This window comes from Populus trichocarpa, chromosome 2, assembly GCF_000002775.5.
Source record: "Populus trichocarpa isolate Nisqually-1 chromosome 2, P.trichocarpa_v4.1, whole genome shotgun sequence".
Taxonomy (NCBI): Eukaryota; Viridiplantae; Streptophyta; class Magnoliopsida; order Malpighiales; family Salicaceae; genus Populus; species Populus trichocarpa.
In genome coordinates, this window is record NC_037286.2 from 16,422,604 (window position 1) to 16,487,156 (window position 64,553).

General features: G+C 34.0%; 3 protein-coding genes across 5 annotated transcripts; all 3 read left to right on the forward strand.

Annotated features, from left to right (window-relative positions):
* Positions 1-6,692: 6,692 nt before the first annotated feature.
* Positions 6,693-13,154, forward strand: LOC7487804 (fumarate hydratase 1, mitochondrial). The gene is made up of 17 exons (XM_002302698.4): positions 6,693-6,995; positions 7,103-7,220; positions 7,590-7,739; positions 8,655-8,765; positions 8,903-8,986; positions 9,680-9,778; positions 9,878-9,928; positions 10,031-10,080; positions 10,498-10,579; positions 10,764-10,858; positions 10,942-11,008; positions 11,121-11,171; positions 11,342-11,437; positions 12,034-12,132; positions 12,233-12,262; positions 12,346-12,411; positions 12,765-13,154. The coding sequence occupies exons 1-17, from the start codon at positions 6,859-6,861 to the stop codon at positions 12,849-12,851; spliced, it is 1,473 nt and encodes a 490-aa protein (XP_002302734.1). The 5' UTR covers positions 6,693-6,858; the 3' UTR covers positions 12,852-13,154.
* Positions 13,155-18,850: 5,696 nt separating this feature from the next.
* LOC7487803 (ATP-dependent RNA helicase DEAH13) lies at positions 18,851-26,254 on the forward strand. The gene is made up of 13 exons (XM_024594849.2): positions 18,851-19,040; positions 19,137-19,210; positions 19,433-19,642; positions 20,025-20,094; positions 20,180-20,254; positions 20,340-20,389; positions 20,494-20,554; positions 20,642-21,037; positions 21,426-21,671; positions 21,770-22,000; positions 22,798-22,911; positions 23,014-24,240; positions 24,743-26,254. Exons 3-13 carry the CDS (start codon positions 19,617-19,619, stop codon positions 25,946-25,948), a joined length of 3,702 nt encoding a protein of 1,233 aa, XP_024450617.2. The 5' UTR covers positions 18,851-19,040; positions 19,137-19,210; positions 19,433-19,616; the 3' UTR covers positions 25,949-26,254.
* Positions 26,255-29,001: 2,747 nt separating this feature from the next.
* LOC7478853 (ethylene response sensor 1) lies at positions 29,002-34,607 on the forward strand. Of its 3 annotated transcripts, none has more exons than XM_024594851.2 (6): positions 29,002-29,429; positions 30,164-31,094; positions 32,675-33,043; positions 33,170-33,436; positions 33,767-33,894; positions 34,114-34,607. In XM_024594851.2, the coding sequence occupies exons 2-6, from the start codon at positions 30,189-30,191 to the stop codon at positions 34,352-34,354; spliced, it is 1,911 nt and encodes a 636-aa protein (XP_024450619.1). In that variant the 5' UTR covers positions 29,002-29,429; positions 30,164-30,188; the 3' UTR covers positions 34,355-34,607. The 3 variants fall into 3 exon arrangements, with proteins under 3 accessions (XP_024450619.1, XP_052306646.1, XP_002302732.1); XM_052450686.1 differs by having other exon boundaries at positions 29,002-29,419; positions 29,713-31,094; XM_002302696.4 differs by having other exon boundaries at positions 29,002-29,419.
* Positions 34,608-64,553: the final 29,946 nt, after the last annotated feature.

The following is a 64,553-nucleotide window of genomic DNA, read 5'->3' on the forward strand; positions in this document are numbered from 1 at the left end:
ATTGAAAGAAATTACGAAGTTTAATTATCAATCAATCCAATATTGAATGACAAAACTACAAAAACAAAAATATATTTTAAAGAAAACAAAAAAAAAATTGAGACAATTCGGGTTAACCGTTAAACCTGTGACCCAAGTCATAAGACTGTGATGACCTCATAGAAAAAAATTGAAGAAAATAATGAACTTCAATTTCAAATCAATCCAATATTGAGGATGAAATTGAAAAAAAAATAAAAAGAAAAAAAAGGACTCAAGTTAACCCCCTTCCAAGCCTTCGATATTAGATTATAAAACCGAAATTATCTCATAAAAGATAAATAAAAAAAAATTAACAAAGCCCATGTACCAACAGAACAAATATTAAATGATAAAATTAAAAATTAAAAATAAAAAAAAAAAAATTGATGAGAATTCTCTTTGAATTTTTTTAACATGCTAGTCCCGAGGATCAAGGTGAGAGGAGAGGAAAAAAAACATAAAGAGAGGAAGAATGGCTTGCCGAAGCCAGAATTGAACGTCCATTGTCAACATGCACCACATGTTGTGGGAGACCACGGTGACTGTAGTCAATAACACCAAGGAAAGGCGAAAGCATACGTCGAAGGCGGACACACGTGTTATTCAAGTGCGGTGACTTTTCTCACACGTGTTAAAACTAAAGGGGTGGTTGGTGGCTGTAGCGGAGAGAGCTGACAAGCGGTCTTGTATAGCCATCATGACACATCTTTACCAAATTGCCGCGAGAGCCCATCACGCCATCCATCCCTCATTTCCATTCCAACAAAAAAAAATCCCGGCGTCACGTGCCTTAAAATTAACTATAAATTAAAAAAATAAAGTTTTTCTCTGATTCTCTTCATGAATTGTTATTTATTTTATTTTTTAATTATTTATTTTATTTTATTTTATTATTTGATATTAAATATTTTTCTATTTAATTATTACACTCTTATATCATGGATTCTAGGTTTGATGGGTTAATCCGATTGACTCAGATTTTTTTTAATTATTTTTTTATTTTATCATTTAATATTGATTTAATTAAGAATTAAACTTCATTGTCTGCTTTGTTTACTTTTCATTAGGTTATTTTAGTCTCATGATCCGAAAATAATGCTTAATAGGTTAACCCGGGTTGACTCGAGTTATTTTATATTTCTTTTATTTAATTGATTTTTTTTAATTTTATCATTCAACATTGAATCAAATTGAGTTTCATAATCTGTTTTTATATGTTTTTTATGAGAATATCTTGATCTCATGATCAAGATCAGAGTTTTGACATTTTAACCCTTATTAAATCATGTTTTTTTTTCCTAAGAGGTTATATTGGTCTAATGACTTAAGTCACAAGTCCTTCAACATCAGACTTGCTTTTTATTGGGTTGTCCTAGTCTCATGACCTAGAGCGCGAGTTTGACGAGTTAACCCAATTAACTCTCTCTCTCTCTCTCTCTAACTGACTTTTTTTTAAAATTTCATCAATTAATACTGTGTTTGATTAAGAATTAGGTTTCATGATTTGTTTCGATTTATTTTTTATTGGGTTATTTTGATCTCGCGACCCAGGAATAATGTTTAATAGTTAACTTAGGTTGAGTTGACTTATTTTTTATGTTATTTTTTTAATTAATATTTTTATAAATTTCATCGTTCAACATCAGATCCGACAATGACAATTGAGAATCGAGCTTTATAATTTATTTTGACTCTCTCTGTGGGGTTATCTTGGTCTCAAGATCAAAGTTGCGGATTTGACAGGTTAATTCAAGTTAAATTATGTTTTTTTTTTAATTTTTTCTATAGAGTTATCTTGGTCTGATGATTCGGGTCATGAGTTTCGTGGATTGACTCAGGTTATTTTTTATGTTTTTTTTAACTAGTTTTTTTTTAATCTTGTCCTTTAATATTAAGTTGGTTAAGGATTGTAATTCATAATTTTTTTTTATTTGTTTTTCATGGAATTATCTCGATCTTATGACCCGGATTGCAAGTTTGACATGTTAAATTGGATCATGTTTTTAGGTGTTTTTTTAATTGTTTTTTTAATTTCATCATTTAATATTGAGTTGATTGTGAATTAGGCTTCATAATTTATTTTTATTTACTTTCTATAATGTTATTAATATTATAGTCTCATAATCCATGTTATAAATTTGACACGTTAACCCGGGTTGCTCAAAGTTAATTTAATATGTTCTTATTTTAATATAAAAAATATTATCTTAAAATATTATTTAATTAAATATTATTTTTATAGGTTGTATAAATTATTTTTGAATAATAAAATTAACCAAGTTATATTAAATAAACTTTTGCATAATTTTTTGTTTACAAATTAGTAATATTTAAATATTTTATTTTAAAAAAATTGACTTTACTGACAATCGTAGCCAAAGTCAATGATATAGGTAAAACCAAGGTTGTTAAAATCGCGATTTTAACACGGCACGGAAAGCTGCACACAAACTCGGATCGTAAAAACGGATCGTAAAATCGTAAGGAATTTTAAAATACATTAAAAAAAAATTCATGATTCAAATAAAAATTCATACATAGTTCAAGCACCTTAAAAAAACATGTTTCAAATAAAAATTCATACATATTTCAAGCCTTCAAATAAAAATTCATACATAGTTCAAACATCTTAAAATATATGGTTCAAATAAAAGTCATACATAATTTAAAATAACTTTTCATTAACTAATAATTAACAAACTTAAAACAAACAATCTGTTGGTGTGTCATGTAAACTAAAACCAGCTTCATTCCCTTCATCTTCCTTATCATTCCTCAAGCATTCATCAATATCATTAGCATCAAGAGGATTATTAGTATCACTACTAGTACCAACACCAATATTATGAACATTAGTGCTACTACTAGTACCAACACCAATATCATCAATTTGAATATCCAAATCATCTTCAATACCATGACTCTCCATTTCAACATCATTAGGAATTTCTTCTTCATCACTTTCATTTTCATCACCATTTTGTCTTTGTGTTGCACTGTCAAGTGTCAATAGCACCAAGCAAATCAAAGTTTGGATGTTTTTCTCCCTCGGTTATCCAATCATCATCAGATGAAAGATCATCTTCTATACCAAAATCATCAGTTTGCTTTTTGACTTGGTTATCATTCAATTTCAAATTGCACATTACAAATACCAAATCACTCATTTTTTTCTGGTGCAAACGATTTATTCGTTTTGTATGAACCTAAATAAACAATTCAAATTTATAAGATTTTTATCAAATATTTCAATATTTAAAATAAAAAACAAAAAAAACTTACCATTTCAAATGCACTCCAATTACGCTCACATCCAGATGAAGTACAAGTCAAGCTTAGAACTCGGATTGCAAATCTTTGTAATTCTGGACATTCATCCCCATAAGAATCCCACCATTGAGCTGGAGTTTTTTTATCTCTTGCTGTCTTGGCAGCGTCAATGCCAAACAACCCTTTTGCATCCTTGAATGATTCAAGTTGTAAGTCAATTTTGCACCTTTCATTTGCATTAGGCACCATCTTTTCTAAGCATTGATATAATCCAATTTTAATGTTGGCATTAACCTTAAAATTCAGATTATAATGATAATGAGGATTCAAATAATAAGCTGCTGCATGTAAAGGTCTATGGAGTTGAAGTTCCCATCTTGCATCAACAATATTCCATATAGGTATATAACTATATAAAAAAAACAATAAAAATATCATTACAATATAGGAATATCTCAATTGAAAAACATTCATATTAATAGATGACAACAGTTGAAATAAAAATTAGCAAGATATATACCTTTTTTTCACAGAACCAAAATTCACTTGTATCTTCTCTTTTGCTTCATCCATTGCTTTATATATAAAACCCATAGCTGGTTTCTCATCTGAATCAACTAATCGAAGCACTTTAATTAGAGGATATGCTGCCTTAATACATATAGTGACATCATGCTAAAACCTGCTGTCCAAAACACAATTTTGAATTCGTTTCCCTTCTTCTATTCTTGCAAACCTACATGAACTCCACTGGTTAGAAGTAAACATAGTCATCAGCTGCATTTTATGATCATTCAAACATCCTAAAGTCAAATATGCAGTAGCAAACTGAGTGGCAGCAGGCCTAATCAAATCCCTTCCTTTCGTAAAGTGCCTTAGCATGAAAAGAAGAATGGTTCTTGAATAAATATATGAGGTGATTCTCCTCCCCTTAGCAATAGTTACTTGATGAACCTCTTAGCAATAGTTACTTTATGAACCTCTAACTTCTTCTCAAAATCTTCTAATATCAAGTCAATATAATGGGCAGCACATGGTGTCCAAAACAAACTCTTTCTTTTTTTCATTAATAATTGTCCCGCTGCCTTATAATTTGCAGCATTATCGGTGACTACTTGGACAACATTTTCCTCCCCAATCCTCTCCACAATGACATCTAACATCTCAAATACCTTATCAGTAGTCTTGGACATATTAGAAGTATCCACCGATGACAAAAAAAACTGTCCCTTTAGGACTATTAACCAAAAAGTTACAAATACAACGTCTTTTTTTATCTGTCCATCCATCAGACATTATTGAACAACCTGTTTTTTTCCATTCTAGCTTGTACTCCTCAAGCAATTTCATTGTTTGATCCACTTCTTGCTTCAAATACTTCTCTCTAATATCATAGTATGATGGAGGCTTGAAACCTGGCCCATGATTTGCAACCATTTCAAGTGCCTTAATAAACTCAGGCTTTTTTACACAATTAAATGGAATTGCACTAGTGTAGAAAAACCTAGCAATTTGTCGACATGCTTCTTCTCTAATATCCTTTTTTAGCAATTGATTTAGAGTTGTTTGTGTACTTCCACTCCCACTAGCTACTCTCTTTCCTTTGTCCTTGGGGCTAATTTCTTTTATTTCATCATCATCATCATCATTTCCACTATATTGAAGGGCCTTTCTTTTCTTTTCAGTTGCCTCTAGATTTTTCACTAAAACACCCAAAATCATCTGCTTAACATTTTCTGGCACTTGCTGACATGGCTCAACATCCTTACGAGTGCAAGCCAAATGCTGTTTGAAACGAAATATACCTCCACTAATAATTTTTTGACAATACTTGCACAAAACTTTTCTAGAATTTTTATCAACATCTATACCATGCTGCCATCCCACTTCAAGCCTATTACCAGAAGCATTTTTTCTAGATGCCATAAGTTTAACAATTCAAAGATCAACTCAATCAACCCTGTAATCAATCCAAATATTTTATGATTATAATTAATTTTAATATTAAACATCCAGCTATAAAAAAAAACTAATACTGCATTCAGAAACTAATACTGAATTCATAAACATTTTAGATACTAAACATCCAGCTATCAAAAAAGAATTACCATAATACTGAATTCAAAAACTAATTAAAATCAGTAAACTAGTTAACAATTTCTTAAAATAAAACACTGAATCCAAAACACAAAATGATAGAATATAACTCATGACTTACATTTTTCTTCTCCAAATAATTTATTTGTTGTTCACAAACTTTGTAGTGTTTTCCTCTCTGTCCCGTAAGCTCTGAAAAATAAACAAACCATTTTCAAAATCAGAACCCAGTTTTCTGTCAAACCATTCACAGTCACAGACTCACAGACTTTGTTTTCAAAATCCAAACACTGTTAATCTGTTATCAAAACAAATGCACAGACTTGTTTAACAGGCTTTGATATCGAAACATTGTTATCAAAATAAATTCACAAAAAAATTTAACAAAATAGAAATTTAATTAGCAAACCCATTCACAGACCCATTCATAAACAATTAGGAAACACTGTTATCACAAAATAAAAATTCAAGCAGTCGGTGAGAGACCCATTCACAGACCCATAAAAAAATAAGAATTCAAGCAGTCGGTGAGAGACCCATGAGAGACCCATTCACAGACTTGTTTTCGGTGAGCAACCCATTCACAGACCCATCAATTCATAAAAATTCAAACAGTTGTGTAAAGACTGGGATTCGGTGAGAGACCCATAACACAGGGGACATGGACATGTCTGCAATTTGACAAATAAATTACTCTAGACTCTAAATCATGATGCTATTTGCAGAAGGTGCGAAAAGATAAAGAGAATAACTTACTATGGCTGGTGGAGACTGGTCACTAGAGAGCCGGTTGTTGCCCGTTGGAGGTGGACCGATGGTTGATTGCTGGAACTTGGACGACTGAGAGAAGGAGAACAAGGATTTAGTGACTTAGGGATTTAGTGACTTAGGGATTTTTCCGGTTCTGTGTTGTTAACTTGTGTGAAAGACTGAAAAAAGATGAAGAATTGAAGATCGTCTGATCGTGGTTTTGTTCTGCGTGTGAGTCACACGGTGTGACTGTGTGTACCGTGTAATAATCAATAGGCCAATACTTGCTTGACATGTGGAGCTGGAGGGAACAGTGGCGCAACATTTTCTGTTTTGGCACAGACGCGTAAAATCGGGTGTAAAATCGCGCAAAAACGCGATTTTACCCGATTTTAACAATTTTACCTGATTTTGATCTGATTTTACCTATTTTCAAGTTTTGTGAATGATTTAGCACGTTTAGCTTATATTGACTTATAAAATCATACGATTTTACAAGTTGGATCACGATTTTAACAACTATGGGTAAAACTAAAACCCCCCAACAATGCCTTTTTCATTCCTAGCAATTAGCATAGCACAGCATTCGCAGCCTTTTTATTCCATTCTCCTCTCCTCTCGTCTCCTCTCTTGATATTTATATATATACACATAAAAAGAGCTTGATATCTCCTCGATCTTCGCATTCTGCAAATCAATTGAGGGATTGAGTAAATTGGAATGGCGATGTATATCGTGTCACGGCGCCTCTCTACAGGATCCACGACTTGGCGTTATGGAAACTGGTTGAGGTCTTATTCAACTGCCTTCAGAGAGGAGAGAGACACTTTTGGTCCCATTAGTGTCCCTGCTGATAAGTTCGTCATTCTATCAATCCATCACTCACTCGTTTTTTTCCCTCTTACTTCACTTTATTCATTTATTAATTTTCTTGCTTTGTTGTTTTCAATAAATAATAATTCAGGCTATGGGGTGCTCAGACGCAAAGATCTTTGCAGAATTTTGATATAGGCGGCGATCGCGAGCGAATGCCCGAACCTATCATTCGAGCCTTTGGTATACTCAAGAAATGTGCTGCCAAGGTCCCTCTCTCTCTCTCTCTCGCTTTTTAATTTTATTTGATTTCTTACGCGATTTTTTCATGTCTTTCTATTGTTTCAGCTGCTAATATAAACTAATTAGTTATCCCACACTTTTAAGAGACCTAAATCTTTATCCTTTTTTTTTTTAACTTTAATTTTGAATTCGATATTTTTAGTTGATGACAGTACTTAAGTTAAATCTCAATGTAATCTCAGATTAACATCTGCATATATTGTTAATTTGTGGCTATTTATTTTTAGGATTATGATATGTCAATCTCAGTGTAATAGAGTGTATAGATGATTGGTTTTCGTGGAGATTACATTAGCTTAAATTAAAAATAACATAGTTGATTTATTTTGTGGCAGGTGAATATGCAGTATGGGCTTGATCCTTCCATAGGGAAAGCGATAATGCAAGCTGCCCACGAGGTAGCTGAAGGGAAGCTAAGCGATCATTTTCCACTGGTTGTGTGGCAGACTGGCAGTGGTACTCAAAGTAACATGAATGCTAATGAGGTCAGCGCCTTTGCATCTTACTTTCTGTTTCTTCAATAAAAAGAGGGGAAGGAAAAGGAAGCTATGGCATTTCTTTATTTGATGTGAACAATAGTTAAATTATTATCCTCTGGGAAAAAAGGTGCGATGGGGCTTTGACTCTACTCTCATCTTGTGAATTGTGATTTAGGATTTCCACATCTGGTTCAACAGAGGGTTAAATTGTAGGATTTGAAGAGGCTTGATTGTTTGAGATATTCAATAAATTTGGTAACCAAAACCATAGTGTTTAACCGATGTAATGTTGTGTTTTGCATGCTAATGGTGAATAAAATTGAAATTTCTGATGGAGGTTGTTCCTTGGAAATTTTTGTGTTATGCTCACCCTGTATCTGTTATTTTGTAAATTGTAACCTTGAGATTTCTCCCTCAATTGGTGCTTATTCTTGGTCTGACCTAAGTAAATAAACTAAGTTTTTCATGTTTTTGTTCACACAATTAAAATTTAACCAAAGGCTTCCTCTGCTCTGAAATCTAACTGACATATCATTTGAGATATCTAAACGGAAGGGACTTAGACGTTTATTCTCTTTCACCATTCAAGTATGTCTGATATGTGGCTGCAATCTGGTTTTTAGTCATATTTAAAATTGAATACATAGCATACCAAATGATCCTGCACTTCAGGGTACGGTTCATTGTATGTGTGAACTACACATATAGGTACACACCACTGGTGAGAATTCAAAACACTTCCTTTCTATATTGGTTTTGATGCTCCCAAAGAATGTTCTTAACACTCATCCTGTAACCAAGTGAAGGAACAGAAACAAGATGGAAGTTGGGTGATCATTGAAAGCACTGCAAATTAGACTTGCTTTGATTATCGAATACTGAATGCCCTAAAAATTCTGGCTTGTGTGATGCACGTTCCAGGTTATTGCCAATAGAGCAGCTGAGATCCTTGGGCATAAGCGTGGGGAAAAGTTTGTGCACCCTAATGACCACGTGAACAGATCACAATCTTCTAATGACACATTTCCAACTGTAAGCATGGTTTACTCTTTGAGTGTCAAACTGATAGGTCTTACTGTTTTTAAAATTTTTTCTATTTGAATCGATAACTTAATGTATCATGAACTGATTTCTTGCAGTCTTATCAGCTGTATCTTTTTCATATTTAGGTAATGCATATTGCAGCTGCAACGGAGATAAATTCAAGATTAATCCCAAAATTGAAAACTTTGCACTTGACACTCCATTCAAAGGTTTGACTTTGTTTTTCTTTTCTTTTCTCTCTCTCTCTTTTTTTTTTTGGGGGGGGGTGGGGGGTTGATAAAGAAAACATTTTGTTTATTGTTTTGCGCAAGCAAATAGAAAAATTGCTGAATTGAAATGCTTCTTTGTGTTCAGTGCATTTAATAGACCGTTTTTTGATTTGGGAATTCCTTTTATTTTCCTGCATGTTGATCAAGCCTTTTCGATACATGGTGGGACATGACATCTATGCATATTCTACTTCATTATTTAGGGCCTATGCGTGTTCTGCTCCTTTATCAATGGCTTACTTGTTGGTGGGAAACTTAATAGGCCATGGACTGTAGCAATTATGATGTTTGTTTTGCTTGCCCTCAAATGCTTTACTTCTTAATGCCAGAAGATGGCTTAGCACATTTTTATGCACACATGCTTTTGTTGAATCTGCCATTTCCTAGATATATTTTTATACATGCATTATGAAATTTTACAGTTCAAATTTTCCAAAAATTTATGTGCTTTAGTAAATGTTCTTGATCATATTTTTCATATTGTGTGTAGTCGTGTGGAAGGTAAAGCTTTCATTTCTCCATTCTGAGATCAGCTTTTGCATTTACATTTCCAATAATCTGCACATTTTTTCTTGCTTGTATATTGCTGTAACTACTTTACCTGGACTAATATTGCTTGTTGGTGCCAACCAGTCAGTTGAATTCAAAGATATTGTTAAAATTGGGCGCACGCACACTCAAGATGCAACACCATTGACACTTGGGCAAGAGTTTAGTGGCTACACGACACAAGTAATATATCATTTCTGTATTATTTTTTTCTGATCTACTATTGGTTCATATTTCTCTCTTGTTTGTGCTTGCTTCTAATGATTGTTAACTCGTTTGCAGGTGAAGTATGGAATTGATCGTGTCATGTGCACGCTACCCCACATGTATCAGGTTGGAAACACATATATTAAATAAAATTTTCCATTCTACTGTTCTTTTCTCCCTTTTCTGCTCTTCAGATTTTATGACATACTGGGAATGTTATTTGAGCAGCTTGCACAAGGTGGAACTGCTGTGGGGACTGGATTAAACACAAAGAAAGGGTATGTAAAGCATCATGGGTGAAAATTTTATTTTCTAGGCGTTCTTTTCTTGAAAACAAAATTGCTTCCTTCAGCTTGTTTTATTTGTGATTCTTATCACCCCATAAGGCAGGAATTCAGTTTGATTCGTTTCTTCCTGCTTTATTTTTCTTTGATGGACTGAAGGTTTCTCTCCCATTTTAGCCCCAAAGAGAAAAGAAACTCAAGTCTTTTGCAGCACCTTTTTCCTATTCTCCAATAATGTTCATCAATTTTATGTTTTATTATCTGTAAGAAAATAGTCAAATCAGTGGGAGAACCAGTGTTTTGAAAACTCTTGGAATTTATACATGGATATCTATGGACCATTTCTTAGAATTATTTAGTGTCGAGGCATGTCTGTTCTTTGACAGTTATCATTTGTTTCTTTCCATCTAGGTTTGATGTAAAGATAGCTTCAGCAGTGGCTGAGGAAACAAACCTGCCATTTGTCACAGCGGAAAACAAGTTTGAAGCTTTGGTTGGTTTTTGAACTCCTCATAACTTGAGTTTTCTTCTTTTCCTTCCAATTTCATTTAAGGTTGTAAGAATGGACTTTGCTCTTTTGATTTAATTCTTTTGAGCAATAGTGTGATTTTACATGTCACTACCCTGAGTGAGAGCAAAATACTTTTGCATGCTAAAGTGGTATGTTTTTTTTACAGGCTGCACATGATGCTTTTGTTGAAACTAGTGGAGCACTCAACACAGTTGCTACTTCTCTGATGAAGATTGCAAATGACATACGGTTATTAGGAAGGTCTGTGCAAAGTTGTATAATCCACTTCTCCCTGCTCTCACATATTTGCTTTACTTTGTGGTTTTAACAATGTTTTTTTGCAGCGGTCCACGATGTGGTCTTGGTGAACTCATTCTTCCTGAAAATGAGCCAGGAAGTAGTATAATGCCGGTAAATCATCACACCTTGTTTGTTTGGTACCCGAAGAATTGTGATTCATATCAGCACATTTGAAGATTTAATTGCGATGCAATGTTGTCATTTTTATTTTTTCTTGTTTCAGGGAAAGGTTAATCCCACCCAATGTGAGGCTCTCACAATGGTCTGTGCTCAGGTAAATTTCTAGTGCTGTCAGTTCCATCTTGTCAATATCATATGATCCACTTTAGAACTTGTCTGAAAGCAGCTATTCAGATTCTAATCACTTTGTTGATGTATAAGCTGCAAGTTTGCTCTGAACCAATCAAGTCATTGTTAAAAAAATGCCCTTTCTTCATTTTGTAGGTTATGGGAAATCATGTTGCCATAACAGTTGGTGGATCAAATGGTCACTTTGAACTAAATGTATTCAAGCCAATGATCGCTAGTGGCCTCCTACATGTATGTTAATGGCGCTGTAATGTACTTGTTATTTTTATTGAAGTTCCAAATAATAGTTACTTAAGAGTGCTTTAACATTGGATGTTCCACCCTGAGCTTGCTTTGATTCAGGGCAAAATCAGATTTGATATGTTGGTTCTTTCATCTGTGTAAAGTATTTCAGTTTGTTTGGATGGTGGGTTCAGTTTGAAGTTACTGGTAATTACTGAACGTAGGAAAAAAATGCCTATTCTTGCTAAATGTTTTAACAAGAAAGTGATTGAAACTAAATCGAGGAATTTGAATTCAACCAGGTTTGTGAGAAATTTTGTTTCAGAATTTTAGTTTCCAATACTCCAGGTTCATAATGATGCATGAGTTCCCTCTCATCGGGCATCTTTTGATGCATGCAATGAGATCTTAGAAGTCTTATGCTGGACCCTAATAGTATTCGTAATCAAATAGCATTTTCTTGGCTGATATTAGGATGCTGACTGTTTGGCTATGATGTATTACTGATTGGTCACACTTTACTCAGCTGTTGTTTTTGACTCTTGGTTGGGAAGACTGAGTGTGGCTGTTTTACTAAACAAGTGTGTTTGACCTTTTTCTGGCAGTCAATAAGGTTGCTTGGTGATGCATCTGCTTCCTTTGAAAAGAACTGTGTGAGGGGTATTCAAGCCAATAGGGAAAGAATTTCGAAATTACTGCATGAGGTCAGTTCTTGATAACTACAGAAACTTTATTTGCATTTGATGTATCTGAAAGCTTTTTGATCATGTTTTATTGTTATTGACAATTTGTGTGACCCTGCAGTCGCTGATGCTTGTCACATCATTGAACCCTGTAAGTCTCTATACCATGTCCATATTTCTGTTCTCCTGATTTTGTGTTTGGAATATTAACTCCCGTTTCCATTTTTATTCTAGAAAATTGGTTATGACAATGCTGCAGCAGTTGCCAAGCTGGCCCACAAGGAGGGAAGTACTCTGAAGGTGATGATTTCTTCTCATCTTAGTGACTCTGCAATATAGTGTTTATAAGCCCTGTGATGTGCGTATATTGTGGGAGTAACGATGTCTGCTCTTGATAGACTCATGTGAACTGTTTATTGTGGATTCTTATCTCTTTTTTTTCCCCTCTCCCTTGGCTGGGAAGAACATAAAATTCCAAAACATTCATCTCCTTGGAATGGACATACGTGCATTCTTGTGAAGAAAATTATTCTTGACTATTGGGTTTTTTCCATTTTTGTGTACTGTCAATAGTGTTTGAGACTAATGGTGCTTAATCCATTTGTCTTTTTGGAGTGATTGAATATGGTACCTTACAATATTTATCTCTGCAGGAAGCTGCACTAAAACTCGGAATGCTCACCAGTGAAGAATTTGATACACTCGTAGTCCCTGAAAAAATGATCGGGCCAACTGACTGACAAAGTTGCAAAGAGTTTCCAGCTTCTGAGAATTGATTTCCCAAAATTTCAAGCATCGAACAAGGTTATCCGTTTTAGCTTTGCAACATGTTAAATCATTTGATGTGGAATAATGCGATCAGTAGTGAACATTATTTTGTTAAACAATATTCTTAGAGGTTTCCCGCCAACTGGCTTCTCTCATTTTTCAAAAATGCAGCAGTAACCCTTGATGAGGTTAATAATGGGAATCTTCCCTCATTTTGTAGCGGACATGTGAGAAATTCACATGCTAGAATGAAAGAAATGATTTTCTTTTGGCAAGAGAGTGATACAAGGGTCTTGTTGATGGTTTACTACTATACGTATATGGTGCACAACATGTATGTCTCAGTAGTACGTGACAAAATGCTTAACCTCTCTGTAATCTCACTTGCATAATTAGTTCCTCTCCTGTTTGTTTGTTTCTTTCTAAGCAAAAGATACGGCATGATGGCTGCTAGGTTTTGACATTCTGCATATCATTACACCAAAGCAAGTTCTCTAGTTATGGAAATCTAAACAGGTCCATGCCAGGAAATTTGTTGATATGAGAAGACTGAAAGAGAAGCCGATTCAGCTTCTAGTAGATATGGCATCTCCTATTCTACTCGAATGTGCCATGTATCATTGCAGTTTTTATTTCCTTGTGAAAATAGTGACATTTTATTGGCAAAATTTCCCCACATGGGTCACCAGAGCTCTATCATGGAAACCACAGGAATTTACAGATTTCAAAATTTCCCCACATTCACATCCTTAGCAGCTAAAACAAAGTGAATGCCATTAGAGTTTGGTGGTAACTTGTTACCAGTTATGTTGCTCTTGACTAGGCTGCTTCTTTGGGCACGCTTGAGGAGGTTCTTTCCTAAAGAATATGGATCACCAGCTTGTTTAACGAATCTAGCAATCCTGGAAACTGGGGCACAAGCCTTGTCCTCGTAAGAAGAGACTGTTCTCCACCATGTCGGGACACTGGGTTCTTACTGGGGAATAAAGGAATCTGTAATTACTGTTCTGTCCTTCAAAGAGAGATCATTCATCCCATGTTGCTGGGGCAGGGTACTGACAATAATGAAAGGGCAGAAGAGAGCCCTGCAGTTCGGCCATTCTCGGTTTTAACTTTTAATTAGTGTTTGTGGATTAAGAAGTTTTGTGTCCTGGAGATTGAGGTTATTTTTTAAAATATTCTTTTTATTTAAAAACTATTCATGTCTTTTTTTTGTTTAGTTTTTCTTCGTCCAAGTAAGATATTGATTTTTTTTTTAAAATAATTAAAAAATATCTTGATTGTTGGATTTAATAGAAATTATATTTGAACTGTCTATTTATTCTAATCTAAAAAAGCTTATTATACTAGATTAAAACCCAAACATATCCTAGCCGTTAAAAAGTTAGACTTTTAATTCTAGCCTGCCATGTCACCCTACACACTAAACATCCAGTGTATCTCACCACACTCAAGCAAATATAGTCAATTAGAGGAGATCCATGGGATCGAATCAAAGGGATCCATTAGTCCATTAGCTCCACATGCACCGGATTACCATGCTTGCCCTCGCACCTCAGCAAACCTCAAAGACTTTTTCTCTGCTCACCGGCAATTCTCTCTCTACCTACGCTATGTTTGTTTTTTAGAAAATAATTTTTGAAAAATTACTTTTTAAATTTTCTTGTGTTTATTTACCATTAGAAAAATTGGTCAATGGAAAACACTTTCCAGTCAAAAAAAAATTTAGTTTGGTTTCCAGTAAAGTGTTTTTCTGAAAAATTTAGACGGAAAACACTTTTCGAAAGTTGTGAAAAATTTAGAAATGTCATATTATTTGCTAATTATATCAAATTTGGTTCTCAAACTTTTGATTGCTATATATATATATATATATATATATTATTTTGCATATTTATTTTTCAATTTCATCTCTTAAAATTTAATTTGTATATTAACTTTGGTCCTCATTTTTATAATTGTTATTTGCTTTTTCCTTATCATTTTTTTATTGAAATTTTTTATCTATCAAATTTGGTCCTCATTCTTTTGATTGTTACTTATTTTATTTGAAATAATTTATGAAATGTTAATTATTATTATTTTAATTTCTTCATCTTTCATTTTTTTTATTTTTTAGATTTGATTTCTATTATTTTGATTATTATTTATTTTATTTGAGATAATTTATGAAATTATATTTTTTTTCAATTTCATTCTCATTCAACTTTTTAATTTGTAAGATTTGTTCCTCATTATTTTAATAAACTTGAGAAAATAAAATATTAATAAGTTATTTTCCAGCTCATTTCCCATGACATAACCAAACACTGGAAAATGTTTTCCAACTTATTTTCCAATACACTACCAAACATTGAAAAATAATTCACTTTCTTGGAATTCACTTTCCAAAAAAAAACTACTTTCCAGCAAACAAACGGGGTCTTAGATCTTTCAACTCTGGCCACCTCACACTGCCATATCACCACATAAAAACTCCTCTCCACCTAGCCAGAAAACTCTCGATTATCCTCATCGTCGTTGACGCCTTATATTGCCGAAAAAAGCCAGTGAAACCTTCAGTCAAACGAAACTTGAAGCCCCCAATTCTCTCTTCTTAGCCATTAACGACTAAAACCACCACCACCATTGAAATCCTTCACCTAAATCTACTAAATTCTTCCCTTGTTTAGTTGTTCTCCCGAATTCTTGTTGAGATGTATTAAAGCAATTTGTTGAACATTGACATGGTACAGGCTAAAAAAGAAATGTTAGCTCAAAAATAGGCTATTCATGGCTTAAATGAATTTCTTGAAATCTCGACTCTTGAATTTTGAAAATTGAAATTTATCCAATATAAGCTTAAAACAAATTTGTTTTGAATTTCTTACAATTCCCAGGGTAATGGTGATTTAGTTTGTTTAGCAAGTGAGATTTGTAATTATTAAAGGTACATGATGAGGTGACCTTCTGTATTGGGGTTTCAAAGCAAAAGGTTCAAAAAAATGCTCGAGATTTATCAAGGAAAATGTGTTTATTCTCGAGCACTCATTTTATTAGCACTAATAATAACGAGTAACTTATTTGTGATGTCAAATGCACAGGAGATGATATTACAAGGAAACATTATAAATAAAGATTCTAGTCAATATGTGCACATGAGTAGGCTTGCTATCTAAACTAGTCTAAAAATGGTTTTTTATTGCCTGATTAACAGCCTTAATATGCTAAACCGATGCCTACAAAGTAAGAAAGCATAAGCCAGGGCGAAACCACATTGGCATACTAATCAAATCCAAGTAGACTTTCAACAGAAATTGGTGGTTTCATGTATGTTACATAAACCAAAAACCATTGAGGCACCGCTACTTTCCCTCCCAATCCTAAAGATTTAGTCATGTCATAATGCAAATGTTTTGTTGTGTGTGCATTTTAAAAATTCTATATTTGATAAAAACAATGCATGTGGATGTGTGCGATAATCAAATAAACACAATAAATGCATTATCATTGAAAAATAACTAACAAAGCTTAGCCTTTGAAATCCCCAACGAAGTCGTCATTCTGTCGCACTTCGATAAACATTGCGATGAGCTAATTTTGTGTGAAAAGGGAAAATATATGAAAAAAAAAATCACCACCTAGTTTTATAGTAACTAAGAACCCTAACTGGTTTTCAGAGATTTTAGATAAGGGGTTAATTATATAATATGAAAGATAACAATCACTATATCCATCCTAGTTAAGGTAAACTGCATTGTCGTTTATTTTCAAAGATAAATGTGTTTTAATGTGGTTTGCCTAAATTGGTATGTAGTCTAGGTATTGTCCTTATCCATAAAACGACATTAAAAAGATAGGGCCCGAAGTTGAACCTTACTATCCTGGGTTATTTGATGAACTATATTAACTAACCCTATAATCTGTCAATTAACATTTGAAGGACATGGTCTATTGTGAGACCATTCCATCTCGAGTCATTCAACGAATGATAAGACCATTTAATATAAGGCTCGAAGGTGCATGATCAACTGAATAAATAACGTTTAAAGGACATAATCTAATTTTAGACCATTACATCCTAGGTTTATAATAATTAATAGAGACAATTAATTCAAAATCAAATATCAATTGATATTATTATTAGATATTCAACATCCAAAAAAAACAAGGTCTGATAATAGACCATACCATATTTGAGTTAATTATCAATTAATAGAAACAATTAATACATGAATAATTTTTATTATTATTTTAGTTTTATTAAATTAAATACAAAAAATGGATGTTGGACCCGTATTGGCAATGAAAAATTAGCTATTGAACCCACACGCGATGATTGGTGAATTCGAGCGTTGAACTTGCATCATCATATTTTATTTATTTGTTTAGGGTATACAAAATACAAAAATAAAATACAAATACATGTAAAAAAGTAAAATTAAAAATACCCCTTGAAGCCCTTGAATTTACCTTAATGCCACTAGCCAGGAAAAGTACCAAAATACCTTTGAACTTCGATGTAAATTTCAAAAATACCCATTTCAATCGCTAAAAATGAATTTTAATTATTGAAAAATTAATTTCAAACACCGAAAAAATATTTTTTGACCAGTATGAATTTGGTGGACCCGTTTTTTGACTGAAAATAATGGTTTTAATTATAAACGATTTGAAACTTATTTTTTACCTCGGTCGATACAGTTTGATCTTTATTGACCTGGTGGACTCATTTTTTTAATGAAAATGATGGTTTTGACTCGAGATAGCTTGAAACTCATTTTTTTACCCCGGTTAACACGGTTTGATCTATATTGACTCGGTGAACTGAGTTTTGATGGAAAGGTGGAGGTTGACTCGAGAAAAATATATTTTTGAATTTTAAACCCTTTTCTATTTTTCTAAATAAAAATAGAAATAAAATGATATATAAGAAAATTTTGGAGAATTCAAAATTAAATTATTACAATCTCAGGCCATTCAAACAGACAAGGTTAATTACAAATGTGTATTGGCTTATGCGTCCACATGAAAAATTGCTAAAATTCCATGTTGTTATTTAATCTATTCTTATTTTATCTTGATCGACTCTGCAGAATATTATTTTATTGGTTATTTTTTGGAGTTAGTTCAAAAAATATAAATATAAAAAGAGAAAATAAAATCAATGACTCATAAAAAATATTAAAAATATCTTTAATTAAAATTTGTCTTCTACTTATATCAGTTCATTTATTTAAAGTGAATCCTAAAAAATAATTAATAAGAGATCACTATTTAATTATATATGTTCTAATAATGACAAAGTTTTCTTCTCAAAATAATATATAACAGAGTAATAATATTAATAATAATAACAATAGCAATGTTTAATTAATCAAAATTTTGGCATTTTGGTAATTTCAAGGCAAAATCCAATGTCTTGCACTTGCAGTTGTTAAAGGCTAAAGCTCTTCCACTGCCATCTTAAACCAAACATTGACTGTTGTATATCTAAAATTAAAGAGAATAAAAAAAATAAAATCAAAGTACAATGAGATTATGTTATATTAAAGCTTTGTTTGGAATTTTATTTTAAATGATGTTTTATAAAAAAATATTTTTTTTTTATTTAAAATAATATTTTATATTTTTAGATATTTTGATGTGTTAATATTAAAAATAATTTTAAAAAATAAAACATATTATTTTAATATATTTTTAAATAAAAAACATATTAAATAACAACTACTATTCTTTAAAATTTTATTTTATAATTAAATAAATTTTTTTACTAGATTTTTTTATTTTAAAAAACCAACACGTAAGAAGCTTGGATCTTAACCGAAGAAATATATTAGAGAATGGCATATTATTTTAAAATATTAAAAAGATGATATATTAAATTAAATTGAGTTAATCATTGTTAATTATTGAAAAAAGAAAACTTGAATGATCAAAATAAAATAAATTCACCAGTGAAAGTACAAAATAAAATGTAAGCGTGTGAAAAGTGGCGCGGGGAGTATTTCTTATAATATAATTATAATAGTAATTATATTAAAAACCTTCAAACTCTGACTCCGCTAGGGTTTGCCACTGTGGTGAAAGGCATATTGGAGTGGCAACTAGTGCAACCACCTTACGAATCCCGCTCTGTCTCGTCGGGAAAAATCAGCCTCCGCCTTATAGGCGTCATCAAGGTTCATGGATCTCATCAGCTAACGATAACCTACCCATTTCACATCCCGAGGATTAATTTGAGCTGCTAACTATTTTTTTTTTAAATGCGAGTGCAGATAAAAATCATCCCAACTTCAATCTCTTTTACAGAAAAAACGACATAAAGTCTTAAACCAACCCTCCCTGGCTGGTATCTCCTTCTCTCCCTGCTCGTTTCTTTTTCTTTCTTTTTTTGCTTTGATGATGGAGTTTGATTCTCATTAGAGTAAAGCAAGTGGTGAAAAAAAGGGGGTGGGGGGTCGCTGTTTCTAGGTTTTGTTTATGCCTAAACCTTTAGTTAGATTTTTAGACTGTCCAAACCTGAATTAAATCAAGCAACTGAACTTTTGATTATTTACTTTGTCTTTGGTAGAGGTTTTAAGGTTGCCAGATAAGTAAACAGGCATTGTTTGAGGTTTTTGTTATGTGAAAGATCAAGAAACGGAACTAACCAGAAGCTTTGCTTCATCTGGTGGAGAGCTTTGTTTCATCGATAACTCTGAAGTCATTTCCTGAAGGCCCACATCTTCAGTTTCGTTTGACTACAGAGAGGCAATATGGAAGTACATTTGGAAAATTCATGGTAATGAACATCTTATCTGCCTTTATGTATGTTCTTTTGATTTCGTTGTGTTTTGTTTAGGAGAAGATCTAGGACAAGTTTTTTCTTAGTGTTTTTTTTTTCAATTGAATTTTAGTAGCAATCTAGGAAAATAGAAATAAGAAAAAATTCAGGGATTCTCTTTGCTACGTATACTTGTTACTTGTACAAAACATGTTCACTTACAGGTTCTTAGCTAATTGTAGTTTTTACATGCCATTTAAAGGAGTGGTCTTGATTCGACAATTTTTGAGAAAGTATCAAGTCTAGCAAGTTTACAATATGTCCTTAAGTAGCCATGGGCTTGCAAATGTTTACCTTTGATTTTTTTTTTCCGCATAAAACTTGTTGCTTGCATATGTAGTGTGGAAGGTGATAGCAACGCATTGATCATGCCTGCAAAGAAAAGTAATAAAAGGAAAGGCATGAATCAGGTATGCAGCGCAGGTGAAATAGCTCTTTTGTTCTGCTATGCCCTTTCTTTTAAGAGGTTGAAGGCCTGAAATTTTTGTTGCACAGGCGCAAGAAGTGGCCAAGAAAAATAAAAACCCACAGTTAAGTAAATCTCAGAAAAGAAAATTGAAGAAGCTGGAGGTGTGTGCTTGCATTTAGCTTCTAGTGTACTCCAGTTCATTCTTGTGTTTTATGTGGGAGTTGATTTGCCTATTTTTTTTTGCAGGAGGAGAATGAGAGAACACTGCTGTTATCAAAAAGCATAGAAACCCTGGAGTATGTTACCACTTTTACCTTTGGGATGATTGATTTCTATTTTCTGTTGCCTCTCCAGAAAGCATTAACAATGTTTGCAAACTACTCAATTATCCAACTTTCAGGAAATATAAGATCCCGGAGGATGCGTTTTCTCTCCTGCAATCATCAAGAAATATAAGTCGGGTTTGTATCTTAGGATCTACTTAACTTTCTACATAAATACAAAAGCCTGCTGGATGTTAGTTTGCCCATTGGCTTACCTTCATGTAGGTTGAAACTGTTAAAGAAAAACGTAGGATGGCAGTACAATTTTCCAAGGCTGGTTTAAGTCCCCAGGGTGACCAGCCTTTCAAGAGGAATCATGAAACTGCTTCTTTTGAGATTGAAGCTGGGTTGGATGAGATCCAATCAAAGAAGGATATGAATGAGAAAGGCCATTTACAACCAATGGTAATAGGAAGAGAAGTTCAAAACCATGCATCTTTTTCACTGGTGTATCACGATCCAGTTAGCGGTAATGAGCTTGGCTTAAATGGCAGATCTGTTTCTGCCTTCTCAGCTGAAGAAGTGCCCAATGAGGATAATTGTACACCTACACTGGAAGTTCCTAAAAAATCTTCACAGGCTTCAAGTGATCATGATGCTAGAAAAACTTCCAGTTTAATGGTATGTTACCGGCTCAGATTACAAGTCATGATACATAATCTACTTTTGCGCTATATATGTTATATACTGTTTATAAGTCAGATTATATGAGACTAGAATTCTGTTTGGATGTTTATTCTTACTTTTTGACAAGGCTGCCAAAAGAAGTTGAATTGACCAACTGCTGACTTACAACTTGCAATTTATGCATCATGTATTGTACATGGTTAGCATGGAAGATTGAAGAGGCAATTGATGTAACTTAGTATATTATTAACTATTTTTGACTCAATACCATATCTTGTATTATATGTGAGTGAGAATGGTGAAATTACATGTGCATGTCAGTATATTGTGGTAACTGCACTATTGTTGACTAACTGGAGAGTGGGGCATTTGCATGGAGCAGGGTAAATTAAATGAGAGCTCAACTGTAGATTTAGGAAAGGCTAGCAATTTCCCAGATTTTCCATTGCCAAGACCTCCTACTACCCCAACAGTGGTGCATGTATCAAGGCCAGATGAGGTGGAGAAGAAACGGAAGGATCTTCCAATTATTATGATGGAACAGGAGATAATGGAAGCTATAAATGAACATTCCACTGTTATTATCTGTGGAGAAACTGGGTGTGGTAAAACCACTCAAGTTCCTCAGGTGGGTTTCTTCTATGCATTAGATTTGTTAGCTACTGCCAACTCAAACAATTCGGCTCAAGAACCATCTAATTTTGGTTCTTCGGTGTAATCTTTCAGTTTCTTTATGAAGCAGGTTATGGTTCAAACCATTCTGTTGTTAGAAATGGTGTTATTGGTGTTACTCAACCACGGCGCATTGCTGTCCTTGCCACTGCTAGACGGGTTGCATTTGAACTTGGTCTTCATCTTGGTAAAGAGGTTGGATTCCAAGTTAGGCATGACAAGAGAATTGGAGACAATTGTTCAATCAAGTTTATGACTGATGGAATATTACTACGAGAAGTTCAGGTTTGGATTCAGCTGATTTTACATGCATCTTATTTGTGGGTGTTTTGAAGAATGGTACATCAATGATTATATGTGAGAAGTTTTAGTATGTGGTTTTTCAACTGTCAGATGATGTTTGCAATTCTTATATTTGATCTTCCTATAGAGTTTTCTCTTTTTTGTTGGTGCTTCTTAGGTGTTTCTTCATGTCAGATTCTTGCTTGGTTGCCTGAATCTACATTTTTGAATTGTGAATTTGAATCTATTGGTACTGACCCAAAAAAGGCAATTAAAAAGAATAAGCCAAAGGCACACTTGTTATTGAACAACCACTAATTTCACTTGTGTCTTCTTTACAGCTGACCCATTCGTCAAACTTTTTAGTGCCGTCTGTAGAATTATATATTCTGAATGTTGTTTGTGGAAATTTAAAATTCCTATTATGTTTTCTTGGAATGTACTACCATTGAGGATCCAAAATTCATTTTTTTTTCATGTGTTATTTTCTGAAACTTGTTCCTCGAAATTTAAAGTCTTATTAGTTGTAACTCCTGCGGGATCCTTTCTGGTATTGTTTGCTATGTCATGTATACGGAGCTAGCTCTGCTGGTCGGACCCATGTAAAAAAGATATTTTGTCTGGAATTAATGGATTGGTATGCTCATGTTAACTCTTATGCTGTTCAATAAAATCTTTTATGGTGCAGACGGATTTGGACCCATGTAAAAAAGATATTGTCTGGAGAAAATGGATTAGTATGCTCATGTTAACTCTTCTTCTGCTGTTTAATAATTTTTTTATATTTTTTTATGTTGCAGACTGATATTTTATTGAAGCGTTACTCTGTGATAATTCTGGATGAGGCTCATGAGAGAAGTGTGAATACAGACATTCTTATTGGAATGCTCTCTCGTGTAATTCAACTCCGCCAGGTAATTTTGATACACTTTCCCACTTTCAGCTGTAAAACATTGTTTATGGATCTTCTTCCTTCTCACCTATCTTTACCATATACAATCTTTTGCATATGGCAGAAGAAATATGAGCAGCAGCAAAAAATGGTGCTTTCTGGTCAAAGTCTAAGTCCTGAAAATATGATATTTCCACTAAAACTTGTTCTAATGAGTGCCACCTTGCGAGTGGAGGACTTCATTTCTGAAAGAAGGTTATTTCATGATCCTCCTCCAGTTATAAACGTTCCTACCAGGCAATTTGAAGTGACAGTGCATTTCTCGAAGAGAACAGAAACTGTGGATTATATTGGCCAGGCCTATAAGAAAGTCATGTCAATCCACAAGAGGCTGCCACAAGGAGGCATACTTGTCTTTGTCACAGGACAGAGAGAAGTAGAGTACTTGTGTCAGAAGTTACGTAAAGCTTCAACAGAGTTGATTGCTAATACTGCTAAAGGGCGTGCAGGGGATGAGGTCCCAGCAATGTCTGAAATGGTTTCCATTGAAGGTGTTGACATGAAGGATATTGATGAGGCATTTGAGATTCAGGGGAATTCGATTGACCAGCAAACTGAGAGGTTTGGCTCTCATGATGAAGGTGTGCCAGATTCTGAGGATGAATCAGATGTCTCTTATGATTCAGGATCTGAGAGCGAAGTAGAAATTGTTGGTGATGAGGTGGATATAGAGGATTCAAAAACATCTGAAAATGATGTTGTGGGTGTTCTACGAGAGAAAAGTAGCCTTGCTGCATTGAAGTGTGCTTTTGAAGCTTTGGCTGGAGAGAATGCATCAGAATGTAAATCAGAGGGAAAACAAGTTCCTTCTATGCCAGAAGAGTACCCAGAACAATACAAAAATAGCATGGAGAAGAAAACAGTAGGAGATAAGGGTCTTTTTACTAGTGCTCTGCGTGTTATGCCTCTTTATGCCATGCTTCCTGCAGTGGCACAGCTCCATGTATTTGATGAGGTCAAGGAAGGGGAGCGGCTTGTTGTTGTTGCCACTAATGTTGCTGAAACTTCTTTAACCATCCCAGGGATAAAATATGTGGTTGATACTGGAAGAGAAAAGGTGAAGAACTACAACTCATCAAATGGCATGGAAGCATATGAAGTACAATGGATAAGTAAGGCTTCAGCTGATCAGCGCAAAGGAAGAGCAGGAAGAACAGGGCCTGGCCACTGTTACCGTCTTTATTCTTCTGCTGTCTATAATAACATACTTCCTGACTTCTCTTGTGCTGAAATATCTAAAGTACCTGTTGATAGCATTGTTCTTGTCCTGAAATCCATGCATATTGACAAGGTGTGTTTTCTTCTATGTTATGGTTCTCCAATTACCTGCAAAATCTTTTCCTTTCTTTTTTCCTGTTTAATGCAACAGACTTTACAATGGCATTTTTGATGCACGAAGGATTTAAACTTAGATAATAGAAGATCATATAGGATTTTTTATATCAATACTATAACCAATTAGCTTTTCATGTTTTATGTTTGTGGTGGAGGTGAGGTTTGTTCTTATCATATGCTGTTTTCCAAGAACCCAAAAATCTAAAGAGGCACATTAAATTATCTGAATGGGGTTGGATATGCCTATATGGAGTAAGTATCTTGTAGTTGACTTGTCCCCGGAATGCATTTGCTGGCTGGCCATCCAGTTGCTAGTTGTTTTGCTGAGTTTGCTTGCATGCTGCCTGCTACATGGTTTTTGAAGTTATAATGTTAGATACCAGTGGTTTAACTGGTCTAGAGGAATTTCTTCTAACCGATTCTTTAACCTAGTCTCTCTGTTTTGTTATGTATTCCAGGTAGAAAAGTTCCCATTTCCAACTCCTCCAGAGGCTGCTGCCTTAGTAGAAGCAGAACGTTGCTTGAAGACCTTGGAAGCTCTTGATAATACAGGAAGACTGACATCCCTAGGGAAGGCCATGGCTTGCTATCCCATGAGTCCTCGTCACTCTCGAATGCTCCTTACAGCTATCCAAATTACGAGGAAAATGAAAGATCTTGATACAGCAAATCTGGTTCTAGGATATGCAGTTGCAACAGCTGCAGCATTGAGCTTTTCCAATGCTTTTCTTAAGCATTTTGAAGGAAGTCATACTGACAGCAATGGCTCAGAACAGGATGGAAGATCTAGTAGCCTAGGAAGCAATAAAATTTTAGACAAGCAAGAAAAAATAAAGATAAAGAAACTCAGAGAAACAACTAAATTATCCCGTGCTCGATTTTCCAATTCTACTAGTGATACATTGACTGTAGCTTATGCCTTGCATTGTTTTGAACTTTCTACAAGCCCGGTGGAATTCTGCCACGAAAATGCCTTGCACCTTAAAACCATGGAAGAAATGTCCAAGCTTAGGAGGCAGCTTCTTCAACTGGTCTTTAATCATCATGTTCACGAGTTAGAGCAGGGTTTCTCTTGGACCCATGGGACCGTGGAGGATGTAGAACAAGCTTGGAGGGTTTTGTCCAGTAAGAGGTCTACTTTATTGAATGTGGAAGATATCTTAGGCCAAGCTATCTGTGCTGGCTGGGTTGATAGGGTTGCAAAACGCATCAGAGGAAATTCAGGCACCTTGGAAGGAGACAGAAAAGCAAGTGCTGTTCGGTATCAAGCCTGCATGGTTAAAGAAACAGTATTCCTTCATCGGCGGTCCTCTCTTTCTAATTCAGCGCCTGAGTTTTTGGTGTACAGTGAATTGCTTCATACAAAGCGGCCTTACATGCATGGGGCCACAAGCATTAAACCAGAATGGCTTGCCAAGTATGGTGTGTCGTTGTGCAGTTTTTCAACTGTAGAAGACCGGAAACCTGAATATGATCCTCAAACTGACCAATTATATCGTTGGGTCATTCCAACCTTCGGGCCACATCTGTGGCGACTTCCAGCACAAAGTATGCCAATTAGCAGTGATGAGGATCGACTCAAGGTATGTGCAAAGTTTCCAGAACTAATCCACTCATTGAAGCAGATAAAGCGGGGAGTCAAGGATCAAAAGTTGAAAGGTTAGATAAAATAGAAAATGTGCCAGTTGCTTTAGCTTTCTCAGAATGTGATTATAATCGCATGAGATTGGTTTTGTTCCTTGTTGATCGTACATGAATGAAGAGAAGATCTAAATTTAAACATTTTTTTAGCAAGGAAAAATGATTTGATGGTCAGGATCTTGAGCGAAATATTGCTGCTCCTGTTATCATTACTTTTTATTCGTAACAATCACACGGCAGAACTGTGAATTGCTAACTGCCGCCATCAGCCAAATTTTGATGCCTGTCTGTCTTTCTAGCAAGTAATGAAAGAATAGTGATTTCTCTAATTGGTTCCATTGTCAGAATCTTTAGCTAGTTAGGCAACGATGGTAGCTGTGGTAACAATGAGGTTACTATACTCTGTTGGATATTTCTTCCCACTGCTCATAACCTGTCTATAATACTCTCTGTAGCACAAATGGATATTGCTGTAAGTAGAGAAATCAGGAAGTTGATACGATGCTTGTATTTATTCGCACGTGGTAGTTGAGGGCAGGGGGCCGCTGCTGCATCTGCCAAATGCAATGTATATGCCTAATCTTTTCTTTATATTGAGGATGGAGATGGACACTCGGTTTATTGAATGTGGTCCCTTTGGATTTTCTCTAATGGGATGTTTTCTAATAGCAAAAAGATGAATTTCCTGTGCACTTTCTGTCTATAGTTACAAACCTTTCTACTACACAGTACCTTGCATTTGTTGGAAAGCAAAGTGGAAGTTTGAAGTCTGAAGAAAGATTCACGAATGTGTTGAAAATTCACGTTTGATTTTCCCTTCTTTACGGCTCTTGGACTGGAGAAGGATTTGTATCCATTATAGGCATTACTGGCACTTGCCCCTTGAAAGCTAACTGCGGACAATGGTACAAGAGGAACATCTTTTTCAAGCAAGTTTAACGGACGTGGCAATGTTAGAGATGAAAAATCAAGAATATATATGAATGTAGGGCCCCATTTTGAAAAGAAAACCTCTCCATCCCTACAAGGGATGTCAGCTGACAGATCTCGACCTAATTCTGTGAATCTACTAAGATGAAGTGGTGGTCGGTATCTTATCACAATTTTGTCGCCCCTTGATAATGACCATATGCTCTGCCCTCCTACTTATGTTGTGTTTGGGAAAAATAAATAAATTATATATATATATATATATGTTTTTTTTTTGGAAGTGTGGTTTTCATTTCTTTTCAAAATATTTTTTTTCAAAAATATATTAAAATAATAATTATTTTTACGATGATGATAAAAGATCTCAACGATGGAGTTTTTTTATATAAATATATTAAGGTAATATGGATTCAACAAATCAATTTTTTTATACGAATTTTTTAAAGATAAGTTTTGTGTAATTTTTTTCTACAAAGATGAGAGAGATTCAATGCATGGTTTCATGTTAATTTGTTTTTTACATGTTTAACCTAAAAACATATATATTAGTAGATGATGGTATATAACGTGGACGATCCAGATTGTGAGATGATAAACGGGTTAGTTGCAAATTTAGCCCTACCTGGACAGCTTCATTAATTGAATCCCCTTCCATCTAATTTGATGTATATTGTTCTTTTATCTCACTTTTGTTTATAAACACAACAAAAATGCTAAAAGTCACCTTCACAAGAGATTAATATATTGTTTTTCATTATTTAATTACAAATATTTTTTTTTATCTTAACTCAGTGGTTAACGGGTGGAAGTAACTTGGATATATATATATATCCAAAAATATATAAAATATGTAAAATAAGGCTTTAATACCATTGATGATTTTAAATCTTCTAAAATATGTTATGATGATCCAAAAATATATAAAAAACCCGTCAGTTTTATTAAATAAAAAACAGTCAAGCCACAGCACCAAAAAGTTCCTTAGACTATCCTCCTATCGTGCGCTGCTTTCAACAAAAGATGATTGATTTTACTGTTTTAATTTAATTCCTTCTCCACACAAAAAGTAAAATAAAAGAAAATTCTAAAACTCACTCCTCCTGAGGTATAATCCTTTATTTTTCCAGCCAGATAAAGCATCACCTTTCTCCACTAAACTTAGCTTTATCTAGATGATGCTAATAAGCTAATAATAAAAGTGTGTTTATGGTTGTTTTTTAAAGTATTTTTTATCTATAAATATATTAAAATAATATTTTTTTTATTTTTTTAAAATTATTTTTAATATCAATACTTTAAAATAATCTAAAAATATTAAAAAAATATTAATTTAAAATAAAAAAATAAAACATTTTTAAAATAAAAAACAATGATATTGTGAGCCGCCAGAATGGACAGCAAAAACATCTTTTACTATATATCTCCACTTGTTAAAATTCCCAACCACCTTGAGCGCGTGGGTGAGTGAGTGCTTTCACTTTCACTTTCCCACTTTCCATACAGAGAACATTCATGGTACCTGATCAAAATATATCTAATCTCCCAGCCTGGAATGACCCGCACCCACACTTGCGAATTGCGATGCGTGCTTTTTTTTTTTTTTTATTATTATTATGTTTGAGAATATAATAATAATTATTTTTTAAAATATTTTTTATTTAAAAATATAATAAAATAATATTTTTATTTTTAAAAAATTATTTTAATATTAACATATCAAAATAATTTAAAAATACAAAAAAAAATTTAATTTAAAATAAAAAATAAAATATTTACAATTTTTTTTTAAAATATTTTAAAATACAAAAATAAATAAACACTTGAAAATACTAAAATAATATCTTAACAACTAGTCCCGGAATCATGTTAGGTCACTCGGTTAAGTTTTGTTTTTATGTTATAAAAAGTATTATTTAAAATTAAGAATTTTTTATTTTTGTTATTTTAAATTAATATTTTTTTAGTATTTTCAAATAATTTTAATATATTAATATTAAAAATAATTTTTTTAAATAAAAAGTTTATTATTTTAAAATATTCAAAATAAAAAAAATAAACATTACCAAAATAGTTTAAACAAAAAACCCACTAAAATACGTTGATTTTTCTTAAAAATCCCTTTTTAAAACAATGTTGTTCTAAACCTCCTCAATTCTTTTTAACTAACACTGATTGATACGTCCATCCGATGACCTCGTTCTAGTTTCGCCCCAGATTGGAGAGATCCATGGGAATGATTCTCACGTGCCACAGTGTCTTTGAGTTGGCGCTTGTTGTCTCCAATCTCCATGACGGTTTTAGGCGGCGGCTGCTGCTCCTTTACCTCCACTTTATTCTCTCTCTGCTCTAGAATTGGAAAAAGCTCCTCCCTTCTTTTCTCTCCATACACCACCACCACCACCACCGCCGCGACTCCTCCTCCTCCTCCTTTCGAAGTCTCATAAAAAAAATGTGAGAGCGATCTTCCACTTCCTCATTATGAAACTAAATGGACGGCTTCGATCAAACCTCTACTGTAACTAACTGCAAGTTCCTGGCCATCCGTTTCTTCTTCCTCACGTCTGGTGAGCATTGGTGATTATTTTCTTTAATATTTTTCTTTTGGATGGTTTAATCTTCTTGCCTTTATGTGTAACTATCTAGCATGCTCATCAATAGTAATTGAAAAAAAACCATGACTAGCTTTGATAATACGCATCTTTTGATTTTATACTCTTTTACTTTCCTTGAACAAGAAAAGAAAAAGAGCCTAGTCGAAGTTCAAAAGGTGTTGGTTACTGCTCTGCTCATTTGCAGTTTAAAGATGGGGTTTTACTTGTTTTTTCATGCCGACAACTGGGATTTGAATTCACTGCAGGACAGGTGAAGGCTCTTAAGGAAGAAATGGCCTCCAATCTGTCCAAATCACCAAATTAATGCATTGCATCCTATATGCAATTAGTGCTGCTACTAAACACTGTTTTGTTGATTGATGAAACGGACTGCAAAGAATTTATGGGATGAAATCTGGGGGGCCACAACAGTTAAGTTTGACCTTAATGTAATTGGATTGGAGATTTTCTATTAGTTACAAAAAGAAAGATCCAAATTTATTTTATCTGAGAAGATGTGTCACCGTCTTGATGTAACTTGATTAGTATTTTCTTGCCCATACATATTTTGTAATGATTTAAGTGGCTTGGTTCGTGCTAATTTTGGCAACATCATTTTCGGAGTAAAGAAGATGGGCACATTTTGCTGTGTTAAATAGTCTATACTAGGAGATGGTGTTATTATCGTGATGTTTTCTGTGTCTCTTTATTTTTTAGATTTACCTCGGTATTGATCGGAAGGATGGAGTCCTGTGACTGTATCGATATGCAATGGCCACATGAAGAACTTCTTGTTAGATATCAGTACATATCGGATGTTTTAATTGCCTTCGCATACTTCTCCATTCCCATCGAGCTAATATACTTTGTACAAAAATCAGCATTCTTTCCGTACAGATGGGTGCTTATGCAGTTTGGTGCCTTCATTGTTCTTTGTGGAGCGACCCACTTTATAAATCTGTGGACGTTCTCGATGCATTCAAAAGCTGTTGCTGTGGTGATGACTGTTGCAAAAGTTGCTTGTGCTATTGTATCATGTGCAACTGCTTTGATGCTTGTCCACATTATTCCTGATCTACTGAGTGTTAAAACCAGGGAATTATTTCTCAAGAACAAGGCTGAAGAACTTGATAGGGAGATGGGCCTTATTCTCACACAGGAAGAAACTGGAAGGCATGTTAGAATGCTGACTCATGAAATTAGAAGCACACTTGACCGACATACTATATTGAAAACCACTCTTGTTGAGCTGGGTAGGACCTTAGGCCTCGAGGAATGTGCGTTGTGGATGCCTTCAAGAACTGGTTTGAATCTGCAACTTTCTCACACCCTGAACTACCAAATACAAGTGGGATCTTCTGTACCTATAAACCTTCCTATAGTCAACGAAGTCTTCAGCAGTGCTCATGCAGTGCGTATACCATATAACTGCCCACTGGCTAGGATCAGGCCCCTTTTTGGTAGGTACCTGCCACCCGAGGTTGTTGCTGTTCGTGTACCTCTTCTACATCTGTCAAATTTCCAAATTAATGATTGGCCTGAACTCTCTGCAAAAAGCTATGCTGTCATGGTTTTGATTCTACCAACAGAAAGTGCTAGAAAGTGGCGAGACCATGAATTGGAACTTGTTGAAGTTGTTGCAGACCAGGTATTTTATGATTTAATTGCTCTCTTCCTGCTTCTGTGTCATAGAAATGTTGGAATGTTCTTATTTAGTTGTTCCAATACTCATGCTGTATTTATTTTTTAGTTTTTCTATTTCATGCATCTTGTTTGCATATAAGCTTATGAAAATGATGAAATAGCATGACCAGTGAAAAAGCTAGCATATAAAAATTCACATGCAGGCTTATCTATTATACACAAGGGATTGAAAATTTGCGTAGGCATGGGGTGTCTCATTGCTCAGTTCAATGTTTTGGTTTTGGCATTTTACCTTGGAATGTGTAGTTCAGTCATGCTTCTTTGGTGTATATGTCCAATTAATAAGCTGCCTTTCATTACTGCATATATATATATATATATATATATATATATATATATATATATGAATGATTGGATTTTATAGATAAAAATACTGCACATATTCATTCATAAATGCATTATATGCTGCAATAAAAAAACTAAAAAACCAATTGTTGGCACTTCAGATTCTCTCATCTGCGCCTGCTACCCATCTGCTGTAATATGCTGTTATGTTGACCAGTGTTGTCAAGAGGCGCTTGCCTAGGCGCTCCAGGCAAGGTGAGGCCCCAGCACCTTTATTAGCCTCAGGTGTTGGATTTCAATGAGGCGCTGCCTAGGTGAGCGCCTTGTGAGTGGGTGCAAGGCGCTAAGGCTAGCGCCTGCTTGAAGTTCTTCCTTTTCTGTTGGATTTTTCTTTTAATTTACCACAAGAAACAACTTAGGGGTATTTTTGTAAAAAACAAAGATTAGGGTAAAAAAATTAAAAAAATCATCAAAGAGGGAGACAAACAGACAATGAAGGACACTTGGAAGAGAAACGCCAACCAACCTTTCTTTTTTCAACAGTGGGAGTCAAAGAACAACACATCTTTATAGTTAATACTTTAATTTTTTCTAAACAAGTGCAATATAGTTTGAGAGATGAGGATTTCGATTATATTCATTAAATGGAGGATATGGAGGATTCAAGTGAAGGAGAGGAAAGCATAGATGGAGATGTTTTTGAAGATTAATGAATAACTATGATGATACTTAATTTTTCTTTTTAATCTACTTGGCTACTTATTACTTTAAATTATCTTATTTTGTTTTAAGGGTGAAAAATATAACTTTATATGACCATGTTATGGTATTTAATATTTTCCTTTGATTTTCTAATGATCTAATCTTAATTGGGAAGATGTATATTTTAGATTTATATAATATAATATAATATAATATATATTTTTTAATTTATAACATATCGCCCTGGTTCATTCGGGCGAGCGGCTAGTGCCTCGGGCATTTTACAGGCTTGGCGCCTTTTAGTGCCTTTTGCCTTTGACAACACTGATGTTGACCACTATCAGAATGATGATCAACATCACAATTGTCTGTTTTGGTGGTCATGTTTCATATTAGGCATTGCCTCATTATACCTTTACATATGGTTCCTTGCATCAGATGTTCATAAGCAATACAATTTATGTGCCATAGTTTGAAACTTAAACTACTACTCCAAGCATGTTGTTCAGTGTTGAAATCCCTTTTGACATTCATCAGGTAGCAGTTGCTCTTTCGCATGCTGCTATTCTTGAAGAGTCTATGCGGGCACGTGATCAGCTCATGGAGCAGAATGTTGCTTTAAAATCAGCTCGTCGAGAAGCAGAAATGGCAATACATGCTCGGAATGATTTCCTTGCTGTCATGAACCATGAGATGAGGACACCAATGCATGCAATTATTGCATTGTCTTCACTTCTTTTAGAGACTGGACTAACTACTGAGCAAAGAGCAATGATTGAGACAGTATTGAAGAGTAGTAACCTCTTGGCAGTACTTACTAATGATGTGCTAGATCTTTCAAGACTTGAAGATGGAAGCTTAGACTTAGACCTTAAGACATTTAATCTTCATGAGCTTTTCAGAGAGGTGACTACCCCTAATTTTCTACTTTCATCATGCACTAATGGAATTCAATACAAGTTGGCACTGTGGCACTTCCATAGAGGCATTGTGGTAACACTAATGGTTTTTTTTTTCCTTCTGTAAACGCAGGTTGTTGGTTTGATAAAGCCCATTGCATCTGTTAAAAAGTTATCTATGACTTTAATTATGGCCCCAGATTTGCCTGCATGTGCAGTTGGTGATGAGAAACGGCTGACACAAACTATTCTGAATGTTGTGGGCAATGCTGTCAAGTTCACAAAGGAGGGTTATGTGTCTATTGTTGTTTCTGTTGCAAAACCAGATTCTTTGAGAGACTGGCAGCCTCCTGAATTCTACCCGATGACGAGTGATGGCCACTTCTATCTACGCGTGCAGGTTGTTGACTAGTACATTTAGGTTTTGCTCAGATAATTATAGAACAGTGTTCATTGGTGTTAATAATAGATAGCTAACCTTTTTAAGGTTAAAGGCATCTCTTGGTATCTAATAGACATGCAGTTTTGGCAGTTCAGGACAACCTTTTGGATTCTAGTATTTCAGATTGCTATGCTGTCTAACATGATTAGCTTGTATAAAATCTCACGGCCATCATCCATTCCTAAGTTGGATACTAACCAATGCAGCATTTTGTGCTTGCATCATCCTTGTAGGTTGTTTGGAATATGATCTGCTTTGTTGTTAACCTTATCATGTTGGTTGTGACAGGTTAAGGATTCTGGATGCGGTGTTCTCCCACAAGATGTCCCACACCTTTTTACTAAATTTGCTCAGCCACAAAGTGGATCTAGTCGAAGTAATGGTGGTGCAGGACTTGGGCTTGCCATCTGCAAACGGTAGAGCTAAAAACTTTCCATTACATTGCATTGCAAAGTTTGTAGAAGTTGTGAGATCATTCCTTTCGAGCACTGTCCCATCATCCATCAAATTAAGGGCAAAAATAGTTACTGTTAGATCTAACGTGGAAGCTACCATATAAATCTCTCCTTTCTTATTTGTTTTCTTGTTCTATAGTTTTTTTACTTGTTCTCCTTGTCTTAAATTATGGGAATCAGATTTGTAACTCTCATGAAGGGCCATATATGGATAGAAAGTGAAGGCCTTGACAAAGGTACAGTGACTACTTTCATTGTCAAACTTGGACTCTGCAACAATCCAGATGATCCATCTGTACACCAAGCTGCATCAAGAGGGCGAGCAAATCATGGAAGTGGAGATCTCATTGGACACAAGCCTCTGTTCAGAGATGTTGATTGGGTTGCTTCTTCCAATCCACGTTATCAAAGAAGTCTGTAGATACCTATAGAAGCGGATAGGTATTAAGAAACAAAGCTGATTGGCAAATGTGAATGTTCTTTGTGATATGGTTTGGGGGCTAATGGCAAATGAAGGTATTGATGAATAACTTGGGAGGCCTGAATGTGATATATCAGGCTAATATGCAACCAACGAAAAGGGCGCTGGTTATATATTAATACATCCTACAAATCACTCCATAGTTAGTTGTATTTGGCTGTGATTTATGACAATAAAAAAGTTTTTGATATCACATGTCATTGATTCATGGTTTATGCAGTAGTTTGCTGGAGGAAATGACCCGCCCGCCCATGTGCTGGCATTGCATTTTCTCGTAGATTTTGTAGATTTGTTCTGTGTTATGTTATTCTGCTTCTCGATTCTCCGTGGGATTTCGATTGTTGGTCCTCGAAGGATGGCATTCATGAAAAATAGTGAAAAAGGTGGCTCTGTGGTGGATAGCATTTGTGAAGGAGAAAGTCTACCATGCCACTCGGAGTTACAAGGATAGGAGTTCAGTTTGGCCTGCTCATTTCGTCGGATGGAGGACACCCAGAGTCACTTCTCCTTTACTGGTGATGTGGCCTCGGACAAATTGAGCTGATGATACATTAGCTGGGCAGATGAGCTTTAATCTGCTCGTCACTGGTTAGCACAACTTTTTGTTGGTAGAATATACCCTTAGATATGTAATAAATTAAAATCATATGAAAAAGACCCCCGAAAAAAGAAATGTTATACTTTATCCCTTCAAGAAAACCAGAGTCTGGATTCATCTCTGCCTCCCTTTTTTCCCTTGTCATCAAAGATTCTGCTCCATATTCTATTTATTCAATCATACAGGAACAAATGTCTCTCATAACTTAAAATATGCAGAGATGAGGCTTAATCTTTATTGATACAAAATAGTCTAATAATATCTTTTACTGCAAAAAAAATAAAATAAAATTCAACAATGATGAGATAGAGTGCCATTCTTTAACATATGTAAAAGGGTCATATTGGTAAATCTCAGTTATAATCAAGGGCTTTGGGAAAACTACTGTGGGTAATGGTGCCTTGCAATTCCTTCCTTTTGTGTTTTTTTTTTTATCTTTCATCAATTTTTTTCTTCAATCACTAATTTTATTTTGACATTAAATCTAATTTTTTTTTATTAACGTGGGTGTTCGGGTTAGTTTGCACGCACCTCGACTAATCTCACGGGTCCTGAAGTTAACGACCATGTAGGCCTTCAGTGGCCATCATATTAGCAATCACAGGGCTCGAATTTGAGACCACACGGGGAGCAAAACATTAAATTATGCATCTCAAAATCATATTGCATATCTTTTTACTAAAGATGCATGTCCCATTACAACCAGAAACAAAACCTGTGTTTGAGAACTAGCAAATAGTACTCCTATTGAATCTAAATATTCTTTTTTGAGAAACCTAAAAATTTCTCATAAAGACCAAACAATAGAAACTGCTCCTTACAAACCCCTAAATGAAGATGTTACCACCAATACCAAACACATTATACAAAAAAATAACTATACCAACACAAACCTCAACACGATAGAAAAACAACTGACCATAATGGAAAAACATATCCAAAAGACTTATTTTCTCCTGTTGAAACTAAAAAACCTGTTGAAAAAAACTCAGTTTTCAAATCATACCAAGTCACTAAAGCCAGCCAAACTCAAACTCAAAATAAAAAAATATTTTCTTAAAGCTATCAATGACCATCTCAACCACTTTGAAGCTTCCTCTTTCACCTTAATTGCTCATGATACACCCAAAATCAGTAACCACCCTTAAACCTCTACAAGCCATGAAACACCATACAACATGACAAAAACCAAACTTCTGTTGAAGAAGAAGCCTTTCAGGAAGAAATTCTTGAAATATACAAACTTTATAAGAGGAACCCTACACTCATAACAACTCTTCCTGCATCAGACATAAGAATCCAAAATGAGCCAGACATTACTAACCAATATAAGTTCAATGTCTCTTCCCTCTATGAATGAAACATTGATGGTATGCCAAAATACAACATCCTTAATACCTCACAACAAATGATCATGGTTGCCAATGCTTACAAAATCTAGACTAAAACCTCAAACAAAGCTATAGATGAACTTTTAATTGTAGGATTTTCTTGTCAATTAAAAAGTTGGTGGGATTATCATCTCACTGATACCCAATATCTTGAGATTCTACAATCCATTTAAACATATAAAGACCAAACATCAATCCTTGATCAATCTAGTAACACTATCTAAGATACAGTATCAACCCTGATACTAACTATTTCTCTACATTTCATAAGAGATCTATCCCATCTAAAGGATAAAAATGTTGAAGTTCTTTCAAATAATAGGTGTAAAAAACTTAGTGACTTTTAATGGTACAAAAACACTTTTCTTACTCATATAATGCCCTGAAAAGAATTCATGGAAAGAAAAACTTCTTGCTGGATTACCTACCCATCTAGGAAAGAGAGTTAGAAACAAAATCAAAGATACTTTTGACAACAAAACTATTCTCTATGACCAACTGATATATAATGAACTTATTAGCTTCACCTAAAAGGAGGTCTTAAAATCTTAAACTCTAAAAACAATTTAAGTTGGAAATGAAACGAATCAGACATGACTTAGGAAATTTTTGTCAACCGTTTGACTTATCCATTAAAAAGCCAATTTGTAGTGGTACCTGTTCCAAGCCTCAATTAAAACCTCATAAACCACTTCACAAATGATATGCCCATGAATATAGAAAACATTCTTATACCAAATATGAACTCTATTACAAAATCCCTCATAAAAAATCAACAAAAAATTCTTAATTCAAACCCATATTTGACCTCAAAACCATATGTTACAAATGTGGCAACAAAGGTCAAACTTCTAGATTTTATTGTGTAAATACCAAACGCCATTAACTTCAATTAGAAGAAGATGTTATTCATATACACACACACACACACACACACACACACACACACACACACTATAAAAGTAGTTTAATTTTTATTTATTTAAAATGAACACAACCTTGGGCGACTTATGTCCACCCAAAACCTTATCATAATTACTCATAATATTTTCAATTTCAAATAACACAAATACATCTTTTGTTACATTGTCATATTATGAAAAATAATCTTAACAGAGTAAAACATCAAAATAAAGAATAATATTATTGAGAATGATAGTTCATAATAAAAGCAGTAATATTAAACCATAATAATTCTATGATATGTTGTGCACAATCCTTCAAGATTATCAAATAACATAAACATGAAAATCCTACAGCTAGGTGAAAATATTAGGAAATGCTATAGCTAAACATCATGTCAAGTTATTTAGTTTCATGATAAACTTGTCAAAAATTAAAACATACTAAACGATAAGAATAGTAGTTTATATTTCATAACACAATATTAAACATTCAATATTCAACAATGGCATTTTTTTACATATACACATGCTACTTATAAAACCTTTAACTTCTCAACGTAGTTTTACCCTTATTTACTATACACATATCTCTACCAATCATCGGTAGTAACTTCGTAACCTAACATGTTAATTCTAATTTTTAACTTATAAGTTTTTCACATAACTCCAGGATTCTATATAAAACATGTAGTCCCCAATCTTTTTACCAATCCCTTACATAAGGCATAAGCCTATAATGGTGTTTTTACACTAACACCAATGACTAGCCTCGAACATAAATGTCTCCACTCTGTGATCCTTTTTAACCATCCTTTAGAGGTCCGATAACATACTTAACAAGTATTCCTTGACCACCGACATCTATGCCCAAGATGTATACCCATCATCTTCTTGGTCTCTGCTCATGCAACTGACTATTATTAAACACTACCCCCACACATGTGGTCGATATCTTAACTTAATGATTGAGTCCCTATTCTTTATCGCTGACCTGTAGTGTCCATTCAAAGCCCCACACATGTGGTTGGCTCCCATGTTCAGATACATATTTATCATGTCCTTCAAATACCATAAATTTAGCCCCACTTATGTGACAATCTCCCATGCTCAAATATAACTTTAACACGTCCTTCAAGGACTAATAAAACTATTCCCACTTATATGGCAGGCTTCCAAGATCACAATTCATTCATAACCATTTCCAACACAAGTTCACCAACTAAGTTCCCCATTGAAAGGTTGGTTTTTCACACAACAAGACAATCACATGATAATTTTTTATAATTCATCATTCCAAGCCCCACTCATATGGCCAACTTCCATACACATATACAATTTTAAAGTATACACCTTAGTAAGACTTCACTAGTCTTTTAACAATCATTTACTTTACATAAACATCTCTTATCGGAGTACAACTTAACGATTAAAAATCGAGTTAAAGGTTAAAAATTTAAAAAGTTGAGGTGACGGGCACCTACCTGTTCCTTTCATTGATCTTGTCTCGCTTGCCTAGGGTTCCACAGCCGATACCTCTCATGCATCACAACAAGCCTTACATCACTATCACTCCTTAACAATATTAATAATGAGCTTCTCAATATTCTTTTAAAAATTTAGGTATATGTTACTCATGAATACATATACATTTACATCATCTTATATAGTTTTCCAACTCTTAACATTCCATATAAGAAATGCTATCATTCAAGCTAATTTCATGCATACACATATATTATATTTTCTTTTCCATTTAATAAATCTTAGGAGGCGTGCCTTTACATTATACAAACATATTAATCTAAAAAGGTGTTATTTTCCTTATAATAATTAGTTTGATATTGACTTGACATAAATCAATTAGAAAACATTCTTCTTCTATTCCTATTTTTCTCTACAAACTCCCTATTTATGTTTATCTGAAACAATACAGAAATTCTTAAGAAACTTATAAAAGTTATCGTCTACAAGTTTCAAGGCTTTGTTGTATCTTGAAGATATATTGCTTTAACCTGCAACAAATATAGTGGGGGTAATTAATACCTTAAAAATAATGATCTTCATATCTCAAAGTATGTTTGCTATACCCACTAACTTAACAAATTTAAGGTATTGATATGCAATAGACTCTAAGACTATGGTGAATCAAGAGTTTGTGAAGCTGAATCATTTTGATGAAAAACATTTTGTTTGTTGGAAAAACAAGATGATATTCCTGTTGATTACTTTAAAGATCTCCTACATCATTGATCTGGATCTGCTTAAAATTCTTGCATCTAGAAGTCATTATAATACAAATACAACAAAGAAAAACAAGATGTGGTCAAATTTCTTATCATGAAATATTTTGAATTCTCAATGATTGATAATGTTTCTGTTATTGATCAAGTCCATGAGTTATAAGTTTTGATTTCTAAACTTAAAGGCTTGAAAGTGAAAGTTCCTGAAGCATTAAAAGTAGGAGGAATAATTGCAAAACTTCCTCCTAGTTGGAATGATTACAAGAAGAAGTTACTGCATACCACAAAAGAATTTTCTCTTAAACATATTAAAAAACACTCACGGATTGAAGAAGAAACCATAATTCATATAAAGAGATTCACCATTGAATTGTAACAAAAGTTAATTATATTTAAGGAAATCAAATGTTTAAAATATGAATGGTGGAAAAAAAAGAAAATTTTATGAGGCAACAAAGAACTTTAAAAATCCAGGCAACCCAAGCAATTCAAATAAAGCAAAGACCTATTACAATTGTGGCAATAAAGGCCACAACAAAGGTGAGTTCAAGTTTTGAAAGAAACAAAAGCAAGAAGATTCTAGTAATATCCAAAATTCCAATAATGCAAGTATTATTGAACATGAAACTAGGTTGCAATGGTTTCAAAGCTAAATATTGGAATGATTACTGAACTTTATATGGTTGCACGTACAATGTCTAATGACTGATGGTATGATTCTGGTTCAATCATCCATATATACAACAATAAAAATCATTTCAAAGATTATGAAGTTGCAAAAGATGGACAATAAGTTATAATGGGAAATTATAATTCTACAAAGGTGATGAGAAAAGGAGGTGTTGAACTAAATTCCACTTCTAGAAAGAAATTGTTATTGTTTAATGTCTTACATGTACCATATACAAGGAAAAAAATCTTGTATATGTAAATTTGCTTTGTAAGAAGGGTTTTAAGGCTGTTTTAGAGTCAAATAAGATTATTTTGTTAAAAAATGGACTATTTATTGGTAAAGGCTACTCATGTGATAAAATGTTCAAACTCAGTATTAATAATAAAGTTAATGTTTCTGTTTATATGACCAAGTTATCTTTATCTTTATGGCATGATTGTTTGACATAAGTTAGATTTAGATAATGAAAATATATGACTAAGCATAATTTAATTACTTTAAAATTGAAGATAAAAGAACATGTGAAATCTGCATTCAAACAAAAATGACTAGAAAGGCTTTTCTTAAAGTTGAATGAAATACAAATTTATTAGAACTTGTGTATTCTAATATATGTGAATTAATGCTATCTTAACTAGAGGAGAAAATATGTATTTTAATTGATGATTATTCAAAGTATACTTATGTTTATTTAATGAAATATAAAGATCAAGCTTTTCAAATGAAAACAAAAAGGGGAAGAAAATTAAAATTCTAAGAAGTGATAGAGGTGGTGAGTGCTTTTCCATAGGATTTTCTTCATTTTATATAGAAAAAGGAATCATACATCAAACTAGTGCTACATACATGCCTTAACAAAATGGTTTGGTAAAAAAAAAAAAAGAATAGAACACTTGTTGATATGCTTAACTCTATGTTAGTGAATGCCAAGTTACCTACTAGTTTGGGGGAGGGGGGGAGCTTTACTCGCTACTCGTCATATACATAATAAAATTCCTTCTGAAAAATTTAAAGTTTCTCCATACAAATTATGAAAGAAAACAAAACCAAACTTAAATTGTCTTAGAGTATGGGGTTGTCTTGCATTTTATAAAGTCCCGAATCCAAAAGGATAAAATTAAGACCTAGAGCTTTAAAGGGTAATTTTGTTGGCTATGCTGAAAATTCAAAGGCATATAGAATATTGGATTTGAGTTCTAATGTAATTATGGAATCTAGAGATATAGAGTTTATTGAAAATAAATTTCAAAATGATTCCAATTCAATTAGTAAACGAATCAATAATTTTAAAATTGAAATATAGTCAACAAATAATGTGGATTTTGATTTAAGTTCTAGAAATAAAAGAATTCAAGTGGCCTATTAAAATTAGGAGAAGCCAGCGTGCTAAAAAAAAAGACTTTACATTCGGATTATATATCTTCACAATCTATTGTTTTCCTAGTTGAAAGCAATAAGACTGATGTGCTTAATAAGATACCAATCTTATTAATAGTAGAAGATGATCTTAAAACATACAAAGAGGCAATGATATCATAAGATGTTGCTTTTTAGAAATAGACAATTAATGAGGAGATGGATTTATTATCATATAACAATACTTGAACTATTATTGATTTGCCTTTAGGCTCCAATGCAATTGGATGTAAATGGATTTTCAAAAGAAAATATAATAGTGATGGATGAATTTAAATTTTTAGAGAAAAGTTAGTAGCTAAGGGCTTTAAACAAAAAGGAAGGAATAAACTATTTTGATACATATGCTCTAGTGGCTTGTATAACATCTATAAAAGCACTTTTGACTTTATTATCAATCTATAATTTGTATGTACATCAAATGGATGTTAAGACAACTTTTTTTAATAATGAATTGGATGAGAAGGTGTATATGGAACAACTAGAGGGTTTTGTTCTACCAGGAAATGAACATAAAATCTATAAATTGATTAAATCTCTATATGGATTGAAACAGACACCTAAGCAATGGCATGAGAAATTTGATTATGTAATTTTAGAATATGGTTTTAAACGTAATAGTGATGATAAATGTATTTATTCTAAATTTACAAATGATTTTGGTGTGATAATATGTCTTTATGTGGATGATATGCTCATTATTAGTATTAACATGAATGATGTCAATGATACAAAGAAATATCTAACCTCAGTTTAAAATAAAGAGCTTAAATGAGATAGATACAATTTCAGGTATTAAATTAAAAAAACATAGTGAGGGTTTTGCTTTTTATCAATCTCATTATATTGAGAAAGTATTGAATAAATTTAATCATTTGAATATAAAAAAAGCAAATACTTTGTTTGATGTTTCCTTAAGTTGACAGAAAATACAGGTACGTCAATTACTCAAATTGAACATGCTAGTGTAATTGGTAGCTTAATGTATGTCATGCATTATACTAGACTAGATGTTGCTTTCACAGTGTGCAAATTGTCTAGATACACAAGTAATACTAGTATGGATCATGGAAAATCAATTACAAGAGTATTTGGTTTCTTGAAAAGGACTATGAATTTTGGATTATTTTATAATATTTTTTCAGTTGTGCTTGAAGGTTATGCTGATGCTTGTTGGATAACTAGTGCAATGATTAATAAGTTAACCCCTGGACGAGTATTTATTTTAGGAGGTGGAGTTATTTCCTGGACCTTAAAGAAACAAACATCTATAACTTATTCTATAATGGAACACGAGTTTATAGCTCTAGCAGCCGCAGTAATGAAACACAATGATTGAGAAATATGTTATTGGGCATTATATTGGGGCAACAACCGATGCCATCTATCTCTTTACACTGTGATAGTCAAGCAACTATGTCTAAGGCATTTAGTAAAATTTTCAATGGAAAATCTAGATATATCAGCTTGAGACATAGACCTTGCAATAATCTAGTAGATCTTTTCATTAAAAGTCTCTCAAGAAATTTAGTTAGAAGTACTTCTACTAGTATAGGTTTAAGACCGTTTAATTAAACTTACTAATAATAGAAACCCAACTTTTATTAGTACTTTTGCTACTTAGGAATTTCATAGGTAATAACAAATTATTAGTATGAGAGGTGTATACTAATTTGTGTATAAAATTAAGATTTTTAAAATTAGTATTTGGATTAAAAGGGAGAATGAGTGATTAACACTTTTAATGAAATCTCAATGTGAGAATGAAATTTCACCTATATGAATATAGAAAGTGGTGCCGCTTCAAAAAAAGTTTGAAAAACTTAGTAAATGTTTATGAATTCAGGAAGTAGCACAAGACTATATTGGTGCTAAAATAATGGTAAACTTTTGTTTTGCATTAATTGGATTGCGTGTAATAACCCCAAATAATGAACCACCTATTTGGGACATAAACTCAATCTCATGGATAATAAAAGGCATGCTTTTTATTTTATTTTATTATCTCATAATATATATAAAATTTCTACCAAAAATTTGGCAGAGTTTCTTTGTATTTCAAACGTCACAAGTATCGACATCAATTTAATCACACAATAATAGTCATAAATATGCATTTATACCCAATGGTCTAAACATTCCAAACCTTTCCAGCATCCATACATATATCCAGGAGATTTGCTCATTCAACTTTCTATACTTCCAATTCATTTTACTTTACTTGCCTAAATCAAATGTGTTCTTATATTTTTTTCTTACTAGACAATTGTAACATATAAGATTAACCTGACCAGGTTGACCCGAAAACAAACCAAAACAAAGATCCAAAACCAAAATAGATTAACCTTAACAAAACATAAAAACTTAAAAATCTTTCAAACAAAACGAATCAAACACATGAAAAATAAAGAACATGAAGAACATTCATCAAGAACCCATCAAACACAACTCTCAAACCAAACTAGATCTCAAACAATAAAAGGAAAGATTTTTTTTGCAATTATGCATAGAACAAGAATCAAGAATCCATTTGCATCGATTATCATTTAATCAACACAATTTGTCAAAGAGGGTTTTGGTTCGAAACCAAAACTCTAAGATTCAAACACTTAAAATGTGTTATTGATGTAAAAAAAACCTAGATTATTGGCTAACAATGTCGTGTGATGGTAAACATGCAAAGAAAAGAGTAAGAACATGTCCAAAACACCAAGCTATAACAATATTCATAGAAAGAACATGAAGAACAAAACCTAGATTTGCCTATAAAAGATGAACTATTGCCAAACCCAGAAATGCCTATTTTCGGCTGCTAAACACACTATTTTTAACCTTAACAAACCACATTATCATAGACAAATGTTTTTGAGTAAAAAACACCAATAAATAATACCAAATCATTAAGAACATGCATATGATCCAAAGTTCAAAACTACCAAATCATCATAGCTTTTTTTTTTCCATTAAATTTGAATAAAAAACTAGCATTTAAGACTCATTTTGACCATGACCAAACTCATAAACCCAGAAAGCTTACATGTTTCAACACACTTATTTGGATATTAATCAAAATCAACCAAAAACTTTATTTTATATATAAAAAAACAAACTTCACCATCCTTTCATGCCATCAAAAATAATTTTAAGGAAGTCAAAGGAGTCCGCAAAACCACAAAATCAACATCACAGCAATCATACCCAAATTAAAAATTAAATCATAGTTGAACATCAACCTTTTTCATATTCAACACATCAATGTACTAAAAAACATTGCACTACACTATAAACAAAATGATTTTGGATCCAACAGGCCTCATGGACTCTACCTTCAAAGTTTAAAAGTATACATTCTAAGCTTGAAATCTTCAATGGAGGTAGGTTGGTGCTGCTGCTTTTCTTTCTTTTTATCTCTAAACCCATCAAGGCCAAACATGAACTAAAGCTTTGAAATCCTATTAGATTGGATTTCTTGCACCTTAGCCAAAGTTTTTCTTTTCTTTTTCACTCTTTCTTTCCTTTCTTCTTCCCCTCTTTTCTCCTGATTACCTTTCCTTTTATATGCGGATTCAAAGCTTCTAAATAAGTTTGTTAGGGTTTATAACAAACCAAAACTAAGCTGGTTTTACCACAGAATCAATGGATTTGGATTTAGGTGGTTTTGTAATAAACTTGAAGGCCAATGTGAGATGTTTTTGGTCTTTAAATCTTAAAAGAAGGGTTTTAAATCCTTGATAAGAACCCTCTAGGGGTTTTTAAGGGGAAACACACGAAATAGTTAGGTGGTTTTCTGCAAATGAATGTCTCAGTCAAGGTTGATTGGGTTGGTCACTTTCATGGTTTCACTAGAGCAAGTCCGATGTCAACATTCCCCAAGACCACCTGAACTTGGTAGAGAATGTGCAAAACTTCTATTAGATCCATTATTGCTTAATTTGGAGGTCTGTAGCTCCATATTCATTCATTTAAAAGTGTCAACTTGATTAGTGTAGCATCTAAAACTGCAGTGATGACTAACTAGGGATAAGATGTTGTGGAGATTAATGGAGAATATAGGATGTAAACGTTTGATTTCAAAGAAATTGGGTTGTAGAGGGGGTGTTTCTCAGTTGAATGGTGGTGGTTACAACCTTTGAAGTGATTAAAAACACCATATTCATTCGCCTGAAAGTGCCTACTCGATCAACCAAAAACTAAAAACAAAGATGCATAGTCTCCTGAACGACGCCGTTTTGGCTAAACCCTACAAATTAAGGTTTTTGATTTGGGATTTAATAATCTTCAATTTAACCACTATTATTCCAATTTCCTCTTAATTTCACCTATAATTTCCTCTTAATTTCATGAAATTGCATCCCTGCTAGATTTAATTGCCAGCCTCAAATTTAAGTGCCTTTTACAAGTTGGTCCTTAGTCTCTGATTTGTTCAATTGGATCCCTAGATAACCATCAAACTTTTATTTTTCTTCGATTTGACCCTTGATTTCACCGATTTCAGTTCACGATGTCGTGCGCTATTTGCAAGTTCGTCATTGGTTTATGAATTGTTCAACTATGTCCCTAATTGCCCATCAAACTTTGAATTTTATGCAATGAAGCCCCTGATTTGACCAATTAAACTTTTCAAAGTTCAATTTCAGTCCCCAAACTTTGATTTGTTTCAATTAACATCAAATTGACTCTAAAAGCTGACTTCCCTTACGATTAAGTCCTTAATAAATTTAATTAAACCTTCCAAAATTCCAATTGAGTCCCTAAACACCTAAATAAAGTATTTTCACTAACGGGGCCTTTTGTCGATCAAAATTAGGTTGCTAATTTTTTCAATCTTGTACGTTTTGGTCTACTAACTTTTACTTGGCATTTTGGTCTTTCACCAACAAACTTGGAAAGTTCTTTTTAGACTTTCTTCATGTGTATTCTTTTTTATATATTTTTTATTTTTCTTTTTCTCTATTTTGTGTGGGGTTTTAAAAATGGGTAGCAACATTTAGCATAAGGTTTCAAAATGTAGTTAAGCTAATAATTTACCAATTGATACTTCAACAACCTAATTAATTATTACATACCATAAACATTGAACATTTCATACAAATTATTAAACTAAGCTAATTACATAATCCTTCTCATTACAACATTACCAAACAAAACTATACTATTTACAACAAAATACCTGCATAAAAGATTTGAGCACAACATGATATAATGTCTCTAAACTCAAGAAAAAATTTACTGCTGCTAGTTCAAGGTCATGAACCAGATAGTTGACTTCATGTGATTTTAGTTGTCTTGATGCATAAATGATAACTCGCCCATGTTGCATCAAAACACACCCTAGTTCTTTTTTTAAAGCATCACTATACATCACAAATCCTTTTGTTCCGGACAGAAGTGTCAAAATAAGAGCTGTTGTAAGCCTTTTCTTCAACTCTTGAAAGCTTACCTCACACTCTTTTTACTATTCAAACTTCACTTCCTTCCGGTGAACCATGTCAAATGGGTTGCAATAAAAGAAAATTCTTTAATAAATCTTCTATAATACCCAGCCAAATCAAGGTAATTTTGAATTTCTATCACATTTAAGGGTCTATCCCAATTCAATACAACCTCCACCTTCCTGGGATCTACCATAACACCCTTTGCTGAAATAACATGTGATAAAAATATCACCTTTTTCAACTAAAACTCATATTTATTTAATCTTGCATAAAGTCGGTGATTTCTTAAGGTCTGTAATACATTTCTTAGGTGTTGTTGATGCAAAAATAGAGCTTTAATAAACCAAAATATCATCCATGAATATCACCATATATTTATCCAAATAGGGTTAAAAAATTCAATTAATCAAATCCATATATAGTGGGAGCATTAGTTAATCCGAACGACATCATTAGAAATTCAAAATGTAACAGTCTCAAATTGTAAACTCAAAATATATGATATATATTCGTAGTTACCAAATATATATATATATATATATATATATATCCTGAAATTTCAGCAGAGTTTCCTTTGTATTCTTTAGATACCAAGTTATCGACTCAAACATTTCTCAACCTGTAACATCAATCACAATATTCATCCCATCATTTGGACTTAAAAAACTCAAGCATATTTCAATATCTCAATTCTATTTTCTATAAAACACTATAACAAAACTAATAAATTCTTAACATGCATCGTCTTTTTTTTTTTAAGTATTTGTGTTCAAATATATATACAACCAACTATAATTCAACTTAATAATAATAACATTATAAATTACATCATACACAAGATAATAAATTAAACATTACAATTTTAGATATGGAAGTATATTACAACAAAATATTAGTTCTTCCAATTACATTAATCACATAACAAAATTATTTATCTAAGCATCTACTTTCCAGATCAAGGGTGCGATGTACCTAAAAACATAATCGCATTAAACATGATTAAAACAATTGCACATTTCAATAAGTAATTGATTAAGGACTAATTATTCATATACATTAAAGTGACTTTCATATCATAGAATAAATTATCTTATTTTCTTTTTGAAGTTTCTAATTTCATAAATTCTCTTCTAGACATAGGGATAAATCTACTAAAATAAAAATATCAAGAGTGTCTCCCATAAACCAGCATATTTAACGTCAAAATTTTACAATTAATCTATTTTACATCGAGTAATTATCCCATTAATTTGTAAATTAATTTTCTTAACATGGCCATTCAACCAGACATAAATTCCAGTAATCAGGAAATGATCTTCAAGGCTTGCCCACTCACCAGGGCATTATTTCCAGTAACCAGAAAATAATTTTTCAAGGCTTGCCATTCACCAGGACATTATTTCCAGTAACCAGGAAATAATTTTCAAGACTTGCCTATTCATCACGACATTATTTCCAGTAACCAGCACTAGAATTTACAATCTATAAAATTCCTTCTACAATAAAAAAAATATAAACTAATTAATTACTCCAAGGTGTCGAACACCTACCTGGTGTCTGTGCAGGTGAAGAGGTCCTTTGTTGCTGATTAGGTCCTGCGGCCTCCTCTGTACCAACAAAAATTACTTTGTCATTGTTCATTCATTCGAACTGGTAAAATTCTAATACCCATTACATATTCTTTGATTAAATCCAACACCCTTAATTAAGTTTAATTGACTTTTAATTCAAGGAGGACAAAACCCTCCTTTTTGAAACAATTACTTATTTTTTTCACAAAAATCCCTATACAATTTAACCTATCAACATCAATTGTCTTCAATTTGGTAAGATTCCTCAATAATATTATTTAAACTCCATTCTCTAATTTTTCTTCTTCATTTAGCCAAAAACTCCTTAATAATATCATTTAAACTCCATTCTCTAATTTTTCTTCTCTATTTAGCCAAAAACAACCTAGGGAAGGAAGTGCAGATTTTTCTTCTCTCTTTGAAAAATTCTTACTCCATTCATATAATAACACTTATAAACCTTCATCTTCCCATATTTTCCAAACAATTATATTAAACCTCAAATCCCCTAAATTACTCCTCTTTTGGCCAAATATTCAATTAAAATGAGGAAAAATAATTTTTGTTTCTTTTACTTAAAATTAAACACTTACCCAATCATAATTCATGCTTTCTAACATGGTTCAAACATAATTTGCATCATTCCTATAAATTATAACATTAATCCACAATTTCACATAATCATAATTTTGCATAATCCTTCATCAAACATAAAATTAAAAGAATTAATCATTTGGAGCACGTTATTTGCCTCACTTTGATAAGGATTTAAGGAAAGAATGCAAGAAAAATCAAGTTTTCTTCTTCTCCCTAGCTTGAAATCCTTCCTCCAATGCACTCACCACATTAAATCAACCCCTCTTGATGTTTAATTAAGTTAATCACTTTAATTACTCACTTTAATTAGTGAAATCAATGAGAATTTAAGTAGAAACATCACACAATTCTTCCCCCTTTCTTTGTTTAAAGCTCACGGCTAAAAGAGAAAAAATGGAGCATTTATAGTCTAACTTTTACTTATTTACACATTGGCCCTCATTTCTTCTCATTTCTATTTTTGTCACTCAACTCTTCTTTTTACTTAATTCTCACCATAACATCTTATATTTTATTCTATTGTATCCAATTACAATACTTGAAATCCTTTTATTTAATCTATTCGGTACTTTATTTATTTTATTCAGATTATAATTTAGCGGGTTTTCACATAAAATGCCTGTATCGAGTTCTAAAAGCAGTCTTTGGTACTTCCTACTCCTTTATCCTTAACTGATAATACCCTGATCTTAAATCTATTTTTGAGAATATCTTTGCTTCCTTTGGTTCATCAAACATATCATTTATCCGCGGAAGTGCATATTTATTCTTCACTATCACCTTATTTAATTGCCGATAATCTATACAAAGTCAAAAAAATTTATCATTTTTCTTCACAAATAATATTGGAGCCCCCCACATAGAATTGTTAGGTCTTACAAATCTTTTATCTAATAATTTCTGTAACTATATCTTGAATTTTGCTAATTCTGTTGGTGCCATTCTATAAGGGGCTTATACACTAGAAATAGTTTCAGGCATGATATCTATAGATACCTCTACTTTTTTTTTTAAAGGATGTAACCCTAGTAATTCCTTAGGATGCATACCATTTTTTCAACACTTTATGTGCAGTTATAACCGAGATTAAACAATTCGACATAATATTTCTTTCTCCTCTAAAAAGTACCCAATTTCCATTCATGGTTTGTAACTTTATTGTTATAGCAAAACAATCCATGTGGCTCGGTGGATACTCAACCAATCTATTCCAAGGATTACATCAAAATCCTATAACTATAAAGGCAAAAGTCTACCCGAGTCTCATGCCCTTCTACCTCATTAATTTTTCACTCCTCGAAATACCTATCACTAATCCCATCTCTATGTTTTCTAATTGAATATTCAATTTCCTATTAATTATTGTGGACACAAAAGAATAGGTAGACTCCAATCGAAACATTGACATCATGAGTATTTAATCGTAGCATACATGCTACATCATCTAGAGCAGTATGAACCTCCACCTGGGTTATATGAAAGACTCGACCCTGAGTCCTCTCTCCCTATCCTCTTGGTCTTCCTCAGTTAACACTAGCTCCTGATCGAGCTAGTCATCCAGGTCTATCTACTATCACCAATTGTTGCTAACTATGAGTTGGCTGTCCATGGCTCTTATTCTGCTCAACAGTCCTATAAGGACATTCCTTCTAGCGATGTCCAATCTCGCCATAATGATAACAAGGGCATCTTGATACGGGTATTCTTTCCATCGGTGCCCCTCCTGTCTACATATATAACATCGACCGGGTATGGCTGAATATTCCCCTAGATGATTCCGCTCACACATCACACATTAAAGGTATGTAGCTGTCCTCTGTCCAGTGAACCCTCCACTAGTATTAGTTCTAGTCCGACCCTCTATAGTGCCTCCATTAGTAGTTCTACTCTGGTCAGATTGTCCTTTTTTTTTCTTAAATAATGGTCCTGTCTTACCTTTCTTTGACAGAGATCTGCCAGATGAGAAGTCAAAAGTCTTACTTTTCTGAAATTCATTTCGGCCTTGATTTTTTGCTATACATGTTTCTAAAACCCGAGTTGCTTCAATTCATAGTTATTAAACCTGAACTGACCCGACGGGTCAACTTGAAACCTGGTCGACCTAATGGCTGGACCGGTCCGGGTTTCTCAAAAGACCGGTCAGTGCAATAACCCGGCCAAACCCGGTTGACCCGGCAGGTCGATCCATGAACTAGGCAAACCCGGGCGAGACCCGGGTGACTCTCCATGGCAGATTTGAGATCTTATCTCTGTCTGGATCTTTCTTGCCGCCTCCAGCCCCTCCAGGCGCGACGAGCCTCACAATCTTCCTTGTTGGGGGACAAGGCCAGGCGATTTGAGATCTAACTTCAAAAGACAACAACAATAGTTGTTAAATACCTTTGTATATTTTTAGCTACCATACATAGTAGTCGTGATAGATGAAGCAGCAACAGAAGGCTTGAGATATGAAGCAGCAGAAGGCTTGAGAAAGGCTTCTCAAAGGACTACAAAAAAACACTCATAACTCTTTAAGAAGGCATATATATAAGACCGCAAAGACATGGTCTGGAGCTCACTGTTCCTGCATCCAAGCCTAGAACTGAGTCTTGATGATAATTAAAAGAAAGTGATTGAAGAAAGAAAAGGCAAGTACTATCATGGCCAACCTGGAACAGCAAATCCAACCACAAAAAATGGATTACGCGTTGGAAAGAAAAAGAAGAAGCGGTTGCGAGTAGTGAAGTATGGAGGATAAAGATAAAAAATGAATCAAGAATAATAGGAGTAGAAATAAACATGAAGGACAGTACCGCAAGCATACGAGAAAGCAAGCTGCCTTTAGATGAGGATGATTAAATTGCTGATGAGAGGCTGCCTTTGGATGAGGATGACCGATTGCTGATGCAGAGTGGTGGACGGGGTGGAGGTGGTGCTGGTGGTGGGATTGGGGTTGGGAATAATGGTCTTTTTAATGAAACGGGAGCGGCTTCCGGGGGCTGCTTTTTTTTTTTTTTAATGTGAGTTTTTCTCTATACTTTTTTTTTTAGTTGGTTATTAGCACTTTTTAAAATTTACTATATAAATATTAGAAAAGTGTTTTATTTACAACATGCATAGCTTATATTCATGTGAGTTTTTTTTCTTAATTTTATCATATGAAATATTGAAACTTTAAATATATTTTTTTAAATTTTTCCGGGTTGATCCGGGTTGACCCGAGTTGACCTATAAAACCCGGGACCCGGCTCCTTGACCGGGTCATTACCCGGGCCGGGTTTGATAACTATACTTCAATTAACTCCCTTACAGTTTTAAACCGGAAAGCAATCAATGCTTGTTTCAAATTAGGTCTCAATCCATCCCTCTATCTATCAACCATATGCTGCTCAAAGGGTTATATATTGGGGAGAAAACATAAAAAGTTCATGGAATCATCTTTCATACTCCATCACCGACATTTATTTTTGTTTCAGTGCTAAGAACTCTTGTTCCTTTATTTTCCGGTCATCTAATATAAAACTTGTTTTCAAATTCCATCCTGAAATCTCCCCAAGTCATCACATCTACATTTTTTCTTATCTTAACTGCTTCCCACCATGTTAGTGCACTACCCGACAACAACTGAGAAACACAATTTACTAATATATTAACTGCTGTCTCAATGTCTGCTGCACTTTCCTAATCCATCTTCCTGTAATCTCAGCATCCTGCTCACCATTATACTATTCACACCCCAATTATCTCATGCTTTTTGCCCATCTGACAAAAGCAACAACATCATCTCTAGGGGTTGGCACTGCAACTGTAGGTGCTGTTAGTGCCACTGATGTTGTAGCACTAGATATGCCTAACATTATAGCCTTCACGATCTGCTCTAGATGCACTAGATCTATGTGCACACTCGGTACTGCTGTAGGAGCTACCGATGGAGGCTCCTCTCCCTGTCTCGATAAATCTTGTCCTTTAAATTGCATAACCCCTTCCCATCGGGATGCAGAATCATCTCAGAGTCTAAATGGCTCCCCTCGTCAAGGCTGAATGGATGCTGCTTATATATAGGATTCAGTATATGCTAACAGATCTTCCAGACCAACCTCGAGTCATGCACTAGCATTCCTCTCCCGTACCATAGATGGATCAATTTGAGCTCCTTATCGAGTTGTCACCATTCTGAAACATTTCATCATAAATCAATATCGCAATCAAGTCATAAAATTAATTCATGCTATGTAATAACCCCATGTAATGAACCAACTATTCAGAACATAAACTCAATCTCATGGATAATAAAAGGCTGAATTTTTATTATTAATATCTTATAATAAATATTAAATTTTTACTGAAATTTTAGCAAAATTTTCTTTATATATTTTCAACCGTTTCAAGTGTCGACATCAATTTACTCACTCAACAATAATCTTAAATATATATTTATATCCAATGATCTAAACATTCCCGGCCTTTCCATTATTGATCCATTTGTATATCTAAAAGATTTTCTCATTCAACTTTCTATACTTTCAATTCATTTTACTCTATTTGCTCAAATCAAATGTGTTCTTATTATTTTTTACTAGACAATTATTACGTACAGGATTAACATTACATAATATATTATTTCATATATAGACAAGTTTTTTTTTAGCATAAAATTTCAAAATGTATTTAAGCTAATAATTTATTATTAATACTTTAACAATATCCTAATTAATTATTACATACCATAAACACTCAACATTTCATACAAAATGTTAAGATAAGCTAATTACATAATCCTTCTCATTCTCATTACAACGTTATCAAACAAAACAATTTACAACAAAATATATGCATAAGAGTTTTGAGCATATCATGATATTAATCCTGACGTGTATGTGATGAACTTGAAATCTTACTAAGTTTATAATCATTAGTGTATTTATTATTATTATTATTATTATATCTAATCTCTCTTTAGATGGAATAAATAATCTTAAAATTATAAGATATTTATTGACCATCCATTCAATGACGGATTTAAAACCAATAATTTTGTCTTATTTCCAAATCATTTATAATTCCTCCTGAATATTCCTTTTCTTGGTATAATTATCTTAACCAGGTATTTATCAACCAAGATTTTCAAATTAAAACTCTACAAGTTCAATGTTTCCTTTACTAACAATAAATTATAGTATCCTCACATTAATACTCATTAATTTGACATTCTCATATTGGAGGCCGATCAATATTATTCTTATTTCTAAATACCATATAAATTGTTGTTGATACTTTTAAATAATCTTACTTACTAAGTTAGTTGCTTGTCTCGCAAAGTAAATACAAATAACAACATAAAAATAAACATTGTAATAACTTCATGACCCACACCCTAAAAGAAAAATATTCAAACAAATTGATTTGAGGTGAATATTTTTCACCTATCTAAAGTTGCCTGACACACCACTGTTCCTACCATATGTGACCCTCTCATAACTTCTCCTGCAACATTAAATCAAATTTATTTTTATATTCATGAAATGTCTCCTAATAAACTCATTTTTCTTCTTTAATTAAAATAATCTCATCAATATACTCTCTATTTAAGATTCTTTAATTAGCATGTTCATAATTATCTCTTTCCTTAAATTAATATAATTCATTTCCTATACTTATGAAATGAAACTTCATTTCATGTTAGATGTGTATGTCTTCTTAATGGAATGACCTCATTCCTTTTCAATTCCTCACCGATTACACATTTAAAATTTTTAATCAATATATTTCTTCACAATCCTCTTAATAATTTGAATAATTCTTTTTTTTCTCAAGTCTCAAGCTCACTAATTCCTATTCTAATCAGCATGTTTATCTTCATAATAATTATTCATATCATAATCAAATAAACATCACAATTCTATTTAAATATTTCTAATCAAGGTTCAACATATTCTTTCAACAATTTCTCTCAATTACTCATTACCCAAATAATCTCTCATGCAAATCAACACTATTCTATCATCTAAACATCAATACAAGAATTTATTCTTCCTACACAATTCTACATAACATTTTTCCATGCAAAACAATTCATCAATATGTCATTAAGCATGCATGAAATTCGCAAACTTAAACACTTTACCACTAACCCATAAGGAAAAATGAAGATAAAAGATTCTAGGATAAATTTTTCTTTTCTTCCTCATTTTTTTTAAAAAATCATTAGTAGTTTAATATAACTTTTTAATTACTAGTTTTTCAAAATAATTAATACATCCTTAACAGGGAGTCTCTCAAATGATAGCGATAGAGAACAACTTATATAGAAGGAGCTTGGACAGTGAAGTGGAGGTTTTTCATACTTGATGACAGCAGTTATCACGGATTCAATCAAAATAGATACTTGGCGTCAAGTCTACCTTTTTCTTCTGACTGACCGTTCTCCCCGAGTGGGAAAGGGCTTCTAATGGCATAACTAACAGTTTGATCTCTCCATCCATCTGCTGCATGAACATTGACAGTGAAATCACTTAATGTAGGTTAACGGATGAGGCGAAAGAGCAACATTGCATCTATCCTCAAATCAAAGATAGAAGGCCCAATGACTGCCCTCTTCTATATAAAATAAAAGCCTTTTGCCTCAACCAACCATGGATCTGTGGTCCCTTCATACAAAATTCTAGCACATGAAATTTATCAGGGAGCTCCGTCTCGGGAAATAGTCAAAGATCCGAAAGGCCGTTTTAAATTCCAAAGCCTCTGTGCTTGCGAACATCTTCCTGTAGTCCTTTGACGCATATATAATAAAAATGGATTCCTCTGCCCTGACTGGCTATTGTGCCTTCTCTTATGTTATGGAAGTAGCTACTCTAGACAAAATCATCCACTGTTGAGAGATTCAAGTAAATATTTTCGACTTTAAGCGGATGTGCCATTGAGAATGATATATATTAAGGAAGAGTTCTGTCTTTTCTTTCAGGAAGTGGAATCACAGTTAAAGGTCTTATTGCGGATTAGGGGTGTTGATATGAGGGTACCTAAGGTAACTCGAGCGAGCACAAACCTACCTAAGCCTCAAGAAATTTTTTTAGGGCATTCCCTCGAAAGCAAATTTGTTATTATTTAGGGCTCGGGTAGAACTTTACTTTAATAAGAGGAAACAGAATCCTATCACAATCAAAAGATTTAAATAGGCATAATAGCCACTCCGTATACCCGCTATTGGAATAGACCACACGTCGTTGTCACCTTTTTTAGTGAAGAAAGAAGCTCATTCCTGTCTTGGTTCAATTGCATGTGCCAGAACTTTGGAAAGGCTCCTTTCATTTTCATGGTTTAATTCATAGTGAAAGGTCAATCTTGTCTCAAGCTATTCAAACAAAAAGGATCCACAGAAACAGAGGATGGTGCACCACATCTTGGATTTGCTTTCTGTCTTCCACTCCATTTGACATGTGGTTAAGGTAATGGAATTTTGCACTCTAACCCTAGAAGAGTTTACCGAAAAACTGCTTCCCTCGTAACTTGTTAGGAATTAGCTGGCTTAGAGTCTCGAAGACCTCTAGTTTTGGAGTTTTCACCCTCTATAGATTATAAATGAGGCTTGAATGCCTAAAGCAAATAGTCAATAAGACAGCTCAATAAGTTTGCTTCTCTAATTAATGGCTTTAGCTGTTGTTCTCATTTCTCAGCTTCAAAGAGTACAAAATAGAGAATCATAACACGAATTGATTGACTTTCTTTCAATTTGGTTATGGAAAGTGAAAGTCGTTTCGTTTAGTACTTTTGTTTGAGATTGTAGAAACAAAAAAATTGCTCAAAATTGTGTCTACAGAGATATTATTATATTAACCAACAACAGATATAAAAGAAATAGGAAAGTTGTAATAATATCTCTGGGTATGCAATGAAAACTTGGTATATCGAAGATGTATATACTCGACTCCTCACTCTCTTTTAACGTAGTAACAAGATAGTCATAGGATAAATATATGCTTTTAAGCTCTCATTCACTAGTATTCCACCCCCGGGGCCAGATAGCTGCTTCTGAGCCTTATGAGCTCTGATGATCTAGCAAGTTGATAAATATATACATCTGCTTCCTGTGGTCCGAGTGTAATAATTTAATGAGTGTATTAATTAGGATAACTCCTCTACTATTTATATAAATAGGACATTGTACATATGTTATGGTGTAATTTATTACACATGATAAAGCTATACAAGAGGAAACATATAAAGCTATACAAGAGGAAACATAATATTTTTCTATTTTACAACACATTCCACAATACATCCCTCAAGCTGAGGGTGAGTTATCCACGTGAAGCTTGGAACGTAGAGAAACAAAAACTGGGGAAGCAAGGGGCTTCGTAAGCACATCGACTAATTGATCTCTGGATGGGATGAAGCGAATATGAATCTCCTTTTTAGCCACTCGATCATGAATAAAGTGATAATCGGCCTCAACATGCTTTGTATGAGCATGAAAGATCGGATTAACAGACAAATAAGTAGCACCCAAATTATGACACCAAATAATGGTAGCAGAACTAGGAGGGAAACACAAATCCGACAAAAGATAGCGAAGCCAAAGAACCTCAACAGTACCATCAACTAAGGCCTTATACTCTGCTTCAGTGAAGGAGCGAGCAATAGTGCGTTGCTTGCTAGATTTCCATGAAATGGGAGTGTTGCCAAGAAAGACAATGTATCCACCTGTGGATTTTCGATTATCAATACTTATGGCCCAATTGGCATCAGTAAAACCATGTATAGACAAGGAAGAGTCACAAGTAAGGTGGAGACCAAAGGAGGACGTACCTTTCCAGTATCGCAGTATGCGTTTAATGGCAGCCCAATGGCTTTCAGTAGGAGTATGCATAAACTGACATGCCTTGTTCACAACATAACAAATGTCTGGTCTAGTAAAGGTGAGAAACTGAAGAGCACCAATAATTTAGCGGAAGCGAGTGGGATCCGAAAACAACTTAGTAGACTGCAGATCAATTTTGGAAACAGAAGTTGGTGTGTCAACGGGTTTAAATGACGACATACCTGTATGACTCAGAATATCAAGAGCATACTTGTGTTGATTAAGCACAAGACCCATACTAGTGGGTGCGATTTCAATTCCCAAAAAATAATGAGCATCACCCAAATCACGAAGTTTAAACTCCGAACTCAATAAGGTAATAAGACGTTGAATCAAGTCAGAGTTTTTATCGGTAAGTAAGATGTCATCCACATAGATAAGTAAGTAACAGATATCATGATTCACATTCAGAATAAACAGAGAGGTATCAAACTTTGAAGCCTGAAAACCAATAGACATGAGGAAATCACTTAGTCACATGTACCAGGCTCGTGGTGCTTATTTTAAGCCATAAAGAGACTTGGGAAGGCGACAGACATGAATAGGCAAGACAGGGTTAACAAAACCTGGGGGTTGTTTCATGTAAACAACCTCGCGAAGTGAACCATTGAGGAAAGCATTATAAAAATCAAGTTGCCAAATCTTCCAATCTTTAAAGACTGCAGTCGTAAGGACTAACCGAACAGTAGTCGGTTTAACAACAGAACTTAAAGTTTCTGAGTAATCAATTGGAAAGACGGTGAGGAAGGGCAAACTGGAGACAGTAGCAGATGGAGAGGAGGGTTGAGAGAGGACAGATGTAGATGGAAGGGCAAACACAAAAAAATGAAAAAACCTGTTTATAAAAGTGAACGTGATGGGAAATATAGATGCGATGAGATGACAAATCAAGATAATGATAGCCTAAATAAGAGGAACTATAACCTAAAAACACACATGGAGTGGAGCGATAGTCCAACTTATGAGCAATGTAAGGACGAAGTAGAGGAAAACAGAGACAACCAAAAGTCCATGAAAAAGGCATAATTAGGCATTTGATGAAACAAACATTCAAAGGGAGATTCGTTGCTCAAAACCGGTGTTGGCATATGATTAATGAGGTAAACCGAGGTTTCAAAATCATAATTCTATAATTTTAGAGGTGCCTTACACTGACTAAGTAGAGTAAGACCAGTTTTAACAAAATGATGATGACGACGCTCAACAATACCGTTTTGTTCATGTGTATGTGGACATATGAGACGATGGTGAATACCGATGGTTTTAAAAAAGGAATGTAATTTGCGATATTCATCACCCCATTCAGTTTGAACAGATTTGATTTTTCGAGAGAACAAACGTTCAACAAGTACTTGAAATTAAACACATTGAATACATCTGATTTTAGGGCAATAGGATAAAACCAAATGAATTTGGTATGCGCATCCACAAATATGACAAAGTATCAAAAACCATCAGAAGATAGTATAGGAGCAGGGCTCCAAACATCACTAAAAATAAGTTCTAGAGAAGCAGAAGTTTTATAACCCGTAGGTCCTAAAGACAAACAAGAGGTTTTTCCTAACAAACAAGTTTGGCATTGAAAATTAAGTGGACGAGAGGTACAAACAACCTTTTTATTTGATGCTAAGAGAACCATAATGAGTGAACCAGGATGACCGAGTCGACGATCCCAAATATCGGCAGAAGTGGGCACGTTAGTGGACAAAAATGTTTGCGGTAAGGCTGTGGCAGAAGACGTGAAAAGGACATAAAGACCATCTTTACTCTAACTGGAAAGGAGAATTTCTTTGATGGTGAGATCCTTGACATAGAAAACAGAAGAGTGAAATGCAAAAAAGACAGAATTTTCACGACAAAATTATTGAACAAATAATAATCTTTTTTTTTTAATATGTGGAACATGTAATATGTTGGATAAGGTGAAGGCACGTTTTGGTGTATGCAAGATATTTTGGGTGGTGTTAGATATAACAAGGCCCTTACCATCACCAACATGCAATTGATCATTACCGAGATAGGGTTCTGCGAGTCATACCGTAATATCTGGAGTAACATGGTGATTTGCACCTGTGTTAGGAAACCAAGTGGTAGAATCTTCTACCGATACAGCACTAAAGGAGAGGTTGGCCGAGGCTTGATTGCCATGATGGGCAAGCTAGGAACACTGCTATGTGGAATGTCCATAGATGTGGTAGAGCTAACATTTTATCTACTGTCGTGGCCACTGGTTTGGTGCTGCAAACCGTTGATGGTGTTGCTGCCACTGTTCATTATAACTGCGAGTTTGCGGCCAAGGAGAACCACCACCAGCACCACGAAAAGACTGATCGTTGGACCGAGGAAAGTTTCTGCGAGGATGCCACCAACCACCCTTTCTACCTCTGCCCTGATGAGCCATGAAACCACTACCATTAGACCTAGAAAAACCACGCTGGGCAGCATAGACTGAGGGAGGCTATGCAAGTATGGGTAGTAGGGGTGCAATAGGCATAATAGATGGAAGTGAGCTGCAATGGATGAATTCATGGGTAGACAGGTGACTATGGAACTCAGAGTATGAAAGAAGGTAAGCTTTGTTTGTCAGACTCGTAACCAAATCACGAAATTCACCACGAAGTCCCCGAAACACATATAAGTTGAAATCAGTGAGAGAATAGGTCTGCCAGCCGCAACTAATTCATCAAACAAATCTTTAGCGCGTTGCAAGTAGAGAGTGATGGTATCATCACCCTGTCGAAGATCCTGAAGAGTGCCATGCAATTGCATGATTCGAGAACATGTTCAAAAGTGCTCCAAACACTAGCAGAAGTCGGGCAATCAACCATAAGATGAAGAACATCAACTGAAAGAGGACAACATAGCACTAAGAATGAGTTGGTCTTGCTGTTTCCAAGTCAGAAACGCTTGGGAAGGGCTAAAATTAAAGGTAGCAGAGGTGGTAGAAACCGTACAGAACAGATAATGCGGAGAGGGGCATGGAGTCAAGTTATCAACAAACAAGAAGACTCTTTAACCAAGTAGATACGGCTTCATCTGAATACTCCAAAACAGATAGTTGGTGTTGGTAAGTTTAAAATTGATAACCTGCTGGGTGTTGGAGAGGGGAATAAGGGCTGCTGTCACAGCAGATGGAGCCGTGGTTGTGTTGGTTAATGTTGTGAGTCCAGGAACCAGGGAGAAACAATTTGGAGGAGAAAAGCTGACATTCATGCCAGCAGCAGCACTAGTCGTATGATCCATGGCAACAATAGTGACAGAGAAGAGTAGGAATAACCGATTGAAGAAGACCTGCAAAGAGAGGAGCTTATCTTGATGGAGAACGCCTCTAACAGAGAGGAGAGGTCGACTAAACAAGTTCAACAAACAAAAAAATTATGTGCAGCAGAGAGAGAATGGAAAGCAAGTAGCAGAGAGAAAGATCTGCATCATAAAAAAATAGAAAAGTAGGGATGACGGTAGTGAGAAGAATCTGCAATAGAAAGTAGAAGAACCTATTTAAGGTAGAGAGGCTCTGATACCAAGTTAAAGTAGAGATTTGTAATAATTTGGTGAGTGTCTTAATCAAGGCAGCTCCTCAACTATTTATATAAGTAAGGCATTGTATATATGTTATGGTGTAACCTATTACACATGATAAAGCTATACAATAGGAAACATGATATTTTTCTATTTTACAACACAATTCCATAATACTAGCAATGGATGGAAGAGGCAGATAAAGGGTCCCTTCAGTATAGTTCAAGCTATCCAGCTTTGAAATATTACGGTTCAAGCCATACTTATAGGATCTAAATAGTAAAAAGGGATGAAGCTTCTCGATGACAACGAGTAAAAAAAGAGTAAGCAAAATTAGCAAATCAATAGCAATTAGGGTAAATGAAGTGACTCGACTAGTTAGTCTCAGGATTGAATCAACCAAGGAAGGAAATAAAAGATTTGAATAGCCATAATAGAAGGATGAGGGAATGACCTAAATAATAAGTAATCTCCTCAAATTCTATTTTCTATCGGCATAATCAATTCTCTATTTCAAGTGCAAAAGGAATAGAGTTTTACATCGGGAAGCCTACTCTTCGGGGACTGCTCGATACTTTATATGCTTATCATGGATAAAGACTACTTTTCTATTCGTTTGTCTGCGCACCTCTACTTATACGAGGCCTCCCTCCAAAAATGGAAGTGTATTTAATCCAATATTGCATTACTAACAATGACTCTTGCGAAGAAAGAACCTCAAGAATTGAATCAACTAACTTTCCTTACTCTATAAAATGTACAGACTCACTAACCAGGTGATCGCTTCGCCTGTCCCATGCTAGAATGACCTATTGATGTAGTTAGATTTGTAATAATGGGTGATTCTGAACAACTAGATGTAGGTCTACCATAATTAAATGAGCATATGATCCAGATAGATTATGTGGATGATTTAGTAGATGAGTTTATGGACCAGTAGGACACGTCTAGGTCCAAGAGGACGTCTGGTCGCGCCAGACTAGAATAATGGCTCAAAAGGGTCATAACTTTTGATTTGATCGTTGAATCGTGTCATAACCCAATTTTTGACCCTTTTGTTTTAATTATTATTATTATTTTATTTATTATTTACTGAAAATGATAAAAAAAAATGATGATGAAAAAATAATAATGATGAAAAACAAGTAAAATGAAATAAATGAAGAATGAATTAAAATTTGGGTTAAGAGCAACATGATTGGAAGTTTTGAGGTTTAATTAAACTTTGGAATTAATCTAATTAATCTAATCAAGAGTTTAATTGGTGAATTAATAAGTTTTGAGACTTAATTGAGCTTGAAATTAATTTAATTAATCCAATCAAGAGTTTAATTGGAGAATTGATAAGTTTTGAGACTTAATTAAGCTTGGAATTAATTTAATTAATCAAATCAAGGGTTTAATTGGATAATTGATAAGTTTTGAGACTTAATTGGACTTGGATTTAATTAAATTAATGAAATCAGGGACTTAATTGAAGAAATAGCAAAGTTTGGGGTCAAAATTGCACAATTAAAATCCAAGGACTACATTGAAAATGACGCGCAAATGCAGGGGGCCAATTACAGTTTAAACGAGAGGCTTAATTACAAAACTTTTAAAACTTCAAGGGCCAAAATGAAAATAACCATTAAACACAAAAACGGTGCCGACACTGTTCGTCTTCCTCAACGGTTCAGCCGCCCGCCGCCACCATTACACCTGCAATCAATGGATGAAACGGCATTGTTCTCTGGCTATAAAAGCCAGAGAACGAAAGGCCACAAAAAAAGGAGGAGGCCAGGGGGAGAACGAAAAAACCAGGAGAGGCAGAAAAAAAGAAACCCAGAAAACAGAGACAAAAAAAAGAGCCACGAACACGGGGAGAAAAGAAGACCACGAACAAAAACAGAGAGAGGGGATTTTTTCAGACTCAAAACAGTAACATAGGGGAGTATAATAAGCAACTAGACAGAGAAAAAGCAGAGAACGACACAGGAGCATACAACGGAACCAAAGCAGAGCTTTGGCCGGTCTTCCATCACGCCTCCGTATCCTAAATCAGAGAGCAAACTAGGCGATTAAACACAGAGGAGGACAGGGAAAAAAGAAACCCACAGAAGAAAGCATCAGCATCACAATCGGCTTCTTCTTCTCCATCGCCGACTTCCAAAACCAGAGGAAGAAGCTTGGAACAGCCCGCCATCGCCTCCATCTTGCTCCCAGGTAAGCATCTCCAGTTTGCAAAATAATTCCCCAACAATGTGCATTAGAAATATAATTACATACTAACTGTTGCCAGCGTGCGTAAACAATTCACGCACGCTGGCGGGTAAAGGCCGCCTGGCCACTGGCTTGGGCCAGCGGCCAGGCTGGGCCGGATGGGTCCAGCCCAGCCCAGTCCCCATGGGCTGAGCTGGGCCCAGTCCCAAAACAATAAAAAATAGAAAATAGAAAATATAAAAATATAAAAAATATGCATACATATATTTAAATTTATTTTTATTTGGTTTATTCAAAGAGCTAGAGTCAGCAACACCATTTATTTTTGTTTTGAGTTATGTAATACTTATCAATGCCAGAGTTAGAAGTATCTATAGTCGAATATTCACTTACGCCAGAGTCAGGAATATTATAAACAAATCATCATAGCATAAACCATTAAAAATTTAGAAATTTAAGACAAAAATAGCAATGCAGTTTGCCTTAGACAGAACATTTAAGGGGTGATAATATATTTCCTTTTACGTAACTAGTCCCGAACCATAAAATCTTTGTTGACCAGTTAGGGTTTCTAGTGACCATAATACTAGGTGACAACTCCTCAAACAAGACCTTTCTCCTAAAAGAACAAGATGCAAGAAATTTGTTCTTTTTCCATATTCAAGATTTATTTTTAGGGCCGCCGCGATGTTGGGTGTGACAAATCACGCTCAAATTTTTACAGGAATTTCCGGAGGCTATTTTTTTATAATAGCA

Coding starts and splice junctions, on each gene's coding strand:
- LOC7487804 (XM_002302698.4), top strand. CDS start 6,859: ATGGCGATGTATATCGTGTCACGGCGCCTCTCTACAGGATCCACGACT. Junction 7,221..7,589: donor TCAAGAAATGTGCTGCCAAG/GTCCCTCTCTCT, acceptor ATTTTGTGGCAG/GTGAATATGCAGTATGGGCT. Junction 9,929..10,030: donor CGCTACCCCACATGTATCAG/GTTGGAAACACA, acceptor TTATTTGAGCAG/CTTGCACAAGGTGGAACTGC.
- LOC7487803 (XM_024594849.2), top strand. CDS start 19,617: ATGGAAGTACATTTGGAAAATTCATG. Junction 19,643..20,024: donor GTACATTTGGAAAATTCATG/GTAATGAACATC, acceptor TTGCATATGTAG/TGTGGAAGGTGATAGCAACG. Junction 21,038..21,425: donor GAAAAACTTCCAGTTTAATG/GTATGTTACCGG, acceptor TGCATGGAGCAG/GGTAAATTAAATGAGAGCTC.
- LOC7478853 (XM_024594851.2), top strand. CDS start 30,189: ATGGAGTCCTGTGACTGTATCGATATGCAATGGCCACATGAAGAACTT. Junction 31,095..32,674: donor TTGAAGTTGTTGCAGACCAG/GTATTTTATGAT, acceptor GACATTCATCAG/GTAGCAGTTGCTCTTTCGCA. Junction 33,895..34,113: donor GGGCTTGCCATCTGCAAACG/GTAGAGCTAAAA, acceptor TATGGGAATCAG/ATTTGTAACTCTCATGAAGG.